The sequence below is a fragment of the Nematostella vectensis genome, chromosome 15 (assembly GCF_932526225.1).
Source record: "Nematostella vectensis chromosome 15, jaNemVect1.1, whole genome shotgun sequence".
NCBI classification, from domain to species: domain Eukaryota; kingdom Metazoa; phylum Cnidaria; class Anthozoa; order Actiniaria; family Edwardsiidae; genus Nematostella; species Nematostella vectensis.
In genome coordinates, this window is record NC_064048.1 from 6,925,183 (window position 1) to 6,995,095 (window position 69,913).

General features: G+C 40.3%; 7 protein-coding genes and 1 long non-coding RNA gene across 11 annotated transcripts in view; 2 read left to right on the top strand and 6 right to left on the bottom strand.

Annotated features, from left to right (window-relative positions):
- LOC5503443 (protein NLRC3) overlaps nt 1–604 on the bottom strand; it is a 6,340-nt gene extending 5,736 nt beyond the window's left edge. The window contains exon 1 of the mRNA XM_001624472.3: nt 418–604. The gene's annotated coding sequence lies outside the window, so the exon portion shown is untranslated. The remainder of the gene's footprint in view (nt 1–417) is intronic.
- A 466-nt stretch (nt 605–1,070) lies between these two features.
- On the bottom strand, nt 1,071–2,580 carry LOC125560647. The gene is made up of 2 exons (XR_007306716.1): nt 1,921–2,580; nt 1,071–1,316 (listed from the first exon to the last, which is right to left on the bottom strand). It is a non-coding gene; the product is annotated as an uncharacterized LOC125560647 (long non-coding RNA).
- Nucleotides 2,581–6,727: 4,147 nt separating this feature from the next.
- Nucleotides 6,728–13,077, top strand: LOC125560646. Of its 3 annotated transcripts, none has more exons than XM_048722590.1 (13): nt 6,728–6,920; nt 7,445–7,585; nt 7,681–7,734; nt 8,827–8,892; nt 9,023–9,141; nt 10,638–10,683; nt 10,766–10,800; nt 10,886–10,924; nt 11,017–11,050; nt 11,232–11,375; nt 11,730–11,812; nt 12,292–12,493; nt 12,644–13,077. In XM_048722590.1, the coding sequence occupies exons 1-13, from the start codon at nt 6,728–6,730 to the stop codon at nt 12,829–12,831; spliced, it is 1,344 nt and encodes a 447-aa protein (XP_048578547.1). In that variant the 3' UTR covers nt 12,832–13,077. The 3 variants fall into 3 exon arrangements, with proteins under 3 accessions (XP_048578547.1, XP_048578548.1, XP_048578549.1); XM_048722591.1 differs by having other exon boundaries at nt 10,889–10,924; XM_048722592.1 differs by lacking the exons at nt 6,728–6,920; nt 7,445–7,585; nt 7,681–7,734 and adding an exon at nt 8,255–8,536.
- A 4,783-nt stretch (nt 13,078–17,860) lies between these two features.
- LOC5503445 (protein BTN1) lies at nt 17,861–24,822 on the bottom strand. Of its 2 annotated transcripts, none has more exons than XM_001624473.3 (4): nt 24,702–24,822; nt 19,629–20,100; nt 19,309–19,412; nt 17,861–18,731 (listed from the first exon to the last, which is right to left on the bottom strand). In XM_001624473.3, exons 2-4 carry the CDS (start codon nt 20,080–20,082, stop codon nt 18,033–18,035), a joined length of 1,257 nt encoding a protein of 418 aa, XP_001624523.2. In that variant the 5' UTR covers nt 20,083–20,100; nt 24,702–24,822; the 3' UTR covers nt 17,861–18,032. The 2 variants fall into 2 exon arrangements, with proteins under 2 accessions (XP_001624523.2, XP_048578887.1); XM_048722930.1 differs by lacking the exon at nt 24,702–24,822 and adding an exon at nt 21,917–22,203.
- Nucleotides 24,823–25,003: 181 nt separating this feature from the next.
- Nucleotides 25,004–32,680, bottom strand: LOC5503446 (follistatin-related protein 5). Its single transcript, XM_001624474.3, has 7 exons — nt 32,435–32,680; nt 31,216–31,273; nt 30,250–30,471; nt 29,280–29,427; nt 28,131–28,279; nt 26,981–27,496; nt 25,004–26,798 (listed from the first exon to the last, which is right to left on the bottom strand). The coding sequence occupies exons 1-7, from the start codon at nt 32,492–32,494 to the stop codon at nt 25,594–25,596; spliced, it is 2,358 nt and encodes a 785-aa protein (XP_001624524.2). The 5' UTR covers nt 32,495–32,680; the 3' UTR covers nt 25,004–25,593.
- A 4,836-nt stretch (nt 32,681–37,516) lies between these two features.
- On the bottom strand, nt 37,517–44,039 carry LOC5503440. The gene is made up of 18 exons (XM_032371805.2): nt 43,977–44,039; nt 43,735–43,811; nt 43,329–43,642; nt 43,118–43,259; nt 42,835–43,022; nt 42,417–42,702; nt 41,841–42,166; nt 41,421–41,762; nt 41,050–41,193; nt 40,802–40,943; nt 40,340–40,674; nt 40,116–40,257; nt 39,532–39,860; nt 39,086–39,418; nt 38,743–38,895; nt 38,421–38,565; nt 37,885–38,309; nt 37,517–37,731 (listed from the first exon to the last, which is right to left on the bottom strand). The coding sequence occupies exons 2-18, from the start codon at nt 43,787–43,789 to the stop codon at nt 37,561–37,563; spliced, it is 3,972 nt and encodes a 1,323-aa protein (XP_032227696.2). The 5' UTR covers nt 43,790–43,811; nt 43,977–44,039; the 3' UTR covers nt 37,517–37,560.
- A 1,764-nt stretch (nt 44,040–45,803) lies between these two features.
- On the top strand, nt 45,804–55,056 carry LOC5503439 (serine-threonine kinase receptor-associated protein). The gene is made up of 8 exons (XM_048723026.1): nt 45,804–46,010; nt 46,845–46,980; nt 48,399–48,480; nt 49,938–50,010; nt 51,264–51,363; nt 52,446–52,583; nt 53,585–53,721; nt 54,128–55,056. The coding sequence occupies exons 1-8, from the start codon at nt 45,902–45,904 to the stop codon at nt 54,349–54,351; spliced, it is 999 nt and encodes a 332-aa protein (XP_048578983.1). The 5' UTR covers nt 45,804–45,901; the 3' UTR covers nt 54,352–55,056.
- A 10,483-nt stretch (nt 55,057–65,539) lies between these two features.
- LOC116611452 (pyroglutamylated RF-amide peptide receptor-like) lies at nt 65,540–67,668 on the bottom strand. The gene has a single exon (XM_032371791.2). The coding sequence runs from the start codon at nt 67,430–67,432 to the stop codon at nt 66,308–66,310; it is 1,125 nt and encodes a 374-aa protein (XP_032227682.2). The 5' UTR covers nt 67,433–67,668; the 3' UTR covers nt 65,540–66,307.
- Nucleotides 67,669–69,913: the final 2,245 nt, after the last annotated feature.

A 69,913-nucleotide genomic window follows, 5' to 3' on the forward strand; every position in this document is an offset into this window, starting at 1 on the left:
TAGTGCAGATTCTAATAGATTCTTTTGACAGTTGAGGTTTCTGTCAGCCCTCCGGAAGTATACTGGGGTGATTGATACTCTCCCATAATGCACAGGGGGGAGATCACAAAAGTGCAATCAATAAAATTTACTCTGCTGAGCCAAATTTGCTCAATCTATACAAGTCACGAGAGACATGCAAATTCAAAAATTATTTCTGTTTCATAATCGATTTTGATGACATGCCACGAGTTAAGCGTTGGTGTGAAGGCCGTGGATTTGAAGGGATGCTTTTGTAAATGTGCATTTCGCTATACGAGACATGAATTTAAATTACTATAAGAGGCTTGTAATCTTCATAGAAACCCCTCATGCTTTTCGCTTATGCAGATAGAGTGCATTTGAAAGAGAATAACTCTTCTACATAGTACAAATTACCTGTAAAAGCCGACACATTTGCCTTGTTCTGAGTGCCTGTTCGTCCACTGAGATTTGTTCGACTTTCTACGGCCTTGGATTCCTGCTAGCAGAGGCCTCTTTTCTCTGTATTTCGCTGGGCTGGAGTTCGCGAGGAAAAGATACCTCTGCCATGGGTCGCAAGTTCGTTTGATCAAACCGCCGTCCACGATCGTGGACGAGATCCAGAGCGCATGCTCCGTTCATTAATTACTAGCCACTATTTGAGCCCACAATGACTAGCGCATGCATAAAACGTATATCCGCTGCGGGATAATAAGCCCGCATTCGAAACGGTGTCCTCCGTAGAAATATCACGCGACGAATTATAAAAGAAGCCTTATCTTCATTCAGAATTTTCTCTCTTTTGACTAACGAGTCAATCTTCCGTTTACAGGTTTTGCATATTCTTCTGGGAATAGCTGATCTAAGTTTACCAAAAAGTTTTGTAACATTTTCTTCGAATCCAACTGTGCGATATTTACATTAGTAAGAATATAAAATATATTTACAATAGTAAGAATATAAAAAAATATTTGGTCAGGTATTAAGGAATTGATAACAACAAAGCCTACTTGCTCAAACCAACCCTCCAAACTTATCATTAATAATAAGACAGTCAAAGACCCCAAAGCTATTGCAATAGCCTTTAATAACTTTTTTGCTACAATTGGTAGTCAGCTTGCTAGTAAAATTCCACATGTAGATAGAAGTCCTGAATCCTTCCTTGGTCCACCGCTAGTAAACAGTTTTGTCCTTTCTCCGGTCACAGCATTTGAGATAGAGGATATTATTTCTGGGTTAAATCCCTCCAAGGCATCAGGTCCTTATAGCATCCCAGTTTGCCTTCTAAAATTTTTGAAGTCCTATTTATCAGTACCCTTGGAAATATTATACAATCACTCATTTAGTAATGGCTGTGTACCGGATCAGTTTAAAATTGCAAAAACAATTCCAATTCATAAAAAAGATTCAGCTAGCTGCATGGATAGTTATAGACCAATCTCGCTGCTTTCAATTTTTAACAAAATCTTGGAGAAACTAATGTATAAAAGACTTATTGCCTTTATTAACAAATATAATATTCTCTATGACAAGCAATTTGGATTCCGAGAGCACCATACTACTTTTCATGCAACACTTCTAATTGTAGACAAAATTCAAAGGGCTATAGAGGAGGGCCAGTATTCCTGTGGGATATTTCTCGACTTCTCAAAAGCATTTGACACAGTTGATCATAAAATTCTTATTAGCAAACTTGCTCACTACGGAATTCGTGGAATTGCAAATGAATGGTTTTCATCATACTTGTCAAATAGAAGGTAATTTGTGTCAGTTAATAATTCAGAATCTGATGAAGTTGTCCTCACTCATGGAGTCCCACAGGGTTCAGTACTTGGCCCCCTCTTATTTCTTATTTATATCAATGACTTTCATAGATGCAGTAGTATATTTGATTTTCATATCTTTGCTGATGACACTAACCTATTTTACTCGAACAGTAGTTTGCTTGCTCTGGAATCCTGTATCAACGAAAATCTTCTTCATGTTTCTAGCTGGCTTGCTGCCAATAAGCTCTCTCTAAATATCGATAAAACAAACTTCATCATTTTTCATCCACCACAGAAAATCTCTAATTATACTCTAAGTATTAAGATAAATGGCAAATGCATCAAGAAAGAGAAGTACATCAAATATCTAGGCATATATATTGACTCCCATCTTAGCTGGAAATATCAGATACTTCATATAGCTAAAAAGATTAAACGTTGCATTGGTGTTCTCTCAAAAATAAGACATTATGTAAATATTTCAGTCCTAAAAATGCTTTACTATACATTATTATTTCCATTTCTAACTTACTCAGTTGTGACCTGGGGCAACACCTATGCAACTACTCTTAAGCCCCTTTTTATACTTCAGAAAAGGGCAATTAGAATATTAACTTTTTCTGATTTTAGGACCCCTTCAAATCCATTATTCTACCAACTTAGTCTCCTCAAACTTCATGACATAATCTATCTTAACAATGCACTGTTTATGTATGACTTCCATTCAGATCATTTGCCATCTGTCTTCAAATCATTTTTCACAAATATTAACAGGATACATCAATATAATACAAGACTTGCTAGTAGGAAGACTTCCACACAAAATGAAAAGTATGTATTTGGTATGTAACCTGTATGTAAAAGGCATGTCTTTTTTGTACTGGATATGTATTGGGTATGTAAAAAAATACATACCTTTTACATACCTATACTTACATACCCTAAACATACCCTTTTCTTTTAGCCATCTATGTATTTGGTATGTAAAAATACATGCCTTTTATTCACCCACACTTACATACCAAAAACATACCAATCCTATCCAATGCACTTCTATGTATTTGGTATGTAAAAATACATACCTTTTATATATCTGTCCTTACACACCAAAAACATACCCCTTCTCTTTTAGACGTCTGTGTATTTGGTATGTAAAAATACATATCAATTACATATCCATTCTTACATACCAAAAACATACCGTTCTCTTTAATCCATATCTATGTATTTGGTATGTAAAAATACAAACCTAATATATACCCATTCTTTCATCCCAAACATTTGCCGTTGATCTATGTATTTGGTATGTAAAAAAAACATATCTTTCACATACCTATACTTTTATACCCAAAAAAATGGCAGTATTAGGCCATCTATGTATTTGGTATGTGAAAATACATACTATTTACATACCCATTCTAACATACCAAAAACACACCCATCTCATTGCTGTATTTGGTATTGAAAAAATGCATGCCTTTACATACCTATACTTTCAAAAAAGCATACCTTCATTCAGGGCTCTTCTATTAATTTCGTATTCAAAAATACTTTAACCTATTCACATACCCATTGTATGAACTAATAATAAAAATAATATTTATGGTAATGGGTCATTATTCTTGAAATCACAAAAAAATTATTTATAAATAAATAATTAATTAACTAAATAAAAAATCTGTAAAAACAATTATGAAAAGTACCAGTGATAAGTAATACGGTATATTTCTAATGATATTTAATTTTGGGTGCAGTTTGGAATTAGGATTAATTATATAAGGTAAATTTACATTGTGATTCTCACTCTATATTGTCTTTGCGGGAAAAAAAAATTCTCATTCTCGCTCAATCCTATTGGGAGGTATCCCAAGAAAAAAACAATTGTCATTACCAGTGTCAATAAAAAAACATGTCTGAATTAGTGTATGAACAGGTACGCAAACAATGCCTAACGGTTTCCTGTTCATGGGAATCAGATGCCTGACTTCTGCTTTTGGTCCTCTCAAGTCTGAGCTGGATAAGTGTTTAGAGTGCAGTATTTCATATTCCTCTATCATAGCTACATAACCATGCTCAGTACACTGGCAAACCACCTCGCAGGTAGAGCTTCGGCAGGGCTTTTTGTACTTGACAAAATAGAGGACGGACCCATAAGCCATCTCATCATCATCAGGCTTTGTAAACTGTACAACAGTCGAATTTCGTTTTGTTACTCGGGTGTATCCTGCACTGTGGATAATGTTATCGCCACGTTTTAATCGGTAAAAACATTTGTACATTATGTCGAATATTGCCACATTTCCAGCAATTATTTGTAGTTGTTCAACTTCCTGGAGAGCGCTGATGATATCAGGTTTAAGAGATCCCAGTACCTGAAGCTTTAGATTCTCATCAATTTCCTCGCTCACATGCCCAACCCTTCGTTTTTGAGTTAATGACTGACAAAAGTGTTTTACGTTTAAATCCGTCACATTTTCAATCATTTCTGGTAAATGTTGTAAAATGGAAACAGCTCTAACAATTTGGCCCTCAACATTTTGTGAACCATGAAAGAGGCTTCTTAAGTCTCCATTTAAGTCCTCGTAGAAAAAACAAGAATTACTGAAAAGAGGGCCGTTGAATCTAACAGAATCAGCAAGATGTAAAAGCTGATGAAGATTAAAAGTCATAAATCTGTCATCGTAGAGTCCTTGAGCTCGAAGACAAAAATGTTCCAATAGCTGATTAGCCTTGTTTATCTCCATTGGAGAAATTGACTCTTTAAGCAACATATAAACACCACACACAAAAAGCATTAAGTGCTGATAGTGTTCATTTGGCAAAATACCCTGCATTACAGGCAAGGAATAATAAAGTAGCCAGGTTCGTAACTCAGACGCTTTGTAATGCGACCGTTCCTCAACACTTCTTGGTATCCTGCTGACGTAGTTTGGCGGTTTTATCCTCTCACGCCGTTCGTCACATGCTTTGACGCTATTTCCACAATACCAAGAACATTTCTTGTGTTTCTTGTCGAACCAGTAGCACAGTAATTGTTTCATTACTCCTAACAAAACAGCATGCATATAATCAATTGCCATTCCTTTGACAATATTAAAACCTGGAAATCCAAATGCCATGCTTATACCTTTCACGCCATCTACAGTAGTAGCTTTACTCGGAGACTGCGCAGCGCTCTTTGCATCTCTCAAAAACTCGCTGTGTGTTCTTAATGGAGATAATTTTTTCCGGTCTGGCATTTTAACGTAAGGGAAAATGCGACAGTTGCCTTTTTTCTCTGTCCTTACGTTTTGTCCTTTTGCCTTGCAATATGGGCAACCACATTCACCATTAAATTGCTTCATACACATGAAGAGGCATTTTGCAGGAGCATCCATTGTAGTGCTTATTACAATAGCTCGCCAAGTTATATCAGAACCATTTAGATTTAAGGTAAATCCGTCATTATAAAGTGTTTGAAACATGTCCTTAAAAGGATGCAGAAAAACTGAAAAGAGAGGTTTCGTGTTCCCGAACCAAAGGCCTGCAAAAAGGCGATACTTTCTTGAATACCTCATACGCGGAGGCAAATCACATATAACCATGTAAACCGGCCATATAGCATAGCTGGAGCTTTTAAACAATGCCACACCGTCCGTGTTTAGCTGAATAGCAAAATTGTTTGGATTTCTCAAAAAACCATGTTCTTTAAAAAATAATTGATAATTTTCGCCGTCAATTATATCCTCGATGTTTTCTGGGCAGTTCCGCCTTCTTTTGTCTTCCTCGTGGTTGAATCGGTAGGACGTAAGAGCTTCTACAAACGAACTGTCTTTAAGCATGCATGACAGCTGTGTGATAATTGGAAATACTATAAACGTATCCCATGTCTTACTTTTTCCAGGGGCGAAGCTCTTTTTGCAGTGCACGCAATTTTGCGTTGCGATTGGCTTAGTTTTTCCCAAGTATCGATTGCACCTTGTACAAAAATAGTGCCACTCTATGGGGGCACTCATGGAGCCTAGGTGATTCCAGAGTGTGTGAAGTGTTTTCATGCATCTATTAGGTACCGGGCAATGAAGGGAGATAAGTATTAACAGATGGGAAATCGCGGAAGCAGTAAGGCTCTCTGCCATCGCAAATGTCATTATAGCTGCTAGATGCATGGTCACTGTTAGCAAACTACCAGAATAAATTGGCGGATCCTGCTCTTGTGCAGTCATCAGGTCTAAATCTGCCCCGTCACTTTCAATTGAAGAGTCATCCAGCTCAATAAAGTCTTCTTGTTCTTCGTTCTCGTCTTTACTTCCATGTTCATTGTTAATTTCAGTTTCCGAGTCAAAAACGACGTCTGCAAGTTTCTCCCAGTCTTCGTTATCCAAATATTCATATATCTCCGCTCGGTTTTCAAAATTTCTGCTAGTGTGAACAGTGTCGGAATTACAAGTGGTCTCGCATGCAGTACAATCAGCTACAAAATTATCTTCGCTTTCGGATAGGACGTCATCAGGGTATTCGGCTATTATATCCTCCGTCGTTAAACTAGAAGCTCCCGCGAGAGTATCGTCTATCTTATCTTCTGTTTCTAAATCCAATAAGTTATCATTTTCGTTAGGATGAGAATCTGCAAACTTGCTTCTTGTTCGGGTTGTCCTGGGGATCTTGGATGGCGAAGTAATTGTGTTATAATACTGACAGTACCGTCCTTGCTTTTTTCGATTCTTTCGACCATCCATGTTGTTTTTGCCTGTAACATGAAAGTAATTCCGTCTAGTTTTCAGTTGTTTGTTCAGGCCATTATCTCTGGCCTACGGTATCAATCAATCTTGGCAGTTTCGACCTGATTGGTCAGTTTTGTTTTATTTTGTGATGGTCACGTCTATTTCGAGCACGATCTGGTTAATAACTAGCCTTTGTCGCATCCGTTTTTCCTACTCGAACTTTTAAATAGTCGATCACCCGACCGACATTTTCAACTACAAATGGCATCTCGTTTTCCAGCATTTGCATTGGTTAAATGGATAGGCGATCCAGAGCCCGAGTGTTGGAAGGTGATATATACGAAAAATATATGTACCGAGGATATACCGGAGGGAGTAATCGAGGGTTCAACCTACAATGCTGTGTGGGATCCCAAGCAAGAAATGGCCCGCGCCAAAGTTTTAAAACTTCATGGTAAGTCTCTTAATAATAACTTCCCATTATACATGTTGCATTAAAATTGCCTGGACGTATTAATGATTTGCAATCGAACATATCTAACCCTCAACGAACGCGATAAATGACAGTTAAACTTGAAATTCTGGTCTGCCCGAAGAACTCGGCGCTGATCACCCGAGTGTGAATTTGGAATATAAGAGTTAACCACCATACAATTCGGATTTTACAGACATTGGCCTCGGTTTTATGCTTGTTTGCCCCTTATAATTATTTTCAGAATCACCTAAAAAAATCACCATGTGGCGCTTAGCTGTTATCACTAAATTCCACAGTTGCGACAGAGGCGAGACTTGGCGCTCCTTGATTGATTTTAATCGAGTAGTATAATATAGTTGTATGAAATACTGTATTTTATTGCTTGAGACGATTAGATTGGCATGAGTTGTACTCCTTGGTTAAAAGTTAATAAAAACAAGAACACATTGCTGTTATACTTTCAGATAACAAAGCTTTTTTAAATGCTGTTTTTGCACTTACAGATAGTAAAGCTTTCTTGAATAGTATAAGGAAGCACGAGTACATAGACCCGTTTGAAGAACAACGGAAGGCGACTTTAGATGGTGGGAAGCGACGCCCAAAACCAAAAACTTTGGGAGGCGATTTTGTTGCTGAAGATATTGGTATTTGACTTATCTTTGTTTACTCATGTTTGCGTTTATGTAATGAGTCGTGGCGTTTAATATAAATATTTTCAGTGATTTTATCGGTTTCACAGAAATAGATGTGGCCCGAGAAACGGCAACAACCCGAGAAACGGCAACAACCGGAGGTGGGTAAACAAAAGCTTTAATGTTGCGTGAGTTTTTTTTTTTTTTTTTGTAGTCTTTTGTAGTCCTGAGAGACTTTTATATTTACCGTCATGAAAAGCACTTTATGAATAATGCTTTTAATCAAAGGTAATTAAGTACTGTTTGCATTTCGTAACATGGAGTTCCCCAGGTAGAATCTGTTTCCGGCACTGTCAATGATAAGAACATGATAAGAACAAACATGCCGGAAATGCCTTCAAGGTTGAATCATCTAAAAGAGCGTTTTAGGATGTCAAACATATATCAAATAAAAGGATATGGTTCTCTTTTTGATCGGTCTGTTATTAGGAATCAAAAAGTAGTTCCGTTGTATTTTGTTCCGTCTGCAGAGGCCAATTACATACGCCTCTCTTTAGCCGCTCCAAATTGTTGCCGTGAAATATATTAAAAGCTATTCTACATTCGCGGTTTGATTGATAATAGTCTAGGTGACAAGCAGACAAGAGATGGACCGAATAATATTGGTTTATCGAGATTTTGCAAAGTATCGGCTCATTATAAAAGCGGCGTAAATAACCTTTATGACTTAAAATTCTAATCTATTAATCTTGAATCTATAGCTGAGGGACTAAAATCCGAATCATTTGACTGCTCAGTCTCTCTTTTGTCAAAACGTCCATAAAACAAGAATTATGACGTCCGTGCTGCCCGCGCTCTATTCACTGGCCCAGTATAAGGGTCAAGTCGATGGGGCTCTGATTTCCCCGCACCACAAGGCCAGGGACCAAGGGGCTACCACGGCGGGAGCATTTTCCAGCACAAGTTAGATGATTTTTGCTTGAATCATGTCCACCCGAATACTTTTAAGCCTTTTGAAATAAAAAAAGCGATGAGATGTGGTAATTACGAACTTTAATCACGATGAAGTTCACAAACTCAATTCGAAACACACAAAAAAAGCTAGTTTCGCAATGAATGTTTAGTTCGTAGCGAACTTCGGGATATTCTTGGGAAAAGTATGAAAACAACTGAAATGAAACAATTTCCTCCGGGCCTTAAACAATGGGTCATAAAGTGTTATTTATTACCTTTATTTTAATTTATGGTTATAGGCAAGAATGTCAATGAGGAAGAGAAGAAAAAAACTAAAAAAAGGACCAGTGACAAAGCTTCTTCGGGTACGTCACTACTTGCATAATATGACAATAATAGTATAGTAAAAAAATAGAGTACTTGGGAAAATTTAAGCGGCAGAACCACTGAAGTACATGATTGGTGAAATTCATAATAACAATAAATCCTCAACAGATAGTAATGCTCCAGTTAAGAAGAAAAAGTCATCAAAAAAATCATCAAAAAACACCCCCCCTGCGACAACTGTGACCGGAACTGTGGAAAGTTGCGACCAAATTGCTGAGACACTTGAGGTTAGATTTTCAAACATTTTCAAAGAAATGGAGCTTGTGAATGTGAGAAATATACTCTATACCACCCCTCCTTCCCTCATAACTATCTTCAAACACCCAAGAAAAACAGGTCAATCGAAAGAACTGTCATGCTCGAGAGGATCTGTACAGGACCCGAAATGATCCCAGGACCCGAAACGATCCCAGGACCCGAAACGATCCCCAAAAGTACCCCAACTGATCCCGGGACCCGAAACAATCCCCAAGAGTCCCCGAAATGAACCCCAAGGAATTACAGTAATGGACAACTAAAGGAATGTGTAAGGATTGGCTTTCAGTTTTAAAAACATATGAAACATTTAGCTTTGTTTGTGTTATTAAAAGGAAATTTACATTAACTAAAACTATAGTATTAAGATTTTTATATACGACTGCGGGGGAAATACAGTGGTTGAGTCAGAAATTGGGGTCAACTAACAATTCCTGTGATAGTAATTTGAGGAGCCCGGCGTGGATAAATCATTTTTACATAACAAGCCATAAAAGAAAGTCTTAACAGATGGGACATGCTGCTTTACATAGGAAGCGAAATGTTTTAAAGTTATTTTTTGACATGTTTGTTTTCGGTGAATGAAAGACCTATCATATCATGAGATCATGCCGGGGTGTACGCACGACTACATGAGGAAATTCAAAACTCACATAATATTGCTTTCACATCCTCTTAATATTTTGCATCGGTAGTAGAAGGGTTGTTCGAGTGTATTACTCAGTGTACTTTTGTCATTCCATCTTCTCTGCCAAACCGGCTGCCTAAAATGTGTCGGTAAATATTCGCTCGTAAGAACAAGGATTTCGTGGTGAAATACATGTTTGGTTGTCAGATGAATATTAATTTTTAGGGGTGATGTTTACCGGAAATGAGATTTATAGTGTCGGAGTCATGTGTCGGAACCGCAAAATGTTAAGAGTGTGATGGAAGGTCAAAAGTTTGGTTGATCTGAGCAAGGCTGTGCTATGTTTATGCTATATTCCTTTCAGTAGCAATTTAAAGTTGTGTATTTGTTTTGGACTCTGTTTATGGGTTTAACGCCGGGCAATGTAATAAATAGAAGTATTGTGTTGGAATTTAATATTTTTAAGTCACGTTGTTTAGAAATCGAGTCGCTGTTAACCCTTTATTATGATTCAAGAATTGCAAGTGTTTCTTCTGCTTTCCCTCTGTCCATTACCGTAATTCCTTGGGGTTGATTTCGGGGACTCCTCGGTATCGTTTCGGGTCCGAGGATCAGTTGGGGTACTTTTGGGGATCATTTCGGGTCCTGGGATCGTTTCGGGTCCTGGGATCATTTCAGGTCCTGTACAGATCCCGTTCCTCGAGCACGACCAGTAAAGAATTGCGAGAAAGTACACTGAACTTTGCGAGCAAGAATTCTCAGCACTGAGAATCGAGATATCCTCAAATTTATGAAATCATAGAAAATCATAATAGACAATGTTTGTTTATGTACATATAGGACATCTCGATTGTTGCTATCAACGAGAGATCAACACAAAGAGCGGGTAAGGAATACTCCAATTTGTATTCTCAAGTCTATGATCATTCATGATGATTAGCTATTTACGTTTCATCCGTTTATCACAGGGTGCGAGCTGAATCAGTCAGAACAAATAGTCCAGGTTGGTACGCAATTTGAATGAGAAGTTCAGGATCTTAATTCTATACCTCTATAAAATTTTTTCAACCGCATTTCTATTTTCAAAGAAGTCGGCCTCCCGCGATTTATCAACATCGTCACTCAAGGTTTGTCAATTTCAATTAAACGGTTCTGAAACGCATAAAAATACACTAGTATAGATCCCCAAGTTTGAAGTCTCTCTTTAATTAACCAACAGGGAGTCACAAGAGACAAGCCAGCACATACGCAGCGTAAGTATTTTTGTCATTATTTCACTTTTCTATTTCATATTTATATCAAAAATTATTATCCCCATTTTCAGGGTAGAATTGCTGTAAAAAGAACAGTTCAGTATAGACTCCAAAATCAGATGTCTTTTATTCAGGTTCTACTTGAGGGTTTCCGCTCTATTAATTTTTTTTTCTATTTCAGATGCGCAGAAAGAACCAAAAAAAAGGCCACTTTGCCCAAATCCTATGTGTGTTTCCACGAGAGATGAGCTTAGTGAGCTGAAGGAAAAATATGGGGCTTTGGAAGCGCGATTCAGGAGACTGAGCAGATCAGATGGTATCCAAGGTAAATATTTTCAATTTAATGGGTCAAAACGGGCGCCATTTCGTATTTTGTTGGGCTTTTTCACAGATAGCCTTTGAAATATCTTTCAAGACATAGCGTAAGTTACATTTTTAATTTTGATATTTTGTTCTCCGACAAAAAGGGAGCTTATATGCAAAATATTGAGCTAAAAAATAGTTATCTTGCATCTTTCCTCTCTGTCCTTTTAGTTGAAAAATTATTTTTTACGTTTACGTCATCCTCTTCTAGATTGTTTTCTGATGATATAGAGATCATTTTCCACGTTTACGCCATCCTCTTCTAGTTTGTTTTCTGATGATATAGAGATCATTTTATAATTGTCATTGATTTTAGGAAATGAGCTTCGAGTACCAAATGTACAAGTAAATGATGGGCGGGTAGGCGTGATGAGTGAGGCAGAAGCGGCAACGAGAAAGGTAATAATAAGGATGGATACAGGAATTTGAGAACAGTGCAGGGTTTATTAGTCAGCCTTGAACATAAGTCTTTAGTTTAAAAAAGTTTAAATAAAAATGAGTGTGAGGTGTAATCCAACCTTACGGGCATCAGGTCACAGATAGATTTTCTTGGGCGACTTGAAATACTTAGCTGCCATTCAAACGAAGTCAGTGGCTATGAGTGGTCCTCGCTTGTTAATTCGGGAAGTCCCGATTCGCAACAGCCGGGACTTTCCAGCGCTTGACAATGATAATTTACTAATCAGATCACTCAGTAGCCGCCGACTTTGTTCAAATGACAACTAACTATTTCCAATTGCCCGTGAAAGCAAGAGCTTGTCCTATCGCGAGTACTTGATACGATATTTAAAAAAATAACTCAAGTATTATTGACGTCGTTTTATGAACTATATGTTATTTTGGGTACTGAACGTTTTTTTTTCTTTCATTATTTGCAGTTAGTTGAATTAGTTGCGGGCAGTGGTGTCTTCCTTTCGAGGACAGCACTTGCATTGTGCAAAACCGCACACACCAAGTCCTCGCTGGCTACACGCCTTTTAAAGGCGTTTTTTTCAGAAGAAGAAAGGCGCGAGGGAAAAATCTCTGAGCAGGGGGAGGTGGGAAATTTGCTTAACCAGCAAATTATAACCACTATTAAAGGTGAGAAAAGCTAAGTTTTGATTTTCCCACATTAAATCGTTTTCGCATCAGGTGAAGTTATGGTACCGCGAATATTTGGTATATTGAATAACTCAATTAATGACGATAATAACAAACGTAATGCGAAGTGATTTTTTGTTACATTAATAGCATATGCGTCGAGGCAGAACCTCCCAGACGGGTGTAAAAAAGGCATCACAAGTGCCATGAACCTAAGTATAAAAAACTTGAGGAGAGCAGCACGGAAGTCAGCTTGTGAAGATGATCTGCCAAGTCTGCCTAGTCTTCCTGATGATGATGATGATGACTACGACGCAGATGAGTCTTTGCTTGATTGAAAACTTTGGCATAGTTTTTACCATTTTTTTAAATTTATATTTGATAATAAACAATTCGAACTAGTAATCAAAAAAGTCATTTTTTGTGAATCGAGATTATGTGCCGATCTAGGAATCAATTAAACATTTCCAGTGATTTCCAGGTTAGTAACTTTACCTTTGCAGCTTAGCAGTTCCAGGTAATCTTATTGATCTTTAAGCAACAATTTAGTTTTACTTTGCGCATAAAGTGTGTTATACAACGTTCTTTGGGTTTAAATTTTGCGTGTGACATGTAGAGGCATAGATACCATGTTGCAGGGGCGTTTTATTGATATGCTTACAAACAAGGAAAGACTAGCTGCTTGGCTCAGTCGCTTATTCCAAGTTATCCCTTTAGCTATGGGACACATTTAGATAATGTATTGTACGTAAAATTGGCACGATGCCATTTTAAGGTAGCCTTGAGCTATGTTTGTGGCATGTCCAAGGTACATTTTAGGTATGTAATGGGTATGTAAATTTCCATTTAACGGTATTATTTGTGAAGGTACATTTTGGGTATGTAATGGCTATGTAAATTCTATACCATGCCTTCTTCAGGTAGCCTTGAGCTATGTTTGTGGCATGTACAAGGTATATTTTAGGTATGTAATGGGTATAATAATTTCCATTTAACGGTAGCATTTGTGGTATGTTCAAGGTACATTTTGGGTATGTAATGGCTATGTAAATTCTATACCATGCCCTTTTAAGGTAGCCTTGAGCTATGTACCCATAAGGTACATTTTAGGTATGTAATGGGTATGTAAATTTCCATTTAACAGTAGCATTTTGGTATGTAATCGGTATGTTTTTAGCAAGTTTTTGATATGTAAATGGTTCCCACTATATATATTTTACTTGCCATCTACATACCTAATACTTACCATTTACATAACTATAAATCTTCAAATCAAGGTCGCTTTTGGTTATGTAAAATGTATATTTTACAATGTCCAATTTTGATAGGTATTACATGCCAATTACATACCACCTAAATTGGTATGTAACAGGTATGTTTTCAGCAAATATTTGGTATGTAAATGATATCTCATTACATACCGTCTACACACAATTTACATACCTAACACTTACCTTTTACATAACTCCAAGGTCTTCAATATCAAGGTCGCTTTTGGTTATGTAAAAGGTATATTTTACTATGTCCAATTTTCATATGTATTACATACCCATTACATGCCTTCCAAGTTGGTATGTAGAGGGTATGTTTTTAGGAAGTATATGGTAGGTAAATGGTATCAAACAACATACCTTTTACATCCCCTTTACATACTCAAATTTCTGCATGGGTTATTACCTGCCTAAGATACGCACAAACTATGGCAAATTTAATATTCGCTTTCTTGGTGTAAAAATCTGGAACGATATTCAGGATGATTATAAATCTGAATCTCGCTCCAGTTTCAAGACACTAATGACCAGCTCTCTTTTAGATCGTTACAAAAGCTAACTCTATTATTGTTGTAATTTACAAACTTAAGATTCTCTCCTATATATAAATGATCCCTATAATCGACCTCCCCTTGCTTGTGCGTGTTTTGTTCTTGTGCGTGCATCTATTGTCGTCTGTTTTTCGTTTCTGTTTGTATTGATATTATATTGATGTATCATGTTGTTTACCCATGTAATTTTCCGCTTGACCTAGCCGCTTAAGCTCGATTAGCTATGCTATTTCTTAATGCGGCTGGTGCCCAATTATAAAAATTATAATTATTTTTCTCCTTTTCTTATTTAATAAGTAATATGTGTATAATAGAGGGTGCTAATAAAATATGTTGTTGTTGTTGTTGTTGTTGTTACATTGAAGAAACTCGCCTGCCCAGATGTCTTAAAATTAATCCCACAAACAAGACAAAACTCGTCTTTGCTGCGTTTGTTGTTCAATCTTTTTAGTGACGTTTTAGGTGATTGAAATTGAACAGTTTTTTTTCTTTTTTCGGAGAGGAGAACTAACCGGAGTTTGATTCATGATTTCCGACTAAACCCATGCAAAGCATATTAGCATATTGACAGCTTTCGCGCGATGGTACGAGTTTTGGCACGTCGGTCGCTTATTAACGCTAACGCATGCGCAACAGAGACAGTTTCGACCCATGGCAGAGGTATCTTTTCCTCGCGAACTCCAGCCCAGCGAAATACAGAGAAAAGAGGCCTCTGCTAGCAGGGAACGGCCTTGGATTGATTTGAGACATTACGTCATGTCTGTCAAGGCACAGGCAACCCAAGCGCTTTTTCCATGTATGCTTATTTAGAGAGACAGTCTCTAGAATCACGGTCAATCTAGGCTTAGAGTGGAAGTCAATGGGATCAAGGCGAAGTAAATAAATAAATGTTAGGACTGCGCCAAAAGGGTAGGTTAAATCGAATGCAATGAGATTGAAGTCACCTTAAAGCCGCATTATCACAAGCCTCAAACCGCTCGCGAGCGAGCTGCTAGAGGCGTCTGCTTTCGCAAGCTACATTATCAGCAGTGCAGTATATTCCAGAGTGCCGACAGAAACTCAACTGACAGTTAGAAGAATCTATTAAAATCTGCGCCATTTAACAGGCAATCCGCTTTAAATTATCAATGACAATGACCCTAAAAAAACGTTCAATAGACTCACTGCTTTCATTTTGAAATATATATTTTGCGTTTTCCTTTAAAAATCATCGGAGATTGTTACGTAATCGACTGGAAGTAAACTGGTGACAATGCGGCTTTAATTTCTATAAATTAAGCTTAATGATAACATACATGGGAAGAGCCAAAGAAGGGGGCTACATGATTGGTACAATTAAAAATAAAAAAACTTTGGAAAAGTAATATTTGGTGTTTTTTTTTTTTTAAATATAAATTATGCTTTGAGTGTGTGTGGTGTAATTGTGTATGTCGGAATTGATACACAAGATTGAAGATAGAGACAGGGTAGCAAATTATAAAGGTGTGAGAAAACAAACCAAGATGTTTGGTATTTGTTGGTGAGTAGGAAATGATGAGTAGGAAATGATACGGATTATTATTATAACTTTTTTTTTGTAAGAGAAATAGAGGTCTGGTATATGAATCAAATGTTGATCCCCTATGGTAAGAGAGTCTTCTTTGGAGACGTGAAAATCCGGGCACAACAATAGCACATAGCAATATGACACACCGTTCACCTTGGTAATATGATGAACAGTCATAGCAACATATGACACACCGCTCACCTAGGTAATATGAACAGGACCCTGTTAAATGACACACTGTTAACCTCGTTATATGAACAGTCATAGCAACATGACGTACACCGTTCACTACGGTAATATGAAAAGTCATAGCAACATGACACACCGTTAACCTCGGTAATATGAATAGCCATAGCAACATATGACACACCGTCCACCTAGGTAATATGAACAGACCCTGCTAAATGACATGACCGTTAACCTCGGTAATATGAACTGTTATGGCAACATGACGTACACCGTTTACCTCGGTAATATGAACAGTCATAGCGACATATGACACACCGTTCACCTCGGTAATATGAACAGTCATAGCGACATATGACACACCGTTCACCTCGGTAATATGAACAGTCATAGCGACATATGACACACCGTTCACCTAGGTAATATGAACAGACCCTGCAAAATGACACACCGTTAACCTCGGTAATATGAACAGTCATAGCAACATGACGTACACCGTTCACCTGGGTAATATGTACAGTTATATAGCTACATGACACACTGTTCACCTCGGTAATATGAACAGTAATACACCTTTTGCTGTTCAATAACGGGGAAGGGACATTTATTTGTGCCAAACGTTGTATCGTTAACGTGCATTGTACGTTCATCAACATCACACGAAACATCCTTAGCATGACAAGTCTTATTAATATTATTAATATTATTTGTAGTTAAGGAAACTAGAAATGTCTATATAAGACAAAAAAACCTAGTATAACTTGGGTTGAAAAAACCTAGAAGTTGACTTGTTTACCCAAAAAGTGCTCTCTGATCAAAATAGTGCTCCCAAACCCAAATAGTGCCGAGCACAATCTGGAAAGGCCTACCCACAGGTAAGCTAACGGCGAGCGTAGAAGGTCGATTATAATAGTTTGTATCAGTGAACTGGGCTTGTTGCAAATCTTGTTGAAATAAATATCCTGACTTCAAAATAAACCTCTTAGTATGACGATATACTATCTTAAGAACCTCTGATGCTGCTCATAATTCCGACATTCCAGCAATTTCTAGTCTAAGCTGTTTTAGCCGCCGCAAATTCTTAACGTCGCCTCCTGTATATAAAATAGACAAGGTTGCAAACTCGGATAACCGCCAAATTCAGCGGATCACATTTGTTATTGTAGAAGTAAACCCCAAATAAAATAACAAAAACACCACAAAACACTATTAGACGAAAATATCCGAAGATTTCATACGATTTTATTGTCATTTACAGAAAAAAAAATGATGTTCAGAATCTTGCAGAATCGCAGATGACTAACACTCTACTTTCTTTTGATCAATTTACAGCGTTTATGATGACTTTCTACGTTTAATTAATTCAACTTAGATTATTATAATTATCCCCATACTTGAAAACAGCATACAACATTTCGGATGATTCTTTAATAGCAGGGCCGTAGCAGGGGTAGGGCACTAGGGGAACGTGCCTCCCAAATATTTACAAAAATCATAAGGAAATGACCAGTAGAGAAGTGTCTGTGCCTCCAAGTATTGTCTGTCTTGTGCCCCCTACCCCCCCCCCCCCCCCAATAGGGACCTTAAGCAACGACGACGGCAACGTGGACGACGACGGCAAAAAAACAATGGGATTTGATTCAGAATTCAATAGCAGCACGTGAAAATGCATTCTGTCTGATACATTTCAGCCGTTTTCCATAAAACCACGACGTGAAAACTCCAACTTTCACGGTCAATTGAGGACGCGGACGTTTGCCGTGTAAACTCCCCTAACTACGTTCGCTGCTGTAGAAATAATGTCCTTAGTTTATTTTTATCTATCTCTGACTATAATGTTTCGCTAATTCCATTGCAATGAAATTATAATTGATCGCAAGGCGCGAACACATCATTTTCGATCTCGTTGTCCTAGGCGTTGCCGTCGTCCTTGCTCAAGGTCCCTAATATTTCGAGGCCTGCTACGGACGGTGAATAGTGTAGTTCTAACATCTTGGATGGCTCCACCCCGTGGTATAATTCTCCCTCGTGAAGCAATACTCCCCAAGCCTCAACTCATCCTGGCAGTGCTGCATGAGCGCGGGCTCAGTAAATAAGCCCACGACACTTGCTGCGATTATCCCAGCGGTACTTCCCCACTGAATCATGCCCATTGCTATACCCTTGTCGACAGGATCTTCAAATTGTCCCGCCGCTTCTAGTGCTCCGTTGACCATGACAGAGCCGCTGATAAAGCCGTGGGTAGCGCATAGCAGAAGGACGATCCAGACATTAGGGATAAACCGATACCACGTGACAAAGATAAAGAAGATCACGTGAGCGAAATCAAGCAAGGAAAGTATCCACAGGCGGTGAACCCGTGCGTAAGGTAAAGCTTTGGGGAAGAAACGAGATACGAAAAGAAGCTCAGAACAGCCAAGAAACCGCGAAGTGCCGAATGCGAGGGTGTAGAACTTGAAATGGTTGGAAGATTTAAAGGGAGCGTTAGGAAAAACTAGAGTTGTGAGCACCGAGTAATGGGAGAAGAAGAAAGCGAAGAAGCCGACATAGAGATAAAGGCAGATAGGTAGAACTTGTATCAGGATTCTGGATTTTCCTCCACAGCTGGTTGCATTGTCTTTTGTCTCATCAAGGTCTTGTAATAAAGGCTGATACTTGACTTCTGAATTCTCCCCGTGATCGATCTAAAAAGAGTAATATTTTTTCCTTTTTTACGTGCATTTGTAATTAAAACTATCCCACCTCTTCCTAGAATACTAAGGCAATCACTCATTGATTCCGCCTGCCAACAGTTAGCTATTATCAGCAAGCCACCGAGCTAGCCAGACAACCAGTCAGTCAGACAACGAACCAGCCATACAACCAGTTATATCCAAACAACGAGCCAGCCAAACAACCAGTCAGCTAGACAACCAGTCAGGCTGACAACGAGCCAGCCAGACAACCAGTCATCCAGAAAACGAGCCAGCCAGACAACCAGTTATCCAGACAATGAGACAGCCAGACAACCAGTAAGCGTGACAACCAGTCAGCCAGACAACGAACCAGCCAGTCAAACAGTTATCAAGACAACCAGCCAGCCATCCCCAGACAGGCAGTTAACCCATCAACGAGCCAGCCAGACAACCAGTCAGCCAGACAGCAAGCCAGCAGACAACCAGACAACGAGCCAGCAGTCAACGAACCAGCCAGCCAGTTATCTGCTATCTGTTTCTAAATTGCACTGAATTGCGAGAAAAAAATCGTCGTCTGTTTTTTTACCTGTGAGTCTTCCAGGGCAAAGAAGAAAGCCAGGTAGATAGCACTGAACGCTAGTGTGCCCGCAACGGCAGCACGCGGCGTGATACACTGGGAAGTCGTCAGACCTGAACACGATTGATAGGCGACTGTTACATTGACTTTCAGGGGGCGGGAAAGGCCAATCAATTATACATCTTCACTTGCTCGTTGCTATTCAATATGAAGTTATTACTAATTATTTAGTTCCTAGTGATTGAGCCCGGATCAAGTTCCCTAGCCGCGGAAAGGCGACCATTCATAAAGTTAAAGAAAGCTTAATTATGTTATGCTATGCGACGTACCGGTATAATACACTGCTGCTAACATCGAGCCACAGTTAATCCCCGTCTCTAGGGCACTCGTCAGCTCGGTGAAGTTAGAAAACCGCACTGTCATGGCTAGAAACAGACTTATATTCCAGGCCAGCGCGCCACCTATCAACACAGCACCCCCTAGCCTTAAGAACACCGATTCCATCACCACGACTAGAATGACAGACACTGTTGATAACACGAGACCAATAATGGCGCAGGCTGTGTAAGGAATGCGATATACGATCCACGGTGCTATAAGTTTGACTACAAGCTCGAGGATGGATACACTTAGAATAAGAGAGCTTGTGGGTAGAGTGCTCCCCATCAGGATGTCTTGGGCGGCGACCCCAAGTACACGTTGATGAAAAACGCACTGTAGTCCGAAGATTAGGAAACAAGCGACGTTTCTCCAACTACCACAGCAAATTCCAAGGTAAGCCATTCCTTGAATGTTTTGTTTCTGGAACGAGGTAATTGAGACAACTATATCAGCCTCAAATGCACAGACTTCGCTGGGGAGGGGTCCTGGAGTAATGCCCCCTCCTCCTCCCCCCTCCTGCCACTGAAAATTGTCATTTCGTGAAAAAAAAAATTGCAATTGGATACTGCAGAGGTGTCCCCACCTCAGGGTATTAATAACACTCCCTAAAATGCACTAGGATGAATTGCAAAATTTTCAGGTTTCCTATTATGGTTATGTAAAATGTACAGGAGCAGAATTTTGGTGGCTTTTCCAAGAACAAAAAGCGCAAGAAACATTTTGCAAATGTCAATTCAAACACACAACAAGCCCGTACCCAGGGGGGGTGCACCCCCAATGGCCGAAAGTCCACTTTCGGTTCCATCTTGCGGTTCACCCTTGAAGGGGTGGGATCGAGGCGTGCAGTAAACGGCGCGGAATAGCTGTGATTTTTTTGTATGAGCTCCAACTTGCTATGTACTCCCTTGTTCAGTTGTATCTGCTTCAATGTATCTTGTTCTACTGTGGGGCATTTTGTGCCGGGTTCTGATCTCTATGGTTGTGCCATATTAGTGCCGACTTGGTGAACATTATTGTTAGTGCCTCTTACACCTATTTCAATAAACGTTGTCAGTGCAAACGGTAAATGGCCATTGTCAAATGGCAGTTCTTCTATCAAAAAATAACATGAAACTCGTCAAATTTCTTCTGACTGTAGGAACATGTGGATAATTTCTGCGATTTAACTACTTTATCATCTTTATTCTTACAAATAATTATTCCTATAAGGAGTGAATGGTCTTATAACAGCTATTTGCCATTCGCCATTTGCACTGACAACGTTTAATTAAAAAGGTGTATAGGTTCGCTGAGTATGATAAAGTGAAAACACTGATACAACTATTAATTTACACCTATTTCAATTACATTGTCGGTGCAAATGACGAATGGCAAATTGCGACCTGTCTCGCAACAGTTTTTAACGCTCTTCTGCTTCTGCAACAAATTGCTTCAAGTCGCAGGAAAAACTTTACATGTGACATGGTGCGTGCGACCTGCAACGATTTTGTTGTGAGACAAGTTGCAGCCGAAAAGTCTATGTGTGACAGGGCCTGATGTCGTTATGTCCATGTCTTTATGTCGGTCTTATGTCAAACCATTCTCACTTGAACATACAAAGATAAGAGTGCGCGCGCCCATGTCGTTATGTCACTAGTGTGCACCGGGCATAAATATCTTAGATAACCAATTACTAATTACATTCCCCTCTAGAATTTCCTATTGTTTAATGTCCTCACCGCTTGAAACCTTAGGGGGATCGAATGGAGCCTCTGACTGGCGAGTGACATTAATCATGTTGTTTATTGCATTGGCTGCGAGAAATAAATACTTTTTGGGTTTCTGTGGAAGAATTCAAAATGGCTTTTCAAGCTCTATATCTTGCTTAGAAAAAACGTGAATGAATTCAAAATCTTTATATAATTAGGACGAGATATTAATATTTTCTGGTGTGAGAAAATTGTAAAGGAGCATCTCCACTGTTAACAGAATAATTAAATTTAATATTGTTCTTTTCTTTTTCTATACGGCAAAACGGCATTTCACTTCTGTGGAGTTTCAGCAGGAATAGTGAGCGAGCGAGGAATATGGCCGCGCGAAAAAGGGGGCCATATTCTCGCTCGGGACTCCACAGAAACGCTTGCTCCGCAGGCTACATTCTCCTTTACAAAGTTTATCTGTTTAATTATCACTTACGAAAGGGAGGAACTAGCCTTATCAATATATAATTCCTTTTTTATCAGCTGAATGCTCTTACCTTTAGTAAAATACAGATAAGGGTGCTAGATAGCCGTTTATCAGTATGAGCTCCAACTAGCTTATGATTTACTATTTGGTGTGTCTCTTTTTTAATTAAGACATCTTGTTCCACTCAGTTGGGTTTACAGTTCTTTGCTCTGCATGTTTTTTATATGTGTGGTATGTAAATTAGTGCAACCTTCGGGAACACACCCCGGGGGGTACTCCCTATATCGATCGGACGGGGATCATCGTCGTATCTTTGAGGGTGTAAATTTGGAGCCTTGGGTATCTTTTAGGGGTGAAAATGAGAATGCCCAGATTTTATTTTAATTTGGTATCTTTTAGGGTGCTATTATGGCCAACGATAATCTAACTTGTAGCTCATGAAAGAGCGTTTAAACGTGTTCGGTATTTTCGATCACTAACCAGCCCAGCGAAAAAAAAACACACAACCCACGGAACCATAATTGATAGCGTGCTTAACAATTATCTGTTTGTTTAGTCTGCTTTTTCGACCTCGAGAAATCTAACACGTTCCAGTTACACATAATTATCAGTTTTGTTATTATGTAATGGAGTGCTGAATGGCTATGCTTATGCAAATACGTGAGGAACCAGAAGAATCTGATGAATTACTTCCATTAGAGTCAGTTTTAAATAAACTTTTTTATTACAAATTATTAACGTTTGTTAAGAGGGTAAAATCATGCCTAACCACGTCCCTTTATCTTTTTAGGGTTAAAATATAACCAGACCACGCCCACTTTTTTAGGGCTTTTTTAAAAAAAATCCCGACGATGATCCCCGTCCGGGGGAATTACCCCCCCCCCCCCTCCCCCTGGGAAACACACGCCGGGACCTGAGCGCGCGCAAAACGGTACACAAAGCGAAACTTGATTGCCCTTTTGAAATAAATATAGAATACTTCAAACTCGCAAGGTTTACAATTTACCGTGATATTTTAGTAATTTAAGAACTGTCGACATTTAGCAGCATATTGTGGAAACTTCCCAAGTGCCACTAAAATTACGATTTTATTGTGTACATAGACAAAAGAAACCATTCAATATCGACACAATGTAGAAATAAAATATAGAAAACTTTTAACACATTTGGTCGACAATTTACTGTTATTTATTTGAATAAATTGAAAACTGTCTGACGACCTTTCTCGGATGCCAAGTTTATAGCCACTGCATATATTTTATAGCGGATTTTATAGCGGAGCTCCCACGAAGCGCCGCGTGAGCGGAGCCCCATACCTAAGAAAAAAGTGGTTTACAAAACAAATATGATAACAAATATTGGTAACCCATCGATTCGAGTTTTCGTGACGCGATGTCCCGTCCGTCCGTCCCTTAAAAGCATCGTATGACAAGCAAACTTGGCAGGTGTCATGTTGGTGTTAAGGCGGGTGCAAAAATATTGTCAGTGATGACGTCACCAAAAGCAAAACTATTCCGATTTCATTAAGAACAAAAATATCCATATCTCATGAACGAAACATCATATGTCAACCAATCTTGGTATGTGTCATGAAGGTGTCAAGGGGGTGCACCAATATAGCCATGTGATTGTGACGTCATCAATGGCGTGACTAGAAGCAAAAATATGCTGAAGTCATCAAATAAAAGAAATATTTATAATTCATTAAAGACACATCGTGTGACAACAAAACTCGGTAGGTGTGATGTATGTTTGAAGTGAGGTGCAATGAAATGGTCACTTGACGTCACCAATGACGTCAATAAAGTAAAACTACCCTGACGCCGAAACATCGTATGACAACTAAACTTGTTATATGTCATGTAGATGTCAAGGGTGGGGGAAGGGGGTATAAGAAGTTGGTCGCGTGATCTGTGAAATTGTTGACGTCGTCAAAAACAGAAATATAATAATATTTAATATTTCTTAAATTATAAGGGAAATTAAGCAAATATTTGGTCGTTTGGAGCTCCGGCAATGCCTAAATCTATATATTAGGTTTTTACAAGCATATCCAGAATTTTGACAATCAACATTTGAGTGATGATTCAAACAAGGTTCTTCCCTATTCTTCCCTGCCATGCAGGGTGCCTAAATACCAAATTTCAGCCTATAGGTTCGTAATCTCTAGGTTCTTTTACGCGGGTGTTTACTGTATAGTTAATGAAATTGAAACCAAGGATTGGATAGTACTTACTGTATCTCAATCTCAAGAAAAAAAAGGAAACAGTATTGTAGCGGATTCCTATAATTATTTTAATCTCATACAAAAGCAAATTGAGTAGTTTCTTAATTCTTCCTGGTGCTTCTCCTGTACTAAGAAATAACTATTTTTCTTAGGCTAAAATTTTACTAATTGCATGGGACGAGTTTATGTGGAATCTTGGATTTCTATTTCCAATGGAAATTTTCTGGTCATTTTCCAGCAAATATTTTGGGATCGATGGGTTCTTTGGGTCGTAGAACTGCCATATATCAATCGCCATTTGCAGTTTGCACTCACAACGGTTGTTGAAATAGGTGTGTGTATACAAAAGTTGAAAGCAGCTTAGGGACGCACCCTGTTTAGGATATGACATGAATAATGTGCTTCCAATCAAGACATTTTCCCATTACAATTATTTTATATAATTTTTAGCACCTTGCTTTTGTGTTTGTGTCTCGTTTTCTTTTTTACTTACCATTGATCATTGATTTTGCGTTAATTGATCACCAGAAAGTAGTGTGAAAATCTATTTTCACAGTATCATATTCTTTTTTACTTTATAAATTGCTGTATTCTTTCTACCAAAGATTTTCAAAGTAGCGATACTCACTGCTGTATGACCGACTCCTCCGGATTTTTCCAAAACTGTTATTGACGTAAATTGTTGATGCAGATTTCTCTGTTCTTTTTCTATTATTCCGTCTTATCTAAGGTGATGTCTTCAGTTATCTCCGGGTTGAGGATACACTAAACAGTAAGTAAAAAAAAATGCTTTAAAGTTCAATTTTCATTCTTTGTGCGACATTCTGTCGCTTTGCAACTGCAGGTAGGAGGTGTTTTTTAGGTAAAACAAAATAATCATTTGAAAACAAAGTTGGCATTTGCCACGCGGGTAGTAGCATACCACGATTATAAGTTTGGCTAATTGCCTTTTATTTGTAACGTTCATGACTGATTTGTCGTTTTAATTATTGCGAGTGTTAATGATGGTTAATCAAAGAACACCTTGTAAACGGAAGTAGGATTTGATACACTGAAATGCACGAAAATATGCGGATGCATATTAAGGAGGGTACATTATTGGGCAAAATTTCGATTGTCCTCATTGTACATTCTGTGTTACGATATTTATTTTCAAGGGGCAATCGTACATTTGTAGAAGAAAAATTAACAAAATAAAAACTGGTGTATACGGAACCATTTTCTCTCAATCAAGTCTAATACTATACAGACTAACATATAATTCCCCATTATATAAATTTTGAGATTCTGATTGGATTGCTTTTAAGCAATAAGCGTTTAAAGATATTTACAATAACTTCGTACCAAATTTAAAATTGCAATTTTCTATTCCGCTACTATCCTATTGATGTTAGATAGTCACACCAGACAGAAAAAAAATGCATTTATCAAACCCCCATATTTGTTTGAGCTTTGCCAATCATGCGATCGCCCCTTTTTAACTGAAAGTTGCAGTGATTCTGCAAAGAACTATTGCCGCATCATTCCTCGCCGCTGACCCATACAAGCGCCTGCGCTCCTCTTATTTTCTGCGCATGACCGCTAACGACCTGTCGCTGACCATCAATGATAAAAACTGCATCCTCGGCCGTGGCAGGCGTTGCCAGGTAACGCGCATCATATTCACATCCCGTGACTATTGATCTCTTTACTCGAACCCAGTCCTTCTTTTTTGAAAGTCCAACGTCCGTTAACAGTTTTTGTGTCTCCATCCCCGACGGGCTCGCGTGAATGAGAACGACCGCTGACATGTCTTTTGCGGTCACATACACATCATACCCATCATCCCTTGCTATGAACGTTGCGTCACTCAGTGACATACTTGTTTTGATTGGCTCTCCGATCTGGATCGTGCGTTCCTCATTAACATACAATGCAGAGATCACGTGCTCGTTCAAGGAGACGATGTATTTCCCGTCAGGGGAAATGTGGGGTAGACCAGTGTTGACTGTGAGTACATTGATAACGGTGCCTGTTTTCATGTGTATGGGGTATTGTGCTTGCAAAGTCTTTTTCTCGTTTGTGAAACATTGCACAAATCCGTAGTCAGAGCCGGTTGAATAAGTAAACCCGTATGTACCATGACAACCTCTCGAACTCAGGTCAATAAATCGCGATATTTCCCTTGCCGCTAAGTCAACCTCGTGAATCCCAGGCTCTTCAATGTGCGTGACATAACCGAAACGCTCCTCGTCACGCAAGTGACAGCTGTCTGTTATATGAAAGCTGTGGATTGCGTGACGTAAAGGAACGTCTGTGACAGTGTGCGTGAGTTTTTCCATTGCATTTTTTATAACAGCTAATGTACCATTATCGCCATGAACTTGCGTGATAAGCCCTGTCACGCGCTCCGCCCAGTTTAGTACCCACAGTTCGTCACGGCCGGACACGTACTGCAAGTCGTACGGAAAACCGCTTACATTAATCGCCTCGACGACTTCTAGGCTTGAAACATCCACGACAATGAGCCTGCGGTTTGTAACATCAGCGGCGTATATTACCCCACTCCCGACAGCGACCGCGTCTCCCCAGCTGCAGGCCTGGTCGCCGCATACCTTGGTAGCTGTATTCTGGATGACGTCATTGCCTCTCATTCGGTGAACAACAGATGACGTCACAGGGTCGATAACGTTTATGCCCTCATCGGCAAATGCAAAGAAGACGTTTCTTGTCTTTACGGATAGATCTGTAGTGAAAGATATATATTGTTTAAAGATCTGCCAAAACGCAATAAGATGCTTTATCTGATACTCTTTTTTGTCAACGTGGCTAGTCGCTTTTTTCCAAGTATTGATTAGAGCGATGTAAAATAAAGCCTATATTTTACTTGGTTGTTATATGCAAATACGTCTTAGCTGTAAATCGTACCCTTTTTATGCGTCACCCCCGGTCTTGCCCTTGTTGATTCTTTCGGCGGAAGTGGCTCTTTCTTCAGGTTTACAATAATTGGCTCCGTCAAATCTTTCTTTGACTTTCTTTCTGTTTCTAAATGGGGTTCATTTTGCTTGGTTGTTTCTGTTGCTCGTTGTGAAAAAGGCACTTCTGGTTTCTTTGTTGCTGGCGTTTTTTCCGTCACCCGGTTCACTTCTGATGTTGTCGTTGTTTTAACTTCCGGTTCACGTGTAGGCAAAGCTAACGGTCTGAGAGAGGTCGGCTGTACGGTCGATTTGTCTTGCGCCTTTTCTACCTTCGATGTTTCATTTTCAGTCTTTTGGTCTTTGGAATTCTCACTTTTTGTTTGCATTTTAGATTTCTCTGCCGGTTGAGCTTTTTCCGCTTTGTTTTGGCGCTTTCGAATCTCCGCTGTTACATTAGGCTCTGCTACTTCCGGCAGGAGCACGGGTAAGGGGACTGCACTGAGATTTTGTTCGCGTTTACTTGGCTCTGTTTGAACTGGAAAAGAATATAGATGGCACTGTAAATCATAAATGTATTTAACCCATTTTTATTCTGGCGAGTTAACAGGTTATTAACAGAAAATGTTTCTTCTTCACTCGCCAGGAAGAACTTTATTCGTCAGGACAGAGAAGCGCCTACTTTTCTTTTCTTCGAATTAACCCACCAGAGGCAATTCTAATCTTTTGTGGATATGACTATAATACGACCAATCTCCCCTCACGCAGCCATATAACAAGCTAATCCAGTACCTCTATACGGCGATAAAAGCAGAAACTTTAAACAGTCGCCGCGCCAGCTATACTTCTTGAAATCATTGCTTGGTGGCAATTATAAGAGGGAACTTACGATGTACGGATGAGCGTATTTTATGTTTTGATCCCACCGCAGGGCAAGTCTTTATATGTGAGCCTATTTGATTTAGAATATACGTAAAAAAATCCGAGTGGACCGGAATGAATCAAAGCAGGGAAATGTTTAACTTATGCTTGGAGACCCAGAGGTCTTTGCTTACGCATCTTTTTAATGTTGGTTTTCACTAGGACGCATGCGCGAGGGCAAGGACAAACGCAAGCGCAACAAAAGTGAGAATCGGTCATTTCGTTGCGCATGCGTCACTTACCGTATGACCTAAAAAACTCGTGCACGCTGATGACGTCATCCATGTCCATGTCCTCGTAGTTCATCCAGTCGTCGGCATCGCAATACGCGAGAATCGCGCGCACATCCGGGTACATGGCGTAATTCAGCAGGAAACGGCCAACCTCGGCTCTGTAACCATAGAAACAGACAGCGTCATGCCGATGTACCACGTCAAAAAAAACATTTTCAACTTGTTTTTGAAATCATTCTTCACGCTCGCTCAATCAATTCCTTATTAGGACATAACATGCTATTACATGGGCTCGCTTTAATCGATTTTGTTGTCGCTTGTTTCCCTATTAGAATACTAGACTAAGCAGTAGAGAATTTCGAGGTAAACATGTATTTATCCGTATTTACTACGATTTTTCTGACCATCATCTTTAAAAAAACGGCAAAGACCCTACCGTTTTAGATCATCACAGCATTTTTTCCGCGCTACAAGCTCTTTTAGACCATTTAAAAAAACAACAGTATTGATTTAAGAAGTATATGTTCAAGCTCAAGTTACCATGCCGACAAACAGCATTCACATTTTTAAATGTGATATTTTAAAAAATATCCTTATCCGCATTGACTTTTGCGCGCATGACAATAACGGCTTAAAGCGGGAAAATGTGCACCAATCCACAGTGCACCCAGTGAATCCACAGTCCACAAGCCAACTTTTCGGTCATTGCCAAGGGAGCGCGAAAGTACCTAATTTTTTTTATGCACCTCAGGGATGAACGAAGCTAAATATGCCAGGTCGTTTTGAGTATCTTTGCTATTGGCACCTTTCTAACCAATAAGCAACTTCCACTAAGAAATCACGTGACTTTTTGGGTTGCAAACCAGCGCTAAAATGTCCACAGAGCTTCTACCGCAGCACGTCCAGAAACCGACCAGAAAAATAAAGTCTTTAAATGAAAAAGCCCTTTTTGACCAAAAAAAAAAAAAAAAAGAAAGAAAAAAAATTTCTGGCTGATTCGCAATCGCTGAATAAACTTATTTTTGTGATACTTTGCCGCCAAAACTAAATGACGGATCGTGCGCGATACTCCGAGACCCGCCAGTTGGCTTTTCAGGTGCCCCAGTCACGTGATTTAGTGCAAGTCCCCTAGATCTTCTACCGCGTTATTCACGGTACCTGTCAAGCCTCCGGTTATTGTTGCCGTCTTGTCGACCAAACAACATGACGATGTACCGCCTGGCAGTAATATGACCGACCAGCTCTTGGCTAAAGTGTGTAAGGATCCTGTGTTTTAGAGTCTTTATCTTACGTTCGTTGCATTTATCTGAAAGGGAAATTTTTAGTTTTGGTTACGAGGGTTGTATTTGGCGCTTGCGCAAGGGACTGGGGTGACTCTGAGGGGCTCTCGTGACGTCATATACATCACATATCTTTCGGCTCATCTAAAAAACGTCCTAAGATGCCAGCGGGGGTGGTTGTCTTAGAAAACGAGCTCTCTCGATATTTTATCAAAATTGAATCAGCTAGATGGCTCGATGAGTATATTTGTACTTTTTTTGGTTGTGTTGCCTACTCGAGCAATTAGCGACTTTAGTTGATTTAGGAGACACGCGAAGAATAGATTTACAGTCCTCAATGTAGAGGTATTTATAACTAGAAAGACTACAGACAAGCTGTAGAAAAACTAGATGTTCTGCGCAGGCGTGGTGTTGAGAAGCCTTTCCTGCCACTACGAATCGGGCTGCCGCTCGAAACGCCAGCGCAACTACTCTGTTTCACAAAGTAGTAAATAGCCTTCTTGAGCTTACTCTAATTTGACTTAGCTGACAACATCTTTGGCGAAAATCAAATGCATGTAATGGCAGGGTTTTTTTTTAGTTGAAGGGCTCTAGTGATACCCAGCGAAAACGCGATTCATCAACTGCTGTGCCTCTTAATATTATCAGAATCGCCTATTCTATTGTTTTTGTCCTTTGTCTCGCAGCATTAAGGTATTTGAGTAAGTTTATCTCAATAAACAATGTTCATGTTTTGCTGTCTTTCCGATAACTGCTCAAGTAGAAGTATGATGACGCCATACTACTGCTCAGCCAATCAAGAACGTTTGCCCTACAGACGTAACGCTGATAACAGTATAGATACTCACTCTTGGCGACCTCCAACTCCCTACAAGTGTCATCCCAATCGATGCTGATCTTGCGTCCGGTAGTACAGGCTAGCCGGTGAAGATCACAGTGATTTATATACAAGTGTCCGTCCGAGCCACATACTGGTTTGTGATGATCTGGACATGTGGTCACACACGAGCATGTCTCGCGGCCGCTGACAAGGGTGCAGGTTTGTCCGGCTGGACATAGCTTGACACATCCTATCGGACAAGATGCATATTGGTCTACCGGTTAAAGGAGAACTTAATAGAGTTTCTATAAGCACATAAACGATAATAACAATGTTTTTAGACGTTTATGAAATATTTTGACGTACAGCTTACGTTACACAACTAATTAGAAAAAAAACGTCAGGGCAAACGGCAAATGGAGTATAGAAGTTCCAATACCAAAAGGTGCTTATAAATAACTCCAGCGATGCCCGAGCTATATCATCGCTAGCTTTGAATTGGTTATTGTATGATTGATTCAATGTTTTCCTGCATTCGGTTGAAATATAATGAGACGTATTGTATCCTTCGGTTGTGGAACTGCCGTTTACCAATCGCCATTTGTCGTTTGCACTGACAATGTTTTTGAAATGGCAGAATAGATTTATATTGAAATTTGATCCTGCTTGAGAACATGAAATTTTCCAAGATCGCTCTGCCTTGGAGCTTTGCTTGAATTAGCAATTCGCGCATCACTATTTGCAAGTCATGTTCTACCTTCCAATTACATTCTTTTTTTTTTTAACCCACGCTCGTGTGCTCGTGGTTTATTCTTTTTGTTAAGCCGCCGAGCAACGTGACGTCACACGCCTCAATACAAACTTCATCAGTCCGGCACTTTAGCGCGCCGTTCAAGGGTCTTTTAACGTATGAAATGAATTGTGGTATAAATTTGTGGTCGGCCTTATCATGTAACATTAACAGATACTTTAACAGAATTGCCATTAGGCTCACCGGTGCCTTGGTTCTTTGATGCAATTTCTTTGACGCTTTCTTCTGTGGCAAGAGTTTCCTGAGAATGGATAAGCAATAATTGTATTCCTGATGATTTGAATTATCATTGAAATGAAAAGCTCTCTTTCTAAAAACAACCCTATAAACAATTTAATATTTCGATTTTTTTTATCAATATTCTCACAAACCTAAATTTATCTGGTTCTATATATGCTTTTTACATCGATTTTTTTTTTCTAGTAAATGCTAGGCTAAAATCTTTCTCGTGTTTATCGAGCCAATTTATCTTAACTCATTTCCCCCTCTATTTCCTTTTGGCATTTTGTTATAGGTTACTAATACATTGTTTGACCGGCATTGCTCGACAAACGCTTGTTCAAGAGCTTTGTGTTATGCGCTATGCTAGTTGCAATCTAAGTACTGACAAAAGAGAGGGAGGAATCAAGGAAAACAGCAGTGATTTGTGGAGATTGGCGTATATTTCTGTCCACAGGGCTTAATAGGCACCGGATATCATATATAATTCATGCTTAAATCACGATAAACACTCTGGAACAATTAACGCTTGGGAAAAGTATGCAAATACTGCAAATATAGGTTAGAAAATGGCTTTATGGAACACAGTAGGGGCCATGAAGAAATAAATAACATTTGAGAAAAACTTTACAATTTGATACAAAGACATGCTAAACTATGGCATGTATACCATTAGCTTATTGGAGTAAAAAAAATTGTGGAATTCCATACTCGCTCGAAAATAAAAATTTGTTGGAAGTTTTGAAAAGCAAACACGTAAACACAAAAGGTACAAAAGCGCGTCGATTTATTCAATATCCAAATGCATTCGTAATGCTTTGATAACAAAAAAACAACAGTTTTCTTAAGATCCGCTAGATCTTCTTTTTCTCGAATTTGAAGAAAATGCTTTCTAAGTGCGCTAAAAATTCTGAATGTTTAAAGAATTCATATTGTGTAAAATAATGTAAACACCAGCCAATTAAATCAAGGAGACTGTAGAATTCATGTTGAGTTTAAGAACACAGAGCAAGCTTGGGATTATGTTAAAATAATAACAAGTGTTCACACAAAGTAAAGACCCGCTACAGAAAGAAAACTTGATAATTGTCTCGCTCGCGAAACGCGTTGACAAATTTGTGGATCTTGACCACACAGCTGAAAATGCGCAAATCAAATCTTTAGGGATTCCAAAAAAGCTTACCTTTGAGTTAAATGTTAAAATTGCCAAAATAAATAAAAGAAGGCAGTTTCTTGTCGCCATGACTCGGAGCTGGCAATGTCTGCGTTAGGGTCAGCTGGGAATTCCCGACTCCCTACACCACGATAAACACCACGACTACTGACAATTGCCGGCAAGGAGCCCAGGTTACCTTGCGTGGTTTTTGCTGTGATCGTAATGAATATTTAACTAGAAGCATATGTGGGCTTGCTGAATCAACCTTGGGAACCGGTAATTAAGACCAGCGGTCTGAGTTCGTCAAGATTTCTCGGAAAAATGATGTTTGGGCGCCCTAGCTCAAAACTAAACTGATAATAGGTATGGTTGACCTCAGTATACTGTGAAAGTTTGAAGCAATTTGGATAAATATTTTTGGTGATAGAAGCCGAAAAGTAATTTTTCGTCTCCCGCACCCGGATTTGAGACAATTTCGTGGTTGTTAGAAAAAGACTAAAAACCGGTTCGCAACGCGTGATAAAACATTTGAAGCCTATATAAACCTAAAGAATAGATAATAAGGATTTCCCAGGCTGAAAGATAAGCTGTTTTGTCAGCACCTTATTATTTTACGCGATTTTATTTTATTTTATGTTTTTAGATGACTTTGAAAAGCCTTGAAATGATCGTGTAATATCGCCGATGAGATGTGGATTTGGCAAAAAATGATTGCATTCATCGAAAAGAACATCATTTCTACCTTTGATATGTGAAATAAAATTTAGGGGCAAATAAAATCCGACTTTTTGTTACAAGCCGAAATATGACCCCCACTTGACCCTAATTATAAACAAATGCTGACTACTGTATCGGGTTTTCCGTATTCAAACAACGCCTTCAAATCTCCAGAAAAACAAGAAAGAGCGCTCAAATCAAAAGAAATATACTGTCGGCAATACTAAAATTTAATGGTAATAATTTCATAGCATTTATTGCATTAAATTGCGATTTTTAGGCTCGCGTGATACTATTTTGTTTGCTGCCATGCATACGTAATTTTAAAAGCGTGACAAACAAAGCGACAAGCATTAAATACCTCACCATGACTGCAATAAGACTTTTCTGATAATTACTTATTAAAAAGAAAAACGTCCAAAAGAAGAAAATGAGAGTTTTGCATGTTTTTATTTAATTAACAAGCGATACTGACATAATTTTGTACAGTTTTAAATTGTAATTAAACAAAAAGCTTGATCAAATTGTCAAAATTTGCTTATTTTCAAAGCCTTTGTTCAACTACAAATTTGATCAAATAAAAATACAAATTACGCAAGAACGCTGAGACATTTGCGATATTGAGGCCTCTCACCGTAAGCTGTTTTACTTTTTAGTAAAAGAGAGTATTGAAGTGTAAAAACTTACTCTGGTCTTCACAACAGAACACAAGATTACCGACTCAGAAATCTATTTCATGTAACCATGAAAAAAATATAATCGGGACCCAAGAAATCGTGGATTTATTTTGCGCAACTACATCTTCGAATAACATCCAATAGCGTGGCTACAAAAGAAGCTTTGCGTCGGGTTGCTCCGGGCACTTGAAGCTCCAGCTCTTTGCAGATAGTGGGAAGGGTGGCCACTGAAAGGAAGGTGAGCCTGGACCTGGAGTACAAGTGGCACAAGTCGATGCCGTTCGCTTCTATCGGGTGATTTAGTTGGCATTCATCTAGGATGGCAGCTCTTGTACGGAAGTAGGCGGCTGCCTCCTCCGCAGCCTCTACTGCCTCCGCACCCTGTGTTATTTTCGGGAAAAATACACCTGTACATGGCCCGGTAATAGGAACTCGCTGATTTAATCGGCGTTCCCCTGTATAGAGATGCAGCTTGTTGATTCTATCACTTCATTCCCAATTAATGGTACACGCCCCTCCTCCCCCCGACTACTTTTTGGTGGTAGCCAAGCTTGCCGGGAAGGGGGACTCCGATAAAAACAGACGGGGGTGATCGTCGGCAAAATTGATTGTAACCCGTTAGGGATGGCACTTTAGGCGTGGTCAACAGAAATTATTTCCTCTAAGAGATGGAAAATTGGGTAGGGTCGAAGGAATTTTTGCCCCTAAGGGATAGCAGAATCGAAAAAAAAAACCGTTGAACACCCCCTTAGGAATAGCAATTAATCGAAGTTTATACCCTAAGAGATAACAGAATGGAAAAAAAAAAACGTTTAACACCCACTTAGGAATAGCAGTTGGTCGAATTTTACACCCTAAGAGATAGCAAAATCTGAAAAATCCTCCAACACCCCCAAAGAGATGGCAGTTGGTAGAAATTTTATACCCGAAAAGATATGACGATTACCCCCGTCTACATTTTTAGAGAGTCTTCCCCCCCCCCCCCCCCCCCCCCCGGGCAAAGATATGCATTCCCCTTCTTTGTCAAACTCGCATTTGCCGTATAGTGTGTGCCGGTCTAACCAAGCCAAGCGTGTATAGCCTCTCACGCACTGGACAGCTGAATAGCTTTGTGGTAGGCTCTTCCTCGTTGCTGACTGCGAGTTCTGGCTCAGCGGCGTTCGCCCTGCGCCCGACAGCACGCTGGATGTCATCGAATTCACCGTCACTGAACGAGCCCGGAAACGTTGAAATCGATTGGTCAGGATGCTGCTTTAAGGCTCTCTCTCCTCTTCCCCTCCCACTCCCCTCGTTTTTCATTTTTGCTCAAATCCAAGATGGTGGCTATAATACACCGGGTAAACGCCCCCCCCCCCCCCCCCCCCTTATTGAAGGCTTTTCAAATATTATTATTTTTCCAAATGGTACCTATGGTTGAGCAAGCCACACCTCCCCCCCCTCCTCAGTCCTCTGGTCCTATGATCTCCTGCCTGAGACTTTGTCAAAGTAAAGAAGCGCTTATAGACAGTAATTACCTGCTTGCAATAAGCGTTTACTGCACCTTACGCGCAATGATAGAATCCTGCGTTGTCTTGCTTGTAGTATGCCGGTAAAGTGAATAGTGAAAGCGATTTTTTTACTGGTTAACAACCAATCGATTGGCTAGGACAAAATTTGGACGGCTGTTTATCCCGGCCAGACAAATTTTGTCCTCCTAGTGCGATTAGGCCCTTAGTTAACGCGCGAAAAAATGAAAACAGAAAAGTAACCTCAAAATTTACCTAGGGAGCTTTTTTGGACATCCCTGACAAGAATGGAATTTTTTTGGTAGTATTGAAAACAATAGTAAAAGCATCAACTGTTATTTTTTCTTACTTTCTTTTTATAACTCAATTTACCTGGGGAATGGAAATTGGTTGGTTATATCATAAACAATGGTAGAAAAGCTTCAACTGTTATTTTTTCTTGATTTCTTTGTATGAACGCTTGTTGAATAAATTAACTCCTCGAATTTGCATAACAACACGACAGCAGAAGATGGTACGCGTTTCTAGTCCACGAAAGTAGGGAACGAAAGAAAATATTATAATGCTTATAGAACGAGGGATGGATAGAAATAAATATAGGCCGGTTTAAGAATAACTTTCGTGGGAAAAAGTTTTGTGATGCTCATGAAGCGGAAGAATAAAGAACCGGAAGTTTTTAGTGCCGATAATAATTATCATGCATGGGGATTGTACTTTAAAATGTTATGAAAATATAATCTTGAAAAGCCTATAAACATCAGAGAGACAAGAATATTTGATCAAATACCAGTATTTTCAAGAATTATATTGCATCCTTTTTTTGGGAGTTTTAATTCTTATTTATAAGTTTTTGGTAGCGAGGCATTAAAAAGTGAGTGTCGGCATTTGTTTATAATTAGGGTCAAGTGGGGGTCATATTTCGGCTTGTAAAAAAGTCGGATTTTATTTGCCCCTAATTTTTTTTTCACATATCAAAAGTAGAAATGATGCTCTTTTCGATGAATGCAAACATTTTTGCCAAATCCACATCTCATCGGCGATATTACACGATTATTTAAAGGCTTTTCAAAGTCATCTAAAAACATAAAATAAAATAAAATCGCGTAAAATAATAAGGTGCTGACAGAACAGCTTATCCTTCAGCCTGGGAGTTCCTTATTATCCATTCTTTAGGTTTATATAAGCTGCAGTTGTTTTATCACGCGTTGCGAACCGGTTTTTAGTCTTTTTCTAACAACCACGAAATTGTCTCAAATCCGGGTGCGGGAGACGAAAAATTACTTTTCGGCTTCTATCGCCAAAAATATTTATCCAAATTGCTTCAAACTTTCACAGGATATCATGGTCACCCATACCTATTACCAGTTTAATTTTGAGCTAGGGCACCCAAACATCATTTTTCCGAGAAATCTCGACGAACTCAGACCGCTGGTCTTAATAATTGATGATTTAAGTCAGGCGTTACTGGGGCCATACTTGTTCAAACTGCATTTGAATAAAATTTTGAATTGCGTTTAACACGTAGTCCCCCGCGCAGCCGTTCTTTGTGTCGGTCACGCAATGCTGGCCAACGGCCTGGGCACGAGTAATAAATTTAATCTCAATGAGTTATTTTTTATGTTTTTTTTTCATGAATAAAAAGAAAAAAAAGCCTTCAATCAGTCAATATTGCAATGTTTTTGTATTGGTGATGTCATTTCTGGCCCTCCATTTTTCCTGTATGTCCTTTAAATCGCCAATCCTCCGTCGCCTTTTCTGGGGGAGGTGCTATGCCTGTGCAGCACCTATTTGTATACACCTATTTCAAATAAGGTCGCGCATGCGCACCCGAGAACCCAAGTGTCGGTTATTTACTTGTATCACTGCTGGTTACGATGCACAGATTATTCCCATAATGCAGCCTTATGTTTCCTTCCTTTAGGTGCATTTTTCAAGAAAATTTTGCGGAAATTTTGTATTCGATATCCTTTGAAAGTTCCCGCAACAAGAATCTTGTGTTTTCCAAGAACATTACCGACGCTGGCAATTATTGGTAAGTGTAATATTGCGGTGTTTTAGAAAACACAATTAAAATAAAAATTGTCTAGGGTGACAGTTATTTTCAAGGCGCAACAGGCAATGGGTTGAAGGGGTTCTTAGATAATTAGATATCCACCCCCCCCCCCCCCCCCGCCAAAAAAAAAAAAAAAAAAAGAAAACAGTAAACAATATACACAATTGCTCATTTTTATTGCAGTTCGTCACATCAAAGACTTTATTGTCCAGATGGACAAGAGAGTGCGAGGATCGAGTTTAGTTTGGTGGCGAGAGCCTCGTAGTCGTCCACACGGATCACGTGATCAAGGCTTCCCTCCGCAATCTCCAGCAGCTCTGCTTCGTTGACGTCAGGCCCAATGCCAACAGCAATAACGTCGACTTTCTTTTCCTGGAATCGTAAAAAAGGGTTAAGATCCAGAAAATAAAGGTGTTTATTGTCTTCTGCACGTTAAGGGACAAGGGGTAATGGGTGCTAGACGCAAGAGTTATTGGCGGTGCAACGGAAGGGTCTTCCACCCTTGATATCCTGGATTCACGTTACCTTAAGTGGTTTCATGACGTCTTTATATGGCAGACTGCCCTGGCTAGTCCGACCGTTTGTCATGACAATCAGTACATCAGTGACGTTTTCCCGGTCCCCTGCGCTGTTCGTGAACAAGTCGGTGATCGCCACCTGAAGCGCGAAATCTGTGCGCGTCTTTCCGCCAGTGAATTCGATGGCGTCTATTTGTCGGTTTATGTCCGCGGCTTTTTGCGAAAACCTGAAACTTATGACTCGACTTGCACTAGAACTGTACGCTATCAATCCAAAATGGCTTCCGTTTGTGGAGATCTTCATTCTTTCGACAAGGATTTTTAGGAAGGTTTTGGCGATGTTGAAGTGTCTGGGGCCAACGCTGGTGGAGCGGTCGAGGGCGATGCCGATATCCATAGATTTGTCGCATGGCTTGGCAAGGTGAGGGATTTCTGAAAGTAAGATGACATCAAAGTTTGTTAAGTCAGCAGTCAAGTGCTAAAATAGTTATAACAAATACGCCCATCTACATCGAGAATAGTAAATAAAGTGACTTGTTGAACCTCCAGGGCAGCCGTAGAATTCCAGGCGCAACGAGATATGGCTATGCCAGGTCAGCGGCAGAAGTCTAAGCATGCGCACATTTGTGATGGGTGGGTCGAAAGAGTGCAAGACAACACTTCCTCTGTCCCTGTTACCAGTGAATATCTGTAAAAAAAAAAAGCAAGTTAGAGTGTCCGAAATTTTCGGTATTTCTGTAAATGTTATTGTTAATTCTGACGTGTAAATCTAATTAATTAGCCGTAAATAGTACTGCACTTTTTAACAATACAGAGATTACAATTTAAAGGAAGTTAAAGCTACTTTAATTTGTAATTGTTTTACCACATCTTTGCCGTTGTGCTGATAGGGTGAGAAGACACTCCCGTCCTGGCTGTACTTCACGCTGTAACTCGTCACCCATTGGTTGGCGTCCTGGCGGCCTTGCGTGGCGATACGTGTCACTGTCTTGTACGAGTCGAAGTCAAGCTGGAGCCACTGAAAACAACAAGTCATGTATTATGTGACATTCGAGATATGACACATACTTACTGGGTTGAACAGTGGTGATCAGTGGTACTACTGACACAGCATAGCAAAATATGTCAATCTTTCCTCAGGGCTTACTTGCTTATATGTCTGTGAAGCAATCCTGTCTAATTAACTAGGATCTTTCCACGTGACACACCTGTTTGTTGTCGTTATTCTTGGCAGCCCATCCACCGCCTCTCCCGTCACGTGGTACAAGATGAAGACGAGCGTTACCGGCCTTCAGTGTCACGCTATACTCTGACGATGCGCTGAACTGAGAGTCCTTGATTGACAGGCATTGACAACCAAGTTGCTTCACGCATTTAGGCTCCGCTGGCGGCTCAAATCCATCTGTACATCCGTAGAACTCTGCGCGCAAGGAAATGTGGGAGTGCCAGGTTTGTGGGTGGATTCTGATAAAGCGAGCGATGACTGCAGGGATGATCACGTGACTGACAATATGGTGTTGATCCGTATTGCCAGTGAAGATCTGTGGTGTAAAAGGCAAAAAAGCAAGAAATCATTGTAGTTGCAGTTAACACCTTAAAAATGGTTATCAAATTATTTATTCATTCATATACTAACGTAGTTTTAGGTACATACATGTGTTTTCCTATTTTGTTTAAACACGGTGTACAACGCCCCGTCCAGACTGTACTCGATTGTGTAGCTCTTTACCCACTGCGCTGAGTCCTGTCGGCCTTGAGTCGCAACACGGGTTACCTTTGTTGGATGAGAGAATTGAAATTCGAGGTACTGGTACTGGTCATTGCTTCCCGCTGACCAGGCCCCAGTCCTTCCATTCCCGGCCAAGTGATGTAATCGTCCGTTGGATGCTCTGTGTGCGGAAGTCGCTTCTGATGACGCCGTTATTCGCTCGTCTGGTAATACGATGGCGCTGTTGCATTCGGGAGGTGTTGGTACAACAAAACCTTGAAATATACAAAATGGAAAGAAAAGGCTTTGAATTTGCAGGGTGGATTGAATTACCTGCTGGCCGCCATTAAGATTGTATTTATTTTCCAGGGGTGGATCCAGGAGCTCCAAAAGGGGGGGGGGGGGGAGCTGGATTCTTTCGTGTATTTCCTTTTGTTTTTTCAAAGCCAAATATCTAAAAATGGGGGGGGGAACCGCTCGGTCCATCCCTAAATCCGCCCCTGGTTCGTTAGTCCATGAATTCGTATCACCTTTAGTACACCCGTAAAGCTCCATTCTCATTGAAATGTGACCTAGCCAAGAATGCGGATGAACCCGGAGTAGAAGTGCGAAAATAGTCGGCTTCAAAATGTGCCCAACGATGGTATTCCTGTCTTTGTTTCCCTCCAGAACCTAAATGAGAAAGAAAAAAAAGGGGAACAAGGCGTTCATCGAGATTGTTGGGTCCATTCGGTTTATAATAGGAGTCTTGTACCTCGTGGTCGTTGTAGGGTGTGAAGTAATGCCCTTGGCGCAGATTACTAGATAAAGTGTAGCTCGTGACCCATTGGTTATGGTCCTGGCGTCCTTGAGTAGCTATTCGCGTTACCATAGTGATGTTACCGAGGTTCACTTGGAGCCATTGGCTGCCATCATTGGTTTTGGTTGACCATGCGCCAAAGAGGCTTCCTTGTTTGTTGATGTTGAGGCGTGCGCGCGCAGCTGTAAAGTATTTGTTCCATTCTGAGGATGCCGTTAGACCAGAGTCTGGGATGTTCTTGTTTTCGAGTCCAAGGGCTGTTGTACAGTTTTCCTTTGGCACCACAAATCCTGAAAAGCACAACTAAAATCACACTGGTGATTTCCGAGAATCCGTCCCTTCAGATGTTCCCCTGATTCGTAAGTTTTTTTTTCATTTTAATATAAAAATTAATGAAAGGTAAAACATGTATTCTACCTTCTTTGCAGCCGTATAATTCTTCTCTTAAGGAGATTCTCGTCTGCCAGGTTTTGGGTCGCGTGCGCACGTAGCGGGCGAAAATTGGAGTGACAAGCTCGTGTAGTACAACAGTGTGCCGATCATCATTACCATTCAGCTCCTGTGATAGCGGACGTAGATAAATATTTTTAAGGCTTGCCCTTCATTAAGTATTTCAGAAGTGTTTAAAGAAGCTATGTTTTTGGACGGTCGTTTTGAGTACTAACCGCAATGCTTGCTCCTTGTTGATAGAATTCCCAGAATATTCCATCTCTGCTGAACTCCAGTGAGTAAGTCTTGACCCACCAATCAGAATCTGGTGTTCCCTGCGTAGCCACGCGAGTAATTTTGATGATATTGGAGAAGTCCACCTTGGACAAAAAAGTTACATTGTAGATAAACACAAGCTCACGAGGGAAGTTCTTTAGAAAACAGGCAGAGAGGGCTTTTGTGAAAAATGGGCACGATTCTGTTGTTCTTATTTTACGAGTATATTATTAATATTCCACACGTATATTGTTCTCATTTGTAAGTCCATTGTTCGCATCCCGTAATTCTATTGTCCTTATCCCGCAAGTCTATTGTTCGCATCCCGTACCTGTAACCATTGCTTGTCGTCGTTCTGCTTAGCTAACCATGTACTAAAGCGGCCGTTCTGCTTGTAAAAGTACAATCTTCCATTGCCTGCTCGATAAGCACTGTTGTATTCGGACGATGCCGTTATCTTGCTGTCCGGGATCTGTCCGGTTCTAAGTCCCATAGGAGACATGCACTCTGGTATGTTTGGTTTGTCGAAGCCTTCGGTACAACCATAGAACTCGGCGCGCATGGCAATATGGCCGCTCCAGGATTGAGGTCGAATTCGGATGAAGTGCGCAATGATTGCTGGAGTAATCACGTGACTCACTACGTCATAGTAGTTTTTGTTCCCATCGAAAACCTGTAAAAAAATGATAGGAAAGACCGTAACATGTTTAGTGCAAATCGCACCCCATTGTAGGGGTAAGACGTTCTCTACCTTCAGTTTATTGTTGACGTCATTGTGAGGGGTGAAGATTGCGTCGTCCAAGCTGTATTCCAGACTGTATTTTGTTACCCATTGAGACGCGCCTCTGCGACCTTGTGTAGACACGCGGGTTACCTTTGTTACTTGGCCGAGATCAAATTGAAGGAACTGGAACCCGTCATTAACGGAGGCCATCCAAGCCCCGTATCCGCCTGCCTGTGTGTAAAGCCGGGCATGCTGTGGTTTTGAGCTCGTGCTGTGCTGGGACGAGGCTGTCATTTGACTATCTTTCATGTCAATTTTAGATTGACATTGTGGGAAATCAGGAACTTGGAAACCTGCGAGTAACAAAAACATGCTTTGTAATAGCTCCCCCATCAGAATGGTTATCCCATTAGGATGGGGGAGGGGGGATTGCATGGAACCATTGTCAAATTAGCTCGAAAAATCTGAGGCTTATGTGTAATGCAATTGTAATTTTTCTAAATGTATCAGGAAGCGGTATCTAAATTTTCAGATACTAGTACACAAATCATCACAAAGCACATATTACTTGACCCTTAACCGCCATCCCTCTCAGTCCCTTACCTTCATGGCATCCATACATCTCTACGCGCATCGCGATATGGCTCTGATATAGCATGGGGCATACCCGGATGTAACGCGTGATTATGACTGGCTCGAGAATATTGACGTGTACATCATCTCTGTTTGTATTTCCCGGCATGCTCTTGCCGTCGCTGTACGGCTGGTAATAGGCATCATTATAACTATATTCCAGTCGGTAAGACTTGACCCATTGGTTGGAATCTGGTCGGCCTTGGGTCGCCACTCTTGTTATTTTTGTCATCGTTTTTAGGTCGATCTGGAAATACTAATACAGAGTAGAAATGTTAATGAAAAATCATATGCGAAAATTTCAGAACTTGGTCGTTTGGACAAATCAGAATTCTTCCATAGACCAATAGCGATAAATCCTTAGAAAGAGTAATATCATAATGCGTACTTGTTCCATGTCATTATACTTCGCCAGCCATGCCCCGGTGAAGGAAGATGTTTTTCTATTGTAAAGGCGACCCTGGGAAGGTAACGTGCTACCACCGGAAGAAGACGAGGCTGTGATACTCGAGTCCGCGATACTGTGGTCAGTCATCCCCAGTGGAGCCGCGCAATCTTCTCGAGGCACGTAAAACCCTTTAAGAAAGAATCGTGAAATTCATTCCTAGACGGAGCGACCATTTATTATACATGAGAGCCGGAGGCAAACATTTCAATATTTTCTCACTTACCGGATCTACAACCAAAGAATTCGGCTCGCAGCGAGAGGTAACTTTGCCATTTTGTTGGATGAATGCGGACAAAGCGCGCAATGATCGCTGGGTCGACGTCATTGGTTTGTACTGTAGAGCGGTCGTCATTGCCTTTGAACTCCTAAGAAAATAATAGATTTCAATTCAATAAAAATGTCAGAAGTATTTCATAGGATGGGTCCATATCTACCGTAGCATACGACTGCCACACGATGAAATCCCGACTGTACTCGAGTCTGTACGAGGTCACCCATTGGTAGGCGTCTGCTCGGCCCTGGGTCGCGACTTGGGTGATTTTCGCTGTTTGCATGAAGTCCACCTGAATCCACTGGTCCTTGCCGTTCATTTTAGCGGACCAAGATCGGTCGCCATTCAGTCGGCTGTTCTGGGGGTTCAAGCTTTTAGAATGATAGGAAGACGCGGATATCTGCTGATCTTTGATCTGCCCCGTTTCCATACCCATGGCTGCCTTACACGGCAAGTCAACGTACTCGGCGCTCACGACTGAAAATATATATTTTTTTAATTTATTACAGCTTATTTTCATAAAAAAAAATGAGTGCATTCCAAGTGGAAATCCTAAGCTGAAACCTCACCATGTATAGAAACGGTCACCCACAGCAGCGGACCAATCAGATATCGCCACGTCATGACCAAACGTCTTTAGATTGACCTGATACAGTCACGTTACGTTAGACGATCACTTACACAATTGCACAAAGTAGATTTTAATTACAACCACAGAGTCAAATTCGTACTTCGCGATGGTTTTCCAAAGAGTTTTATTTTTCCGGGGAGTTAAGTCGGGTTCTATCATAAGAACGACTAGTCAGCTTACCTGATGGATGAAGATGTCAGTCCTCAATTCGCCTGGTGTCTTCCGCGTCAAACGACGAATGATTTGATAAGGAAACATACTCCTATTTATACGCGTATTGTTTGTTTTTCACTTGTGAAATTCAACGAAAAAATCGCTGTGGCTAAAACAGTTACGCAATCATCGAGTTCGAAATATTTCAATGGATAAACATCGTTCTCTTGGGATTGCTTGTTAGTTATGGTTTAAATAGTAGTATGTCGCTAATTTACAATGAGTCAGAATACTGCAAATTCTGCACAATATACTTCTATAGATAAGCCAGAAAGCTTTGCGTTTCCCTCTTTTTTTTGTGGCTCACGTGATTCATTTCATGTTTATATGCATTTTCTTACCCATGCTTTTGCAAGAGGAGAATTTTTCGTGCGCGTAGTTAGCCGGGTTCATATGAAGAAACCGTTGTCGTTTTAGGGGTCTGGAACCGAGGAATTTGCGTTTCTTTTCAGAGGCCTTCTCTATTGACTAAAGCTGGTCACAGTCACTATTTTTACCACTAAGTTGCGAAGCACCTGCGGTACGGCAGCCTTAAAAATGACAAGAATCATGTTGGTTTTACAAATAAGGAGTGTATTAGTTTCCTTATATGGAAGTGACCGCGTCTGGAAAAAACGACAATTTTTGGCTAAATTTTCTTGATATGTTGGGGGGGGGGGGGGTTGCAACGTCGGCCAGCAAAAAGCAGTATTTCCTTATTGCAGTTTATCTATGCTTACTCACGCCAGAAAATCCACGTGTGACCGTAAGTAAAAAAAACAGAATTCGAGAACGTTTGCCGAAAAACGAACCTCGTCCAAAATGATGAGAAGGAAAATATAGACCATACTTCCAGACATTCATTGAAATGCCATATGGCAGCTTTAATGCTTCACGGCTAGACTGGAGATCTAAACGAACTGTGCAATGCAAAAATACCAAAGGAACCCGCACATTAATAGGGAGGCAATAACCAGGTTCTAAGCCTGTCTTGCCCTTTGTTGCTTTGGTAGTTCATTGATTTGTTGTCATGGCTCAATTTCGTGTCCATAGAGACAATGGATTTTATTACTTGGTGTACTAAAAAGCCGTCCTAACTTTCCAACAGTGCTAGATAATATGCAGCGCGAAGACTTATTGTAATCACGCGATAAAATTTCAACGTCTGTAGTATGACGCATGACATGTGGAGATCTAGGTTAGCTTTATCCGCAGGTAATCTCCCTTATAAAGAACGAAAGGAAATAAGGGAAACGCGAAGTCACTATATCGGGCTTCCTGTGGAGCAAAAGGATCAAATCGTCAGACAGCTCGCCCCCAGGTCTTGGATGGACTAAACGCCCGACGGTTTTCAATTTATTCAAATAACCCAGTAAATTGTCTTCCTAGTGAGTTCAAAGTATTCTTTTTTTCGCAGTCACATAGCTATACCATATTTCTATATCTAGTGGAGCTCCGGGCACGGCCTACGGATCTGAGAGATATTGCTGAAAATTTTTTTTCCATCAAACACGAAAGATATATTACGTGATGGAATTTGGACCATCTTGAGAGTTTGAGATGGAATAAAATAGAAACATAGCTGATTGAGGCTTTAAAATTGCTAATAAAAAGCACACTTTGCCTTAAGTTTCAACACCTGTAGATCATCTTTTTATTATTATTATTATATTTTTGTTTTTCTTTTAATTTCAGCCAGCCTTCAGCCACATCGACAAACATCTTCATGGTTCACCTACCAATTGTACGGGTTGCCTGTGGTGATAAACATCTCCTAGGCGTTAAATGCAAGCACACGGTAAAGAGACTGGGTATTAGCGGCATATCGATTCCACTTTAGTTCCGTCCATCGATTGGAAAGATTTCTCACATCTTTCGCTTATTCTTTCTCTTCTTTTCTGTATTTATACGACATGGCCAGGCAAATACCTCTATCCTGCAGCGGACACACGAGACCTGTAGTAGACCTTCACTTCTCAGACATAACACCGCATGGATACTTCTTAATCAGCGCGTGTAAAGGTGAGAAACGTCTAGAATTTCACCTTAAAGAACTGTCAATATTTTCCGTGCTTTACGCTTACAATAAAAGCTCTTGAAGAATATTGATTATGATTGAACAATCACCATAATTTACCTTCGCCTTACGATCAGATATAATGTTGTCGTTTAATATGCTGTTATTTGTGGTTTTATTCACCTACCGTTACCGTAACCGGCATTAGTGACAGACAACATTCACTGACGTTAGCCGCGCTGGCCAATATCGAACACTGATACAAAGGACAGCATATTTTAGTAGAGGAGGCTTATATGTGGATGAAAATGTGTCACACTGAAGGGCTGCGTCTCAAAGAATGAATGAAAAATGATTAAACCCCATATGCCAATGCATACTGTACCATGGGCTGCACACCGGGGTGGGGGGGGGGAGCTGGGGGCTATAGCCCCCCTTCAAATTTTCTGACATTTTATTATTTTTTTTAAATGAGGGGGGAAATTCTAAATAATGTTCTATTAGCTGAATTTCCCATGGATTTGATAAGTTTTCAAGTATGGCCTGCTGTTGATCTACTACCCCTTTGGAACCCCACATTCTAATGACAACCGTACTGTGAATAAAAACACGAGACTTTGTTACATTAGTAAATTTTGTATTTTACCAAAATACAAGCTATGAGCTCTCTTTTAAATTGACTCAAATTCCTTGATGTTGAGAAAGTGATACTGTACCAGACCTCCCCCCTTCCACTCCCGCCACTCTTCCCCCCCCCCCCCCCCCCCGTAAAAAATGGACTGCATTCTCTGTGTACAGTAGGTGTTAGCACAGGATAATCAACATTGCTCTGATTACAGATGGCAAGCCAATGTTACGACAAGGTGAGACTGGGGACTGGATTGGCACATTTGAGGGGCACAAGGGAGCCGTATGGAGCACTAAACTAAACATGGATGCTACTAAGGCTGCTACCGGGGCTGCTGACTTCTCAGCGTAAGTAGAGTACGAGATGTATACACTTGACTTAGCAGAGGGGTTGACATTGATATGATAGCATAAGTTGTAAAACATGTACAGAACTGTAGTGTTCCAGCAAGACACTGGAATTCTGACCTCAATGGTTTTCTGTTAACTAAAATGATTGTAATTGTTTACATGGATAAATAAATCTAATGTAATAATCAATTAATCAACTTCTCAGCTAATTTACTGGTCATCAGTATGTGTTGAGGTACTGGAAATATCCTGTAGGCCATGAGATTCCTGCACAGGTAGCCCAAGCTCTTTCTTTGTCCCTATCGATTTTACGGTAAACATAGGGCGAAAATCAAAATAAGTGGAAAATAAAAAAACAACTTGCTGAAAAGACGTATGTAGTCTAGTGTAGTCTAAGATTCAAGATTCAAGATTTGAAATCTTAAACGAACGAAGTGCTAAGTCGCGCTCAAATCACGGCGACATTCTCACAGATAGTTGGACTCCAACCAGTCCAAACCTCAGTGCCACACGATTCTTCATTGCAAGGACCTCTTTGGCTCTTGCCAAATCTTCGCAGCCACAGGTGCATGGGCATGATTTTTGCGCTCGTGGGGACGAGACAATTTTGACGGTTGCCAAATTCATTGTGGTCAAGCATATTTCAACGACAAAGAGACAAATATTCTGCCGGATTCCTCTGCAATGGAAAATCGTGTGGCGCTGAGGTTTGGACAGGTTGGACTCCAACTATCTGTGAGGATGTCGCCGTGATTTGAGCCCAATTGAGCGGGAAGAAGTGTGTTTTTGAGGACGGAACGTGAGGTATGTCCAAAATTAGTTTCCTACCTTTCACTTCATTCATTTAAAATTTCAAATCGTGAATCTTGAATCTTGAAAAAGGCGCTTTAATACGACCAAAGAACACGCAAAAAGTAAACATAAAAACAAAACTAGACTACACACCTCTTTTCAGCAAGTTGTTTTTTATTTTTCACTAATTTTGATTTTCGCCCCATGTTTACCGTAAAATCGATAGGGACAAAGAAAGAGCTTGGACTACCTGTGATTCCTGATGCTTGCATTTAGTAAGACAACCACTTTACTACCACAGGTAGCCCAGGCTCACGGCGAGTGTAGGTTCAAGGTGAGCCTGGGCTACCTGTGTTACTACTTTAGGACAAAAATAAGTGTCATTCTAGCGGAAAAGATTAAGTCAGTTTTGCAGAAGTGAATGTAAAAAATATATCACTTTTGTCTTAAGGCTGGTCACATTGTACTATTGAGAAGTTGCATTTCTCTTTCACACAAGTGCTTAGAAAAGTTTTTATGTGAAAAGAGCTAGAGCGTTCATATACATAGCCGTCTTCTTTTTGTTCTGCTAAAAAATACAAAATGGTGGCTACAATTGTTTGAGGGTTTTTTTTTTTTTTCAGGAAAGTGTGGGATGCTCTCAGTGGAGATGAAGTGGCAAGTTTGCCTCACAAACATATTGTCAAAACAGTGGACTTCTCATCTGTAAGTTTGCCATACAGTACAAACACATACTGTAGTCAAAACAGTAGATTTCTGATCTGTAAGTTTGCTTCACAAACAAATAGTCAAAACAGTAGACTTCTCATCTGTAAGTTTGCCTTACAGTACAAACACATACTGTAGTCAAAACAGTAGACTTCTGATCTGTAAGTTTGCTTCACAAACAAATAGTCAAAACAGTACTAGACTTCTCATCTGTAAGTTTGCTTCACAAACACATACACAGTAGTCAAAACAGTTGACTTCTCATCTGTAAGTTTGCCTCACAAACATATAGTCAAAACAGTAGACTTCTCATCTGTAAGTTTGCCTCACAAACATATAGTCAAAACAGTACACTTCTCATCTGTAAGTTTGCCTTACAAACATATAGTCAAAACAGTACACTTCTTATCTGTGAGTTTTCTTCACGAACACATACAGTAGTCAAAACAGTAGACTTCTCATCTGTAAGTTTGCTTCACAAACACATACACAGTAGTCAAAACAGTTGACTTCTCAACTGGAAGTTTGCCTCACTTCACAAACACATACAGTAGTTAAAACAGTAGACTTCTCATCTTCTATTTTGCTTCACTAAACGTAACAGGGCTTCTGGAATTACGCGGAAAAAAACGAAAAATTATGCGGGATTCTTTGCTAAATTACGTGCTAAATTAAGCGTAAAATCAATCATTACGCACTAAATTACGCGGGATTTTGCAATACATTTTTCTTTAAAAATCGAAATTTTGTGGGATTCTTTACTGAATTACGCGCTAAATTACACGGAATATCAACTGTTACGCCCAAACTTGGCGTAAAAGCACGAAATAACTTGAAAAGGTTAATTTTTTGCGCGAAGATATCTTAGGCAAGTTTTCATTGGCTTCTAGCCACCAGCCAATTAAAAAAGGTATTTTATTATTAGTCCTAGGCCTTCGCGGTTTAGCAAAGAGTGCCTAGTCATTTTATTTGTTTTCGAAATTCAGTTCGAAATATCGCTCTCTTACGAAGAATATATCTCTTTTTTTGCGAAAAATAGAGGTAAGAACCCAAAAGAACACATCAGCTGTGCACTCAAATGTTTTGTCTTTCAAAATTTAGCCAAATTACGTGGGATTACGCGGAGAAAGCCAAATTACGCGCTTCCGCACAAGTGCGTAATACCAGAAGCCCTGACACATATGTACAGTATACTTTTGCGATAGGAAAATGACTAGAAACAAGAGTTAAAGTTTTACATGTTAAATGCCTAGTTGCTGTTTTCCTGATGTTTCAAGCATTACTCCCAAACCACTGTGTTCAGCATGTGATGATGAAGCCATACCCTCATTGTAATTTTTCCATCAACTTTATCTCCTAGACAAAATAAAACTTCAACTGTGTTGATTTTGCAATGCCTGTGTTGTCTAGTTTTTCTCTCTGCTCTAATCTGATTATTTTATTTTTCATTTTAGGATGGAAATCGTCTGTTAACTGGGAGTAATGAGAAAATATTACGAATATTTGACCTGCAAAATTTGGACTCTGGTGAGTCTAAAACCATTTAATGTTACCACTAATAATCAATCGATGTCATTTGTTCCTTTTTTATCTCAACTATTCTCTGCATGGTGATGTGTATACAATAGAAAGTACAAATCCCCTGATGAGTGAGCAACCATGAGAAAAGCTTGTGGGGATTTGATGTTTTTTTTTCTGCATGCATACATTAACTGCTGTATTCAGTAAGATCCTAATAAATGATGTCTATCTGTGTTTCCATATAACTGCTGTATTCAGTAAAATCCTAATAAATGATGTCTATCTGTTTCCATATAACTGCTGTATTCAGTAAGATCCTAATAAATGATGTCTATCTGTGTTTCCATATAACTGCTGTATTCAGTAAGATCCTAATAAATGATGTCTATCTGTGTTTCCATATAACTGCTGTATTCAGTAAGATCCTAATATACCTGAATATACTGAACCTTGCATACCCAGATGTACAGTATGTGTATGTATCTTTTCTTATCATGCACAGTAATAAATTATTTATTCTGGGGTTGTATAAGACCACATGTGCTGGCCATATTTTCTCTGTTGTGGGCACAGTAAAGATTTGCTTTTGGGGCTTTCCAAGTAAAGGCAAACATTTAGGTTTTGAAAGTCTGATATGATAAGTCAGTCATACTGTTCGATTAAGGCTGAGCCATATTGAAGAAAAATATTGCTCAGCATCCCAGATACTATGTATTTAGTACTATCAGTGATTTTCTTGCCTATAATTAAGGTCCAAATCTTGGAAGGTCTAACATTATGCGGAAACGCATAAATTGCTTATTCAGCATAGGTAGCCTGAAAATATCTTTTAAAACATTTCCCTTGTCAATTCTGTTTAAGAATTGCTTTTGGCTGTCCTCTAATACATGGATGCACCTTTAGTATGACGTCACAGAATCAGTATACAACAAGATGCTGTCGAGTTGAATGACTCTTGTCCATGACACTGTGACCTCTCCTGTGAATCATTTAGAGGACAAACAATTATATTTATTTGCTTTATACAACAAAAGGCTTTCTTGTTTTTCAATTTAGTTTTTGGGAGCACACATGCATCCTAACACCAAGAGCGTGTGATTTTGGAATGTCACTGTATAAACTATATTTGCATGATTTGATTATTGGTTTAGTGGGATGGGATTCATATGCTCTCAAACTACACATCTTAGGTGAACTTCACTTACAAGATATTTCGAGGCGTTTCTGTAATAACTCATTGAATCATTATGTATTTTTAGAGCCACAAGTACTTACTGGTCATACTGGAAGCATAAAGACTGCTTTGTGGAATAAGGAGAATAATATGGTGTATAGTGGCGGAGATGATAAAATGATAAGGTAAGGCAATGGGAGTGTATGTATTCCACTGTATGTGAAGTCACTTTGCTTGCAAAACAAATAGGATTTGTTCCCGTGAGTAAGATCAACACATGCAGTACAGTGCAGTAGGATAGAATGTTCTCTGGTATGAGATAAAGATTATTGACTGACTGAAAAAGGAATATACTAGATACTTCTTTACAGTAGAAGTACAGTAGAACTCAGCCATACTACACTTTCTACAAGGGGCTGACTTTCAATTGCCTTGATAACATGTACTCTCTGTAACAGTGGTCCAGTGTTTTTTTTCAGGGATCCATGATTAGAACCAAATCGAACAATAATGTTATCTTACAAAAGATAATAAGTAGTTTTCAATTTAGTAGTTAGTAGTTTTCTTGTTTATGGTTATTTATTTATTTGTTTGTTTATTTGTTTATTTATTTATTTATTTATATTTTTGGACTTGGTGATCTATGAAAATGCAAAAATTTTGTCAGTGATTTGTGATCGGTACCCCTTTGTTCCCTGCTTATATATGTAAGATGTTTCATAGACACTTGTACATTATTAAAGTTTTACTGTCACTAGTTTACTTCCAGTTGATTATGTAACAATCTTCGATGATTTTTAATGGAAAATGCGAAAAAAAGATTCAAAATTATAATAGCAGTGAGTCTATTGGAAGTTTCTTTGAGGATGCAACTGATAATGTAGAAGGTTGCCTGTTTAATAGCGTTTAAGACGATTATTATGCCTGTTGCCTGTTAAATTGCGTTTAATAAGATTATTTTGTCTTTTGTCGTTGAGGTTTCTGTTTGCCCTCTGGAAGTAAACTGATAACGATGCGGCTTTAAGTACACATGCAATACCCTGCATGACAGAAAAATGATATACTATAGGTCCAGGTTATTGTTTTCATAGTCCTGCTCATGTGGATTCTACTTGGCCATTGGCTAGAAAACTTCACAAACGTTATAATGCAAACCTTGTTTTGTATTCCACATACAGTATCCTACTGTATATAACAACCTCAAACAAATTTTTGTATCCCTAATTAGACAAGCTCTTACTGGAAGTAAATAAATATTCTGTTCCAGGTTATGGGACACAAGGACTCTAGAAAACACACGTAACATTCAACTTCCCCACAACCTGACAAACATGGACATGAGCCGCGATGGGAATGTGCTGGTCATCACCCATGGTACCACGGTTGTGTTTTACGAAACTGAAAGGTTTGTATGGCACTCAGGTGCCTTAGCCTGTATATACATACTAAAGGCTGATCAGCTACTGTATTTATACAGCAGCTGAGATTTAGGGGGGTTGTAGTGAGGGTGCACATGTAAACCTAGTGTCATCCATAGTCATCCCAATCCATAAAAAGCGAATAAAGAAGGGATTGATGCTTTTGTAATGCGGGATTGCTGTGAAAAATCACAAAAAAAACTGATATATTTCCGTTTTACCCTCCCTCACCCAGGCTCAGGGTCCCAATTCGCTAATCCCAAAAACAGGAAGACTAATTCTGCAAAGATTAAGATTTCTGCTGCAGCTTCATGCTAAAATGAAACAGAATACATATCCTGTTTCTGCTCCGCCACCCCCAAGCAAACCCTTGTCCATTTTGTGTGAAGAAGAAAAACCTTATCCTCACCAACCTTTCTAATGTATCCCGCTTACAACAGTGAAGAGCCCATCCCTACGAGCCTGCTTACATGCTTTTTGCTTTCTTTCTTAAAGAAAGTTGTTTAACCGCTCAGGACTTTGTTATTGTTGTCTGTAGGTTCTTGGCAATATTTGATTGAAAATATCTTGCTTTACTCTCTTGTATTAGCCGACGAAATCGAATGCCTTGTGTGCAATGCAATGTGCGGGAGTAAAAAACAGCGGCGTGATTTGCCTTCTTTGACAGAGCTGAGTCATAGAGCGATTTCTTAAGCCCGGAATCAGGGGAATTTTGCATTCTCCCCTTCCTTCCCTCCTCCCCCACACACTGCCATTCCACCCATTCCCATGGTTTTCTAAATGAAGCTTTCAAAAGGTCCACCAAGCTTGCAAAACCCCTCCATACACCTATATCTAAAACTTTTGGCAAAAGGTGAACTCGTGCTGACTCCCTTATCTCTTTTTCGAAGATCATTTTTGTTTCTGAGCTTGCTTCACTGTTTAAATCATAGTGGTGATAAGCTCTCACATTTATGTATTTCTTATTTGGTTTGTTTTCCTTTGTCAGTATGGATGTGATCAAATCATTTGAGATGCCTACCCTTGTATATGGCGCATCACTTCACCCCGACAAGTCTTGCTTTGTGGCCGGTGGAGAGGATTTAAAGATCTACAAGTTTGATTATGATACCGGAAAGGAATTGGGTAAGCTTTGATTGAATTATTACTATAAATATTCCATTAATATACGGACGTGACACATTTTAGGATACACATGCAAAGGCCATAAGATTGCAGATCAGTTTTGTAGGAAGGCAAATGTTGTCACTACAGAAAGAAATTGAGATTTTTTAACAAATTTTGTTTACGTATACATTGATTTTGCCAGTTTGCCCACCTCGATCTGTATATGTTTTTTTCTCTTTAAGTATGCCCTTTCCGTATGTTTGTCCATCTTTTGTTCCTTCGTTTGTACGTCCACGTCTTAACCCAGAGGTGTCCCTGCTCCAAATCCCTCCGGTCCCCTCTGTACTGTATGCGTCTTTCCCTCTTGCCAACAGAATCATATAAGGCTCACTGCCTGCCTCTTACGATTCCCTTTTGCCAACAGAATCATACAAGGGGCACTTCGGACCAGTACATTGTGTCCGGTATTCTCCGGACGGAGAGCTCTACGCGTCCGGATCTGAGGACGGCACCCTACGCTTATGGCAACACACGGTCGGAAAGACGTACGGGTTGTGGCGGGCGGTACCCGCTGCTAACGGGACAATTACTAATAACACCACGAGCAAAAACGCTAACAGTGCGGCGGCTGCCGTTGCGAACTCTTAGCTTTATACATAGTTCGACGTCTTCGGTCTATGTAAAGGGGCAGACCACTGAACGAGCAATAGGTGTGTGGGTGGGTGGTCTGTTACTCTCTCTAGGGGCGGAATAAAAGTAAAAGTAGTTACCTCCATACTCTCTGACCCTTCAAAACCTCGCTCACACATGTCCAACTTCGGCGTTTGCGTCTCTCCGCTTAAGTATGCACTGCACTCGAGTCTAATATAACTACATCCCAACAATGTTTTGCGGGCGCTGTTGGACGAAGAGTTAACAAATCTTCAGAGGCAAGATATCAAAGTGGAAGGCATGCAGTGTTTATCATAAAACACTCCATAAGATATTCACTGCACAAGACCAACAACACTACTAAGTGGAAATCCCGCAAACGTTAAAGTTATTTAACCAGAGATGGAAAGGAAATGAAAAAGGAACCGTTCCTTCCCACTTGTTTGTGCTTTGCACTTTCTTTCACAAGCACTATAATTTCATATCGTCTTCGCCCCTTTTCGCGTCTTTGCTAATTTTCCTCTTAGACCGCTAAAGAGACTGGTATGTCTTCCTTAATATTTGTACAAAAGCAAATTACTATGCACTAGCGAGTTACCGTTTATAATAAGAAATATAGATGCTATTGTATTTGAACGGACGTGTCTTTTGCATGTCCGTAAATAAGTGAGAAAGTTAAAAGTAAAAGTTAAGTATAAATTATTTTGACTGGATTTGTTTATAAAGAGCTTGAGTGGGGATGACATCTTGTGAAAAAATCTCGAAACAAAGCAGAAATCAGGGGCGTAGCCAGGGGAAGGGCCCATGGGAAAGATGTATGAGACAACACTTAAATTACAGGAGAAAATGTTTATTATGGGTCTATTTGGCGGGCCACGTGTACAGAAGTGCCGAGGTGAGACTTGAAACCTTCATTTTGTTGTCCGTCTGTTTGTCGAGAGGGAAAAGGGCAGTTATAGAAATCATATGGAAAAGGGATAGTATTTAATGATCCTTAATAAGAAATTGCCTACTATTTTGTAGCCGAGACGAAGGGGGGGGGGGGGGGGGGGTTGTTCCATGTGTTTCAAGATGTGGTCTAACAGTAGATAATCTCACGAGAAGATCAGAGAAAGACAACAACACGAGTGTTTAGCTCTGTAGCCAAGATGGAGGGCTGCATCCGGGACTTTATTGTTCTTACCACAGGGAACCCAGATATTGTAACATCCTTTCTCTTTTGAGAAAGTGAAACAGAGGCTTATAACATAACTAACAATTGTCCTTGCGTATAGCGACGTGCTGATAAACATTGTTCCCAGTTCTAGACAAAATGTAAACAATAAGAATAAAAGATACAATCAACTATTTAACATCCGATTAGTCTCTTGTTTCAACTCGTGATATAATCCCTAAGGTAGCTTGGTTGCGTAGTTGTCCGTGAGGATCTCCGTATGGGTATTATAGGTGGTGTCTGTTCCTCAGCAACCGCATTAGGTGTTTCCACTTGCGCTGGTGTTTCTGGTGATTGGGTGGTAGTACTAGATTCCATTTCCGCGGGTGGTAGTACTACTTCTGGTTTCCTTGACGAAAATTCAGGTTGAGTTTCCGAAGTTTTCCTTAGATCGATTCGGTTTCTTCTATACTTCCCAGAAGGCGTTTCGATGTCATACGACCTTTCATCGAGTCTCCGTGTTCATCCCTCTATGCACGCCTGCTCTTTGTCTAATTTTTCCCATCATACCTTCATAGAACTCTTGCGATTGTAACGAGCGTCAAATCTGTCGAGTGAATTTCATCGATGACACACCACTGCGCATGTGCAGAAGGCTATCTAGGTGGAAGCGCATGCGAATATGGGAAGTACCACTGATTGTTTGTAGCCTTTTAGTACAGGAAATTGGAGCTAGTTCATCGGTCGTATAAGAGTAACATAGCAACTGAGGAAAACACACTATGTAACTAATTTTTACGGTACTTAAATTTTGAGATTACGATTGTTGTGTTATGTTTGTCTTCGAACAAATAGAAGAGTTAATATTCGCCGAACACCAAAATTTAGTAATGTAGTTTTCGGGTACACGAGCATCCCCTCAAGGTTGTTTTCAACCCGCGGGAGGGACTCCCATATTATGATGACGGGGGTTCTTGTAGGGGATTTCATTTTTACCCCCAAGAGGTACCAAAAAGGGCGTGGCTCGAGCCAATTATTATTCCTAAAAAGTACCAACAAAATATAGACTTTTACACTATTTTTATTGCTGCAAATGACAATTCATCAAGCACCTCCACCAGTTATGTTTACAAAAGTTAATCCTTGAAATCTGAGATTAAGGGGTATGCGACCCACTACAGGACAATAGGAACCGGAAACGTACATTTGTAATTGAAAAGCATTTAAATCCATTTCATTATTTTTTTTTTTAAATATCGAGGTAGCAGCTTGTTCTGACCCCTAAAAGGTACCGTGTCACAAAAAAAAAAATGCCAGCGCTTGAACTCGAGCCCCCTAAAAGGTACCAAACCCGTGATTTTTCCCCGTCATCTCGGTAGAAGGAGTGCCTCCCCCAGGGAATTTCAATATCTAACCAACTATTCAAAAAAAAAAAAAAAAAAAAAAACTCGAAATTTATCTATTCCAAGCATACCTCGTCTCTAACTGCAATAGTTCCAAACATCATGACGACTACCTGGAGCTCTCTGCATTGACGAGCAAACATGTGCTACATTTCTGTATGGCAAAACTGAACCACGTGACCGCAGCAGCCAATCCGCAGCCATAAAGTTCACGTGACTCTGCGTGGTAACGCATCAGTTTTGAATCTCCCACGACCGGGAATCGCATTCAACTTCCAGGATTCTGCGAACTGCGACTATGTTTACTTCAGGTAGTCTTACATGCAGTTAAACGCTGGCACCCTAATTAACCCATTGGCTATTTTTGAGCCTAATTTACAAAAAAGAAAAGAAAAAAAAACTGTCTGAAAACAGATAACTCCCCCATTTTAAGTTTTTTGACAGCCCGTCAAAGTCAAACACCTCTACACCTAGGGTGTTCTTAAAATCCACATGTTCCTATACGCGGGTTTTACTGTATCGTTTCTTTTAATTATTGCAAGACAAATTGTGTAGAAAACATAAATCGAAATTTTAACAGCTGCTTCCTTTACAGTGCTATTCCCAACGAGACAAGGATCTTGGATCCGTCGAGGTCGCGCAACAAGAAATTCAACTGTCATGAGCCGAGAAGAATAATGCCCACACTTTACATATGAAGAAAACGTTGTCGTTTTGGGAGTCTGGTACCGAGGAAACTTTAGTTATTCTTTTCAGTGACCTTCTCGACTAACTAAAGATGGTCACAGTAACTGTTTTTTCTCTTCTGGTTACAAGTCATAAAGTTTACGAAGCCCCTGGGTACGCTTACCTTAAAAATTACAAGAATCATGCAGATTTTCCAGATAAGGAATATATTAGTTTCCTTATATGGAAGTGACCGCGTTTGCCAAAAACGAACATTTTGGGCTCAATTTTCTTGATATGCAGGGTATCTGTAAACAGTTTGTTTTATTATAGCGGAGCTCCATAGGTATAGAAATATGGTATAACTATGCGACTTGGTTTTGTGGTCATTGCACGGGTACCCTGTGGTGTCACTCGCCAGCCAGTCAGTCAGCCGCGCAACTCCCAGGCCTCACTCGGCCCCGTAGTGGCGGCTAAATACAAGCACGGAGCAAGGGAAAAGTTCTTGTCATGCGTTGATTATTTCTTTTTGCCTCAAATTTTGTGACTTAAGAATAAAGTCAACTAGAGGAGATCTACTAACATTCATTCACGCCAAGATTTATGTAAGGATATGTCTGGTTTTTGCTAGTAAATTTAACTAATAGTTCACATTAAAAAGGCCTCTTTAGAGGCCTGTGGTGATGAAAGGGTTAAGATAATGGGAAAGGGGAAATGTCAAGAAATGCTCAATCAAATTATTTACATTACCTTTCAAGTTGAGTCAGTTCCCTTTATATCTCCTCTCCCGTCGACTATTTTTTAGTCAATTGATATTCTTTGCTTCCTCACTACCTCAAACATAGATCAATGAAAGGGTTTGGTTTGAAATTAGAAGTTAGCATTTTAGCACTGTCAGGGATGCCTTAGATGTTTTTTTAGGATTTGCTTCCAAAATAAATCTGTTTTTTCTTCATTGCATTCATTTTGGAGTAGGCCACCAACAACAAGACCACTATATGGTAAATGGTGGGTGCACCAATATGTAATGCATGAAAGGAGATATATTTTTGGATTTTAATTTCCAAGACATTTTTCTGAAGCCTCGGCCTCTGAGGCTCAGCTAAGGGAATGGGAAGGCCAGTGGGCTTATCGGCTTAAGTCTATCTACCCGCGGGGTCTTAATAGTGATGACTTTTTTTGTAGTAGGAACCCACGTAGAGATGTGTAAATTCTTTTTATCCATAGCGCGCGCTATTCTAGAAAATGCGCGTTTTTGTCAGTTGTAATGTTTTTGCGTCTCGCGCCACTATTCTGATGTAAATAAGCTTGTAATGATTCACCTTCTTCAGTCTGCCCTGAAGAAGTCTTATTAAAGACGAAAATTTGGCAGAGTCGATTTCCAGTTTTTGGTGTATTGTATTCATTGTTCTGGTACGAGATCGCGACAGTTTGGGCTTTTTGATTCTATTTCAAATCTTTGGAATGCTGTTACATCCATGACCTATTCTGCACAAGGGCAAAGCTTGTCGGAGTATTGTTTTGATTAAAAAAAATATTTATAATGGAACTTCTATGATGGGACATAAGAATTTGCCATTAGACTCTTGACAACTTTGACCAATGGTTCAACGTCACACTCAAAGTCTCACAATTCCCGCCACTGTGTACCTCAAAGGCGCCGATCGCAAAACCTTCAACACCACATTACCTTTAATGCAATCAGGAGGAGTCATTGACCGCAGAATTGGTATCTCTGTAACTCGTGTTCATGATTTTATGATCGAGCCTTGAATTACTTATTTATTATAAAGAACATCTTATTTACCCTTTGAAATATCCCCGTCAAACTCTCTTCGGAGACCCCACTTTTCGAAGTTTAGAACACTATGCTTCGAATAAACCCTTGTTTTCAGCCTTGTATGGCGAGTACGGACATCTTATCAGAACACTATGCTTCGAATAAACCCTTGTTGCCAGCCTTACGGCGATTACTGACACCTTATTGTAACGAAAAGCTATTTAGAGTTTCTATAGGCTTTATTGCGGATTCGTGGTCGATTTGTTTGTCTTATTTATGCTCAGTCTATTTTTCCAACTGACCCCGTGTCATATATCAATACTGTGATATCCGGGGCACGTGGGGGAGCAGTGACTCATTGCATAACAAAATCACTAATAACAAATCACTAACTGAACATAACAATGTTGTTACATCTTTCCTTTTCCTTAATGTTTATGTAGGAAAGTCCTGTAAGTGTTAAAAGGACCCTGTGCAGACCAGGTTCACTTTGCTGTATAGTCCTGTAGTCAAACCGGGGGTCTAACAGTACGCTGGGATCTCCTTGGTTCATTCGGTGCCGGAACCAGACCATTAGGCTGGGTAGCAGTGGGGTCCTCTTCCTCGTCATCTGCCACAGGTGCATGGTCTGGGATGGTTTCCTCAGTCGTGCCTGTACCTATCACCTGCCGCCGGTTTCTCCGGTAGGTACCATCTCCCACTTTCCCCTCGTAGCTCCTCGGCCCAGCTTGCCCTACACATGTGCCTGCACTCCAGGTCTTCTCCCCTGGGAGTCTCTTGCGCACCGATTCTCCAACTCCGATTGGTGGTAGAGGCCTAGCATGCTGGTCATAGTAGTGTCGCTGTCGTTCCTCAGCCCCGATCAGCCGACGAGTCTCTTCTTCTGTCGAATGCCGCGGCTGCAGGAACGAGCCCGCCACTGGAAGGAGAGTCTTGCATTGACGGCCCATCAGCCTTTGCGCCGGGCTGGTTCCAATTCCTGCTGTCGGAGTGTTTCGCCAGTCAAGAAGAGCCTGGAACTCGGATACCCCAGATGCTTTTCACTTCTTAAAGAGTCGCTTAACTGTCTGTACGGCATTCTCCGCCTTACAATAGGATTGAGCATATGTCGGGGATGAGGTCTTATGCTCAAATGCCCATGTCTTCGCGAATACCGCAAACTCAGCTGAACTGAACAGACATTCGGGAATTCCAAATCGTGCGAAGAAAGCTTTCAACGCTTTGATTACTGCCCTTGAAGTTACTGCGCTAATGCGAGCCACCTCGATGTAATTGCTGTAGTAGTCACTGACCACTAACAGCACTCGTCCGTCCAAACTACACAGGTCAGCCGCAACCTTAGACCATGGCCGCGCCACGAACTCGTGCGGCCTCGTCGGCTCTTTTGCTTGACTCTTGCTATGCGTTTAGCAGATATCGCATTTAGCCACGTACTCTTTGATCTCGGTGGCCATCCGAGGCCAATACAGGGTCTCCCTGGCCCTGCGTATGCAACCATCTATGCCAATATGCGAGGCATGTGTTTTCCCGATCAGTTCTCTAGACCGTAGGCACCACCAGCTGTTGCCCTTTGAAGATAATCTCATCTCGAAGGGTTATCTCATGCTTTACATCAAAGTACGCATGAACACATTCCGGGGCATCTCGTCTCATCTCAGGCCATTCACGAAGGATGACTTCTCTTAGGACCTGCTGCACCGGATCATCAGCCGCTGCATGTTTCAGTTGCTGCCATCGCGCCGCCGTGACTGCAAGTCCCGCTCTCTGATCGACCTCTTCTAGCTCACTTGTAAATTCGCATGCGTTAACCTCTGGAAGATATGCGCGGCTTAGGGTGTCAGCGAGAAACATGTCTTTCCCTCGTTTATACTTTACTTGTAGGCTGTATTTCTGCAAGCGCATAAGCATACGTTGCAGTCGCTGTGGCGCGGACGCTAGAGGCTTCACGAATATGGATCCCAGGGGCTTGTGGTCGGTCTCGACGTTGACATTGTGCCGCCCATAAACGTAGGCGTCAAACCAATCGCACGCAAACACAATTGCTAGTAGCTCTTTCTCGATCTGTGCATATCGGGTCTCCGCTGAGGTTAAGGCTCGGGAGGCATATGCGACCGGCTGGCCGTTTTGCATCAGCGTTGCCCCTAAACCTGTCTGAGATGCGTCGCATTGAAGAGTAACCTCGTCCTCCAAGCTGTAGTATCGCAACACTGGTGTCCTCGTCGTGGCTGCCTTTAGATTCTCCATCGTGGTCTGCTGAGGGCTATCCCACACCCAGTCAGCCTCTTTCTGTGTCAAGTCCCTCAAGGGCTTCGTCAGGTCTGACAGGTGCGGGGGGAACTTAGCTAGATATTGTGCTAGACCCAGTGGTAGGCATCTCCGTGATTGCTCTGACTTCGTCGGGATCTACTCTCAGACCATTGTCCGACGCGACATGCCCTATAAACAACACTTCCCGTTCCCTCAACTTTATCTTGTCCGGATTCAACCGGATGTTTTGCTCGTCACATCGGTGCAGGAATGCTGTCAGGTTCCTGTCATGGTCGCGTGACGCTTCCTCGAAGCTGTCTCCATACCCTACGGCAATGATCTCATCTGCTACCACCTCAATTCCTGTCAGGCCCTCTATCAGTTCGTGCATTTTGCGCTGGAATACCTCGGGCGCCGAGGAAATTCCAAACGGCATCCGCTTCCACCGGTAGCGCCCGAAAGGGGTCTGAAAGGTGGTCAGGTACGAAGACTCTTTGTCCAGACGGACATGCCAAAATCCGTTTCGAACATCCAAAACCGTAAAGACCTTTGCTCCATGCAGGCGCGTAGCTATATCTTCAATAGTTGGCATTAGATAGTTCTCTCTTAGTATAGCGCGATTGAGATCCTTCGGATCTAAGAAAACTCTCAGTTTCCCATTTTTCGCCACTAGGGAGCTGATACATTTTGTGGGTTCTGTCACCGGCGTAATCACTTCTCGGCTAACAAGGTCATCCAGCGTCTCTTTAAGCTTCAGTCTTAGTGCCACGGCGATCCTTCTCGGTGGATGCTTCACTGGCTGTACCGACGGGTCTAGCCTAATGGTGTACTCGCCGTTTAAGCTCCCCACGCCTTTCTCGAAAACCTTTGGGAATTGGGAGAGCAACTCCTGTTTTCCCAGAGCCGTTTGTGGCTGTACTGCGTAGACAGGCGCATCACCGGTGTCCGGTTTGTTTAATCTGTCATTGTTCCAGTACTCTAAAATCTTCATTCCTACGCAGGCCTTTCGCCCTAAAATCGAACGAATGTCGTCATTGTCCACTAGACGGCAGTCCAGTAGGTAGGACTTTCAGTTTCTCTGCATGCGTAGTGGCACCCATCCAATTACTTTGATTCTCGAGCCTCCATACGCTACTAGCGACGTTTCTTTTGTCATGACCTTCTCCAACTTCTCGTCTCCAGAAGCGTCCTTGTACACCTTTAGAGGTACCACATTGCATTGCGCTCCCGTGTCGGGCTGAAAGCGTATGAAACTGCCAGACTCTAGCTGCACTGTGACTAGCTGAGAGTCATCTAACTTGACCGTTGATATTTCGTCGGCCTGGTACATTTCTTCTTCTCCTTCATTATCTTCCTCCAGCGCTTTAACCGACTGCCGGCATTTCTATCCAAAGTGATTGCGCAGTCCATATTTCCGGCACTCCTTGCTACTCGCTTGGCACGATTCCCGATTTTCCGCATGTCTGTAGTTACAATTACTACATTCCTTCCGTTGTTGTTGTTTTCGACGAGGTTTTCTTGAGCTTAATTGAGTCTCCACCATTCTATTTATCTCCGTTTCGGTCGCCGCGTCTCCTCTACTTTCATTTGGGCGATCATGCTCTCCGAAGCCCTGCATATTTCATCGGTCCGGGCAAGGTTGAGCTTCGATTCTCGCAACAGGCGTTCTCGCACTTTGGAGTCTTTGATCCCGAAGATCAGTCGATCTCTCAAAATCTCCTCTGGCGTTATCGAGTCGAATTCGCAACCGTCTGCGAGTTTCCTGAGAGCGGTTCTGTATTGATCATCGAACGCTCGAACGCTCGAACGGGACATTTCGTCTTGGTTCGCAATATTCGCCAAATTTCTTTAAGACCGGCTCGATTTTATTTTTGTCGTCGCCATCCCAGTTGAAGGTGGAGTACACATCCTGTGCCTCCTCTCCGATGACTGTGAGCAGCAAGAATTTTTTCCATCTGTCTGATGCTTGTGCGTCGTGGATTTCTAGCGGACCCGTCGGTGGGAGTCCAAATAGCGAGGCCATTATGTAGCGCAAGTACGTTCACCGGCTGCCACCATGTAACGAAAAGCTATTTAGAGATTTTATAGGCTTTACTGTGGGTTCGAGGTCGATTCATTTGTCTTATTTATGCTCAGTCTATTTTACAAACTGACCCCGGTGTTATATATCAATACTGTGATATCCGGGGCACGTGGGGGAGCAGTGACTCATTGCAAATCACTAACTAAACATAACAATATTATTACACTTACTAGAACACTATGCTTCGAATAAGCCCTTGTTGCCAGCCTTACGGCGATTACGGACACCTTATTAGAATCCCTTGTTGCCAGCATTGTATGGCTCTAAGGCATGTAAACGAATAAGAGCGAGGCGCCATAAAACAAAGTGCCCAAAAAACGTCTTTTGATTGTATTATATGGGCATATATTTCCCGCAGCCTGGTTGTTACGAAGCCCTTGTCCAATGTAAGGAAACCCAAAGTGAAGCACCTATTCTCTTTTACTTAAACTAACCATTTCTACTTTTGATATATTACACTTAATTTTTGCGTCATTAAGATTTCGCGAATTTTCCGATTTTGAAAGATTCGCGAGAATAAACTTACGCGAAAATTAAGTGAGACACAAAAAACCTTGACCGTTAAATGAGCTTTATTAATACACCTTGTCTATTTAGTGCTCTAATTCGCCGTGATTATCGCCTTTTGCTAATTCTTTAAGAATGCAAAGTGCATAGAGTATATATCCATCGGTAGAGAGTGCCGTTAGGGGCGTACGCAGGATTTTACCAAGTTGCAGTCAAAGCATTCAGAAGCTGAATGAGGGCGTGGCCCCTCATCACGCATTCCCTTGAAAATTTCATAGCTCCCGCTTTTTGGTTTGAAATTGGCGTCAATGCGTCAGACTTTTTAGAATGTTACACGATCCTCTATATATACAAATATATAGAGGATCAAATATATAGAGGTATACAAATATGCGATTGAGTTTTTTTGGTCATCGCGCGGGAGCCCTGTGGTTCTGCCTCGCCTCCCCGCCTGCTTGCCCGCGCAAGCTATTTAAGCACGCTTCCCTGACACGGTCGCCTCCAACCGAGAAAAACACAGACTTCCAAACATCTAAGAAGTGGAAAAACATATTGAGAAACTCTATTATAGTCATGGATCAAAGGATCTACTATTTTTTGTTTCAATTTTTGTTTCAATCAAATCATGAGAAAATACTTAGCCTCCATGATAAATTGAAGATAAAAACAGTACTGCTTCATTCAATGAAACCTTACCTAAAACTAGAATTTTATTGTCAACGAATTCTGGTTTGACTCTAGAAAAAAGGTGCATTCTGGGTATTGTGGTCCTCTTTTCTGACAACTTTTAGGAGTGATGTCATCTTGTCTTAAAGTCCTGTTGTTATTGGATAGGATGAACTTATGGCATAAGACCCCCTAAGTAATAGCAGAGTTGAGAGAATCTTTGAACACCTGAAGGGATATAGCAGTTGTTAGAATTTTATTTAAAAGATTGGAGAATCATCCTCATCTACCCCCCCCCCCCCCCCCCTCATCCCCCTTCGGGGTCTCGCTTAAATACTGTTCTCCAAAATTGTTCAAAATTGTTCACTTACTAGAGAAACTCCAAGCATGCTGCCAACTTAAAGGAATGATGCTATGGCAGGATGTATATAATGCATTTTTTATTATGCAGCTAAGTGAAAATAAACACAACCTGAGTAACACAAAACTAGTTTTTATATTGTATGTTTTAGCACACAAATAGCAGGCGTAATGAACCACGATATTATGAACCCCCTGATAATTTAGTATAGGGATTTAGTGTGTGTCCATGGTTCTCTACAATTAGGGTCAGTGTTTTGTATGGACCACCCAGACCACCCAGGCGTACATTTCGAAGACATCAGCCAAAAAGCACAGAAGAGAGGCCAATATTTGCAATTTCTTCTAAAAACGCTTATACATTCACCTCGCAAATACAATACATAGTGTAATCTTCTGATATATATAGAATGTATAGTGTTGCAATGTATAGAGTTTTAAATTCTGAAGAGAATAAAAAAAACATTTCGCTGTATTTGTTTCAATTTTCCTGAAAACATCCTGTCTCAACACACTTGAAGCCTTCCCTAATAAACAACAACATATCAACAACAATAATGTATATACAACCTATTTTAAAGTTCTGCTATCAAAAAATACCATGGGAATCGTCAAATTTCGACTGAATGTTGGAAAATGTGAATAACAAGATTACTTGACATCCTTATTCTTGCAAATAATTATACCCATAAGCAGTAATTGGTCTTACTGCCATTCGCTATTTCCACTGACAAAGTTTATTGAAATAAGTGTATGGCTCATATTAGATGCATACTGGCTCCGCTTTTAGGAGGTGCCTAAATCTATATATTAAATTCAAGTAATGGGCCATAGGTTAGAAAACTACGTGTAAGGTTATTATGTTACCCTCGTTACAAAGTTTAGTGTATTCACATAACAAGCTGGTATCACCTACTTTAAATTAACTAGGTTATTTCAGCCATATATTAACGAGCCAACTCAAAAGAGCCGTATTCAAAAGATACTGTAAGACTCACCTAAACGTACCATTAAGAACCAGTTTAAAATCCTTTCTGATTTGTTGAACTACTTAACTTAGTTTCGGTAACCTCCCGCTGACTGTGTCTCTACTGTGGCGAGGTAAGACTCACTTCGAAATTTCTCTTTCTGTTATTTGTTGTTGGCACCGAGGTTAATCTCAGCCTACTGTTTTTGTAATTTTTCTTAGGAAAGAACCTATTGAATAAAGCTCTGGCTTCATCCCTGTACTTTCTTCCTATGAAACAATATAAGATCGGATGGCAAACAGAGTTGAAAAACACCATCCACACACAAAACACGTAGACCTTGTTCAAAGTACTAAAATAGTTGACAAAGTCGCTTGCCGCAGGCTCAGTGAATTCGTTCCATATTGCCAAGCAAAGATACGGGCCCCAGGATAGCATGAACACTAAAACTATCAGTACGAGAATTACAACGACCTTGCCTTTATTGTGTAGCTTGGAACGATGAATGTTTTTCGCCGAAAAGCATACGTCGTCATCGCTGTTGGTTTTCGTCTTTACTATGAGTCTTCTTCTTATGGAGGATACAGTTATGGCATGGATGACTACCATGGATATCAAAGGGATGAAGAAAAAGCAAACAGAGTGCGCAATCACGTAATATTTACTAAAATTGTTTGTTTTAGGGTATGACAAAATACACTTTTTCTGTCCACTGTCTTCGATTGTAACCAATGTCTTAAAGGTTGTTGTATAGGCTGCATCGATAAAAGCTACAAACCAGCAAACTCCGACAATGTAGCGAAACCACTTGCGATAGAAACGGGACTGGATGGGAAAACAAACAACTGTGAATTTCTCGATGCTGATTGTAAGGAGGATAAGCACAGATGCATCCAGGACGGTGTTTTGCAAGAATGTCACCGTCTTACACATGAAAGCTCCAAATAACCACTCATCTGCGATGTAGAGATCAACAGTAAGAAGAGGAATGCATGTAACGGTGATAAGAAGATCTGCTACGCATAGATTCAAGATGGAAAAACTCGTGCAGTTTTTCAGGTGACGCGCTCGAGTTAGCAAGTAAAATACGACGAAGTTCCCTGTGAAGGAAGCCAAGAACGTCAGAAAGAAGCTGGTTATTATACCAACCCTCTCGCTCCTCGAGAAGAAACACTTAACCGAGAAACAGTCAATTTTAAGTCCTTGAGTTGAATTGGTATCTCCAAGTGAGCTGTTATGCGCCATATTAGAAAAAAAATCCTGGCGGTAGCTGGAGTTTTAATGTTCTTATTTGAAACACTCTCCGTTAATCTCCCATGGCAGTGTGTTTTTTTTCCAGCTTTTTGTGTATCCTAGCAGGCAATGGAATACCCTGGAGACTCTTTGGTTGAGCTGAAAAGGCAGAATCTGTCGGTAAGCGTTCCAAATTGGATATCATTTAATACTTTCTGAAGAAACAATCATGTGATTTTACGTTTTGTTGAGCAGGCTATGATATCACAGATACTCTCCTTCGTAGCTGGTGTAGAACAATCAACAACCACCCTTGGTAGCGTCGAAACCACTGATCACTTGAAAACGTTTTGCAATGCAACGAAGCTTTCATAAAAAAAACCTTTTTTAACAAAATCTGAACACTATAACCAACTGCGCAAGGTTAAGCTGTGTGCACTGTCTGTCATACTAAAAGACTCGTCCTCGCAGACAAATTTTAAACAGTCGTGAAATCGCCAAAAAGGCCCTCAGACCTCGATTGGGTAATATCTGTGACGTCACAAATCGAAGTCACGTCTGCGACGACACAAAGTGTTGGAAGTGCCTGAAACGAACGCCAAACTCTTTACCCTCGCCGATTTTCTCTTCCTCGTTTTAATAAATCATCTCTTCCTACTTTTAATTATTGATTGTAATTCCATAGAAAAACAATGCAAGCATCTATAAGATATTTCTGTTCTTCGTCTTTTGCCTTTTTTTTAAATTCCGCCCTTTTGGAATAAGAGGTCTAAAGTGACCATCAGTCTAGTTTTAATAGCTATAAAATGCGCAATTTATCTTGTCCATATTTTCCCATATTTCCATTAAGTAACATAAGCCTTTTGAGGCACCGACTATTATGACAAATTTGTCTTTATTTCGAAACTTCCGACCGGTAATTTCTCTAAAGCGATTATCACCTTCTTAGTATAAATATTAATCTCTATGTTTAATTCAAATAGTGATTCCCATCGCGATATAAATAAGCGATTCAGGTCACAATGCCAAACTCTCATCTTGGGGTTTATACACATACGAACACAGCGGCAGTAGATCTGAGCGCTTACTAAAAGCAATGACCGGCCAATTATCGGAAAAGTTATCATAGGAAAAGTTATCATTCGCAGGCTATTCACAAAGAAACAAAACAAATAAATGTTTCCTTGCCTTTGTATTAATAATTTTAACCTTTATCTCCCACATTGCTAAGGAAGAGAAGTAGGGTACAAGTACACCAACGTCTCTGAATTTGGCCAAGATATGCGTCGAAGAAGTCAACATTCCCGATGCAGCCGTTCCCATGAATCCCTGCTGCTATCGCTCCCCATATCGGGATGAGAACGGCCTTGGTACGTGTCAAAACACAAACGAGCGCCCGCGGGCCTATCGTACCATTCACAAAATGGAAAAAAAAATTGTGTTTAACATTTAGCGAGTTTCCTATAAGCGTGGTAAAGTCAGGAGTTTGTAGGTTACAAAAAATGCTCCAGTTTTACCCTTTTTATAATATAGCGTGACATTTTTTTTTCAAATTTTTACTTACATTTTTCCACAACAAAATGTAAAGATCAATGTTTGCCGTTTTATGATACTAGAAGTTAATCCTCGCCAGTGTGATGGACCGAGTTCTAGAAGGCAAACGCAGACCTAGCTTTGGACAACTTTAATGAAAAAAATTTTTAAAATAAAAAATATATATGAAAATAAGAAAAAAAGAGAAGTGCTTGCGAAGCCAAATAATGTAAAAAAGAAAGTGCTAGCACTATCGGGAAGACACGAAGAGCCTAGAATAGGGGACCAGACTGCTGAGCATGCAAATTAAATACCACTTGGAAGCCCTGTTTCCTCTCAATGGTCGGATGGTTATGCGAGAGTGCTCGCAAATAAGCGAGAGTTTTTCAACTTTGCGATCACGATACTAGTCTGCCTAGCAGCCATTTTAGTGACCCTAAAAGCGGCTGCTAAACAGACTAGCATGATCCCGGCTAGAAGAATAACACAAATTGAGAAGTTGATCGTTTGGGTCCGATTTACAAAATAATTACGAATGCTAGAGAACAAAATGGCACGATAGACTTAAGGAAGTCGAAGGAATTATTCGCCTTACACAAGTATGGCGGCTTCGTTTATCGGAGGGTACAAATTGCAGGTCGGGTGCAGGTTGAGTACAAAACACAGGTCGGGTGATTTTCCTGTTTTTTTTTTTTTTTTTTTTCCTTTCCCTACGTGACGGTTAAAATATTGAATTCTTAGATTATCGTTTATTACTAAGCAATCATGTGACCGTGGGAATAATACGAAAATCTCGCAAACGATTTGCTGCACATTAACCAAACTCGGGTCAAGTAATGTATAACGGTAGATGGACAAGTGAAAAAAAGTTATAGGTGATGACGTCACAGATCACGTGACCGTGGGATAATAACGAATATCTCGCCAGCGATTTGCTGCACACCAATTTAACTTGGGTCA

Bases quoted from the DNA above. Each gene is read 5' to 3' on its own strand.
- LOC125560646 (XM_048722590.1), top strand. From the start codon at position 6,728: ATGGCATCTCGTTTTCCAGCATTTGCATTGGTTAAATGGATAGGCGAT. The intron at 6,921-7,444 runs GTAAGTCTCTTA...TTGCACTTACAG, and splicing joins CAAAGTTTTAAAACTTCATG to ATAGTAAAGCTTTCTTGAAT. The intron at 11,813-12,291 runs GTAATAATAAGG...CATTATTTGCAG, and splicing joins CAGAAGCGGCAACGAGAAAG to TTAGTTGAATTAGTTGCGGG.
- LOC5503445 (XM_001624473.3), bottom strand. From the start codon at position 20,082: ATGGCTTACCTTGGAATTTGCTGTGGTAGTTGGAGAAACGTCGCTTGT. The intron at 19,413-19,628 runs GTACGTCGCATA...AATCGTGTTCAG, and splicing joins AGCAGCAGTGTATTATACCG to GTCTGACGACTTCCCAGTGT. The intron at 18,732-19,308 runs GTAAAAAAACAG...TACTCTTTTTAG, and splicing joins TTGCCCTGGAAGACTCACAG to ATCGATCACGGGGAGAATTC.
- LOC5503446 (XM_001624474.3), bottom strand. From the start codon at position 32,494: ATGGCGACAAGAAACTGCCTTCTTTTATTTATTTTGGCAATTTTAACA. The intron at 31,274-32,434 runs GTAAGCTTTTTT...ATCCATTCTCAG, and splicing joins TTTTAACATTTAACTCAAAG to GAAACTCTTGCCACAGAAGA. The intron at 30,472-31,215 runs GTGAGCCTAATG...CTTGTCCGATAG, and splicing joins ATCAAAGAACCAAGGCACCG to GATGTGTCAAGCTATGTCCA.
- LOC5503440 (XM_032371805.2), bottom strand. From the start codon at position 43,789: ATGACGTGGCGATATCTGATTGGTCCGCTGCTGTGGGTGACCGTTTCT. The intron at 43,023-43,117 runs GTAAGTGAGAAA...TCTTTCTTAAAG, and splicing joins ATTCTTTGGTTGTAGATCCG to GGTTTTACGTGCCTCGAGAA. The intron at 42,703-42,834 runs GTACGCATTATG...ACTCTGTATTAG, and splicing joins AGTATAATGACATGGAACAA to TATTTCCAGATCGACCTAAA.
- LOC5503439 (XM_048723026.1), top strand. From the start codon at position 45,902: ATGGCCAGGCAAATACCTCTATCCTGCAGCGGACACACGAGACCTGTA. The intron at 46,011-46,844 runs GTGAGAAACGTC...CTCTGATTACAG, and splicing joins CTTAATCAGCGCGTGTAAAG to ATGGCAAGCCAATGTTACGA. The intron at 53,722-54,127 runs GTAAGCTTTGAT...TTTTGCCAACAG, and splicing joins TGATACCGGAAAGGAATTGG to AATCATACAAGGGGCACTTC.
- LOC116611452 (XM_032371791.2), bottom strand. From the start codon at position 67,432: ATGGCGCATAACAGCTCACTTGGAGATACCAATTCAACTCAAGGACTT.